Source organism: Phyllobates terribilis, unplaced genomic scaffold, assembly GCF_046119375.1.
Source record: "Phyllobates terribilis strain yellow unplaced genomic scaffold, ASM4611937v1 Scaffold_500__1_contigs__length_1315687, whole genome shotgun sequence".
Taxonomy (NCBI): Eukaryota; Metazoa; Chordata; class Amphibia; order Anura; family Dendrobatidae; genus Phyllobates; species Phyllobates terribilis.
Genome location: NW_027363260.1, coordinates 270,013 through 342,101, shown reverse-complemented (window position 1 = coordinate 342,101; position 72,089 = coordinate 270,013). Strand labels below are relative to the sequence as shown.

Below are 72,089 nucleotides of genomic sequence, written 5' to 3'. Positions count from 1 at the left end.
CCGCCCTCTGCACACTCATTGGCTGTCAGTATCTGCCCCAGCACCGCCCTCTGCACGCTCATTGGCTGTCAGTATCTGCCCCTGCACCCCCCTCTGCACACTCATTGGCTGTCAGTATCTGCCCCAGCACCGCCCTCTGCACACTCATTGGCTGTCAGTATCTGCCCCTGCACCGCCCTCTGCACGCTCATTGACTGTCAGTATGTGCTCCAGCACTGCCCTCTGCACGCTCATTGGCTGTCAGTATCTGCCCCTGCACCGCCCTCTTCACACTCATTGGCTGTCAGTATCTGCCCCAGCACCGCCCTCTGCACACTCATTGGCTGTCAGTATCTGCCCCAGCACCGACCTCTGCACACTCATTGGCTGTCAGTTTCTGCCCCAGCACTGCCCTCTGCACACTCTTTGGCTGTCAGTATCTGCCCCAGCACCGCCCTCTGCACACTCATTGGCTGTCAGTATATGTCCCAGCACCGCCCTCTGCACACTCATTGGCTGTCAGTATGTGCCCCAGCACCGCCCTCTGCACACTCATTGGCTGTCAGTATCTGCCCCAGCGCCGCCCTCTGCACACTCATTGGCTGTCAGTATCTGCCCCAGCACTGACCTCTGCACACTCATTGGCTGTCAGTATCTGCCCCAGCACTGCCCTCTGCACACTCATTGGCTGTCAGTATCTGCCCCTGCACCGCCCTCTGCACGCTCATTGACTGTCAGTATGTGCTCCAGCACTGCCCTCTGCACGCTCATTGGCTGTCAGTATCTGCCCCTGCACCGCCCTCTTCACACTCATTGGCTGTCAGTATCTGCCCCAGCACCGACCTCTGCACACTCATTGGCTGTCAGTTTCTGCCCCAGCACTGCCCTCTGCACACTCATTGGCTGTCAGTATCTGCCCCAGCACCGCCCTCTGCACACTCATTGGCTGTCAGTATATGTCCCAGCACCGCCCTCTGCACACTCATTGGCTGTCAGTATGTGCCCCAGCACCGCCCTCTGCACACTCATTGGCTGTCAGTATATGTCCCAGCACCGCCCTCTGCACACTCATTGGCTGTCAGTATCTGCCCCAGCACCACCCTCTGCACACTCATTGGCTGTCAGTATCTGCCCCAGCGCTGACCTCTGCACATTCATTGGCTGTCAGTATCTGCCCCAGTACCGACCTCTGCACACTCATTGGCTGTCAGTATCTGCCCCAGCACTGACCTCTGCACACTCATTGGCTGTCAGTATATGTCCCAGCACCGCCCTCTGCACACTCATTGGCTGTCAGTATCTGCCCCAGCACCGCCCTCTGCACACTCATTGGCTGTCAGTATCTGCCCCAGCACTGACCTCTGCACACTCATTGGCTGTCAGTATCTGTCCCAGCACCGCCCTCTGCACACTCATTGGCTGTCAGTATCTGCCCCAGCTCCGCCCTCTGCACACTCATTGGCTGTCAGTATATGTCCCAGCACCGCCCTCTGCACACTCATTGGCTGTCAGTATCTGCCCCAGCGCCGCCCTCTGCACACTCATTGGCTGTCAGTATCTGCCCCAGCACTGACCTCTGCACACTCATTGGCTGTCAGTATCTGCCCCAGCACTGCCCTCTGCACACTCATTGGCTGTCAGTATCTGTCCCAGCACCGCCCTCTGCACACTCATTGGCTGTCAGTATCTGCCCCAGCACTGACCTCTGCACACTCATTGGCTGTCAGTATCTGCCCCAGCACCGCCCTCTGCACACTCATTGGCTGTCAGTATCTGCCCCAGCACCGCCCTCTGCACACTCATTGGCTGTCAGTATCTGCCCCAGCACCGCCCTCTGCACACTCATTGGCTGTCAGTATCTGCCCCAGCTCCGCCCTCTGCACACTCATTGGCTGTCAGTATATGTCCCAGCACCGCCCTCTGCACACTCATTGGCTGTCAGTATCTGCCCCAGCACCACCCTCTGCACACTCATTGGCTGTCAGTATCTGCCCCAGCGCTGACCTCTGCACATTCATTGGCTGTCAGTATCTGCCCCAGTACCGACCTCTGCACACTCATTGGCTGTCAGTATCTGCCCCAGCACTGACCTCTGCACACTCATTGGCTGTCAGTATATGTCCCAGCACCGCCCTCTGCACACTCATTGGCTGTCAGTATCTGCCCCAGCACCGCCCTCTGCACACTCATTGGCTGTCAGTATCTGCCCCAGCACTGCCCTCTGCACACTCATTGGCTGTCAGTATCTGCCCCAGCACCGCCCTCTGCACACTCATTGGCTGTCAGTATCTGCCCCAGCACTGACCTCTGCACACTCATTGGCTGTCAGTATCTGCCCCAGCACCGCCCTCTGCACACTCATTGGCTGTCAGTATCTGCCCCAGCACTGACCTCTGTACACTCATTGGCTGTCAGTATCTGCCCCAGCACTGCCCTCTGCACACTCATTGGCTGTCAGTATCTGCCCCAGCTCCGCCCTCTGCACACTCATTGGCTGTCAGTATATGTCCCAGCACCGCCCTCTGCACACTCATTGGCTGTCAGTATCTGCCCCAGCACCACCCTCTGCACACTCATTGGCTGTCAGTATCTGCCCCAGCGCTGACCTCTGCACATTCATTGGCTGTCAGTATCTGCCCCAGTACCGACCTCTGCACACTCATTGGCTGTCAGTATCTGCCCCAGCACTGACCTCTGCACACTCATTGGCTGTCAGTATATGTCCCAGCACCGCCCTCTGCACACTCATTGGCTGTCAGTATCTGCCCCAGCACCGCCCTCTGCACACTCATTGGCTGTCAGTATCTGCCCCAGCACTGCCCTCTGCACACTCATTGGCTGTCAGTATCTGCCCCAGCACCGCCCTCTGCACACTCATTGGCTGTCAGTATCTGCCCCAGCACTGACCTCTGCACACTCATTGGCTGTCAGTATCTGCCCCAGCACCGCCCTCTGCACACTCATTGGCTGTCAGTATCTGCCCCAGCACTGACCTCTGTACACTCATTGGCTGTCAGTATCTGCCCCAGCACTGCCCTCTGCACACTCATTGGCTGTCAGTATCTGCCCCAGCACCGCCCTCTGCACACTCATTGGCTGTCAGTATATGTCCCAACACCGCCCTCTGCACACTCATTGGCTGTCAGTATCTGCCCCAGCACCGCCCTCTGCACACTCATTGGCTGTCAGTATCTGCCCCAGCACCGCCCTCTGCACACTCATTGGCTGTCAGTATCTGCCCCAGCACCGCCCTCTGCACACTCATTGGCTGTCAGTATCTGCCCCAGCACCGCCCTCTGCACACTCATTGGCTGTCAGTATCTGCCCCAGCGCTGACCTCTGCACATTCATTGGCTGTCAGTATCTGCCCCAGCACCGCCCTCTGCACACTCATTGGCTGTCAGTATATGTCCCAGCACCGCCCTCTGCACACTCATTGGCTGTCAGTATCTGTCCCAGCACTGCCCTCTGCACACTCATTGGCTGTCAGTATCTGCCCCAGCGCCGCCCTCTGCACACTCATTGGCTGTCAGTATCTGCCCCAGCACCGCCCTCTGCACACTCATTGGCTGTCAGTATCTGCCCCTGCACCGCCCTCTGCACACTCATTGGCTGTCAGTATCTGCCCCAGCACCGCCCTCTGCACACTCATTGGCTGTCAGTATCTGCCCCAGCGCCGCCCTCTGCACACTCATTGGCTGTCAGTATCTGCCCCAGCACTGACCTCTGCACACTCATTGGCTGTCAGTATCTGCCCCAGCACTGCCCTCTGCACACTCATTGGCTGTCAGTATCTGTCCCAGCACCGCCCTCTGCACACTCATTGGCTGTCAGTATCTGCCCCAGCACTGACCTCTGCACACTCATTGGCTGTCAGTATCTGCCCCAGCACTGCCCTCTGCACACTCATTGGCTGTCAGTATCTGCCCCAGCACCGCCCTCTGCACACTCATTGGCTGTCAGTATCTGCCCCAGCACCGCCCTCTGCACACTCATTGGCTGTCAGTATCTGCCCCAGCTCCGCCCTCTGCACACTCATTGGCTGTCAGTATATGTCCCAGCACCGCCCTCTGCACACTCATTGGCTGTCAGTATCTGCCCCAGCACCACTCTCTGCACACTCATTGGCTGTCAGTATCTGCCCCAGCGCTGACCTCTGCACATTCATTGGCTGTCAGTATCTGCCCCAGTACCGACCTCTGCACACTCATTGGCTGTCAGTATCTGCCCCAGCACTGACCTCTGCACACTCATTGGCTGTCAGTATATGTCCCAGCACCGCCCTCTGCACACTCATTGGCTGTCAGTATCTGCCCCAGCACCGCCCTCTGCACACTCATTGGCTGTCAGTATCTGCCCCAGCACTGCCCTCTGCACACTCATTGGCTGTCAGTATCTGTCCCAGCACCGCCCTCTGCACACTCATTGGCTGTCAGTATCTGCCCCAGCACTGACCTCTGCACACTCATTGGCTGTCAGTATCTGCCCCAGCACTGCCCTCTGCACACTCATTGGCTGTCAGTATCTGCCCCAGCACCGCCCTCTGCACACTCATTGGCTGTCAGTATCTGCCCCAGCACCGCCCTCTGCACACTCATTGGCTGTCAGTATCTGCCCCAGCTCCGCCCTCTGCACACTCATTGGCTGTCAGTATATGTCCCAGCACCGCCCTCTGCACACTCATTGGCTGTCAGTATCTGCCCCAGCACCACTCTCTGCACACTCATTGGCTGTCAGTATCTGCCCCAGCGCTGACCTCTGCACATTCATTGGCTGTCAGTATCTGCCCCAGTACCGACCTCTGCACACTCATTGGCTGTCAGTATCTGCCCCAGCACTGACCTCTGCACACTCATTGGCTGTCAGTATATGTCCCAGCACCGCCCTCTGCACACTCATTGGCTGTCAGTATCTGCCCCAGCACCGCCCTCTGCACACTCATTGGCTGTCAGTATCTGCCCCAGCACTGCCCTCTGCACACTCATTGGCTGTCAGTATCTGTCCCAGCACCGCCCTCTGCACACTCATTGGCTGTCAGTATCTGCCCCAGCTCCGCCCTCTGCACACTCATTGGCTGTCAGTATATGTCCCAGCACCGCCCTCTGCACACTCATTGGCTGTCAGTATCTGCCCCAGCACCACCCTCTGCACACTCATTGGCTGTCAGTATCTGCCCCAGTGCTGACCTCTGCACATTCATTGGCTGTCAGTATCTGCCCCTGCACCGCCCTCTTCACACTCATTGGCTGTCAGTATCTGCCCCAGCACCGACCTCTGCACACTCATTGGCTGTCAGTTTCTGCCCCAGCACTGCCCTCTGCACACTCATTGGCTGTCAGTATCTGCCCCAGCACCGCCCTCTGCACACTCATTGGCTGTCAGTATATGTCCCAGCACCGCCCTCTGCACACTCATTGGCTGTCAGTATGTGCCCCAGCACCGCCCTCTGCACACTCATTGGCTGTCAGTATATGTCCCAGCACCGCCCTCTGCACACTCATTGGCTGTCAGTATCTGCCCCAGCACCACCCTCTGCACACTCATTGGCTGTCAGTATCTGCCCCAGCGCTGACCTCTGCACATTCATTGGCTGTCAGTATCTGCCCCAGTACCGACCTCTGCACACTCATTGGCTGTCAGTATCTGCCCCAGCACTGACCTCTGCACACTCATTGGCTGTCAGTATATGTCCCAGCACCGCCCTCTGCACACTCATTGGCTGTCAGTATCTGCCCCAGCACCGCCCTCTGCACACTCATTGGCTGTCAGTATCTGCCCCAGCACTGACCTCTGCACACTCATTGGCTGTCAGTATCTGTCCCAGCACCGCCCTCTGCACACTCATTGGCTGTCAGTATCTGCCCCAGCTCCGCCCTCTGCACACTCATTGGCTGTCAGTATATGTCCCAGCACCGCCCTCTGCACACTCATTGGCTGTCAGTATCTGCCCCAGCGCCGCCCTCTGCACACTCATTGGCTGTCAGTATCTGCCCCAGCACTGACCTCTGCACACTCATTGGCTGTCAGTATCTGCCCCAGCACTGCCCTCTGCACACTCATTGGCTGTCAGTATCTGTCCCAGCACCGCCCTCTGCACACTCATTGGCTGTCAGTATCTGCCCCAGCACTGACCTCTGCACACTCATTGGCTGTCAGTATCTGCCCCAGCACCGCCCTCTGCACACTCATTGGCTGTCAGTATCTGCCCCAGCACCGCCCTCTGCACACTCATTGGCTGTCAGTATCTGCCCCAGCACCGCCCTCTGCACACTCATTGGCTGTCAGTATCTGCCCCAGCTCCGCCCTCTGCACACTCATTGGCTGTCAGTATATGTCCCAGCACCGCCCTCTGCACACTCATTGGCTGTCAGTATCTGCCCCAGCACCACCCTCTGCACACTCATTGGCTGTCAGTATCTGCCCCAGCGCTGACCTCTGCACATTCATTGGCTGTCAGTATCTGCCCCAGTACCGACCTCTGCACACTCATTGGCTGTCAGTATCTGCCCCAGCACTGACCTCTGCACACTCATTGGCTGTCAGTATATGTCCCAGCACCGCCCTCTGCACACTCATTGGCTGTCAGTATCTGCCCCAGCACCGCCCTCTGCACACTCATTGGCTGTCAGTATCTGCCCCAGCACTGCCCTCTGCACACTCATTGGCTGTCAGTATCTGCCCCAGCACCGCCCTCTGCACACTCATTGGCTGTCAGTATCTGCCCCAGCACTGACCTCTGCACACTCATTGGCTGTCAGTATCTGCCCCAGCACCGCCCTCTGCACACTCATTGGCTGTCAGTATCTGCCCCAGCACTGACCTCTGTACACTCATTGGCTGTCAGTATCTGCCCCAGCACTGCCCTCTGCACACTCATTGGCTGTCAGTATCTGCCCCAGCTCCGCCCTCTGCACACTCATTGGCTGTCAGTATATGTCCCAGCACCGCCCTCTGCACACTCATTGGCTGTCAGTATCTGCCCCAGCACCACCCTCTGCACACTCATTGGCTGTCAGTATCTGCCCCAGCGCTGACCTCTGCACATTCATTGGCTGTCAGTATCTGCCCCAGTACCGACCTCTGCACACTCATTGGCTGTCAGTATCTGCCCCAGCACTGACCTCTGCACACTCATTGGCTGTCAGTATATGTCCCAGCACCGCCCTCTGCACACTCATTGGCTGTCAGTATCTGCCCCAGCACCGCCCTCTGCACACTCATTGGCTGTCAGTATCTGCCCCAGCACTGCCCTCTGCACACTCATTGGCTGTCAGTATCTGCCCCAGCACCGCCCTCTGCACACTCATTGGCTGTCAGTATCTGCCCCAGCACTGACCTCTGCACACTCATTGGCTGTCAGTATCTGCCCCAGCACCGCCCTCTGCACACTCATTGGCTGTCAGTATCTGCCCCAGCACTGACCTCTGTACACTCATTGGCTGTCAGTATCTGCCCCAGCACTGCCCTCTGCACACTCATTGGCTGTCAGTATCTGCCCCAGCACCGCCCTCTGCACACTCATTGGCTGTCAGTATATGTCCCAACACCGCCCTCTGCACACTCATTGGCTGTCAGTATCTGCCCCAGCACCGCCCTCTGCACACTCATTGGCTGTCAGTATCTGCCCCAGCACCGCCCTCTGCACACTCATTGGCTGTCAGTATCTGCCCCAGCACCGCCCTCTGCACACTCATTGGCTGTCAGTATCTGCCCCAGCACCGCCCTCTGCACACTCATTGGCTGTCAGTATCTGCCCCAGCGCTGACCTCTGCACATTCATTGGCTGTCAGTATCTGCCCCAGCACCGCCCTCTGCACACTCATTGGCTGTCAGTATATGTCCCAGCACCGCCCTCTGCACACTCATTGGCTGTCAGTATCTGTCCCAGCACTGCCCTCTGCACACTCATTGGCTGTCAGTATCTGCCCCAGCGCCGCCCTCTGCACACTCATTGGCTGTCAGTATCTGCCCCAGCACCGCCCTCTGCACACTCATTGGCTGTCAGTATCTGCCCCTGCACCGCCCTCTGCACACTCATTGGCTGTCAGTATCTGCCCCAGCACCGCCCTCTGCACACTCATTGGCTGTCAGTATCTGCCCCAGCGCCGCCCTCTGCACACTCATTGGCTGTCAGTATCTGCCCCAGCACTGACCTCTGCACACTCATTGGCTGTCAGTATCTGCCCCAGCACTGCCCTCTGCACACTCATTGGCTGTCAGTATCTGTCCCAGCACCGCCCTCTGCACACTCATTGGCTGTCAGTATCTGCCCCAGCACTGACCTCTGCACACTCATTGGCTGTCAGTATCTGCCCCAGCACTGCCCTCTGCACACTCATTGGCTGTCAGTATCTGCCCCAGCACCGCCCTCTGCACACTCATTGGCTGTCAGTATCTGCCCCAGCACCGCCCTCTGCACACTCATTGGCTGTCAGTATCTGCCCCAGCTCCGCCCTCTGCACACTCATTGGCTGTCAGTATATGTCCCAGCACCGCCCTCTGCACACTCATTGGCTGTCAGTATCTGCCCCAGCACCACTCTCTGCACACTCATTGGCTGTCAGTATCTGCCCCAGCGCTGACCTCTGCACATTCATTGGCTGTCAGTATCTGCCCCAGTACCGACCTCTGCACACTCATTGGCTGTCAGTATCTGCCCCAGCACTGACCTCTGCACACTCATTGGCTGTCAGTATATGTCCCAGCACCGCCCTCTGCACACTCATTGGCTGTCAGTATCTGCCCCAGCACCGCCCTCTGCACACTCATTGGCTGTCAGTATCTGCCCCAGCACTGCCCTCTGCACACTCATTGGCTGTCAGTATCTGTCCCAGCACCGCCCTCTGCACACTCATTGGCTGTCAGTATCTGCCCCAGCTCCGCCCTCTGCACACTCATTGGCTGTCAGTATATGTCCCAGCACCGCCCTCTGCACACTCATTGGCTGTCAGTATCTGCCCCAGCACCACCCTCTGCACACTCATTGGCTGTCAGTATCTGCCCCAGTGCTGACCTCTGCACATTCATTGGCTGTCAGTATCTGCCCCAGCACCGCCCTCTGCACACTCATTGGCTTTCAGTATCTGCCCCAGCACTGATCTCTGCACACTTATTGGCTGTCAGTATCTGCCCCAGCACCACCCTCTGCACACTCATTGGCTGTCAGTATCTGCCCCAGCACTGACCTCTGCACACTCATTGGCTGTCAGTATCTGCCCCAGCACCGCCCTCTGCACTCATTGGCTGTCAGTATCTGTACCAGCACCGCCCTCTGCACACTCATTGGCTGTCAGTATCTGCCCCAGCACCGCCCTCTGCACACTCATTGGCTGTCAGTATCTGCCCCAGCACTGACCTCTGCACACTCATTGGCTGTCAGTATCTGCCCCAGCACTGCCCTCTGCACACTCATTGGCTGTCAGTATCTGCCCCAGCACCGCCCTCTGCACACTCATTGGCTGTCAGTATCTGCCCCAGCACCGCCCTCTGCACACTCATTGGCTGTTAGTATCTGCCCCAGCACCACCCTCTGCACACTCATTAGCTGTCAGTATCTGCCCCAGCACCGGCCTCTGCACACTCATTGGCTGTCAGTATCTGTACCAGCACCGCCCTCTGCACACTCATTGGCTGTCAGTATCTGCCCCAGCACCGCCCTCTGCACACTCATTGGCTGTCAGTATCTGCCCCAGCACCGCCCTCTGCACGCTCATTGGCTGTTAGTATCTGCCCCTGCACCCCCCTCTGCACACTCATTGGCTGTCAGTATCTGCCCCAGCACCGCCCTCTGCACACTCATTGGCTGTCAGTATCTGCCCCAGCACCGCCCTCTGCACACTCATTGGCTGTCAGTATCTGCCCCTGCACCGCCCTCTGCACGCTCATTGACTGTCAGTATGTGCTCCAGCACTGCCCTCTGCACGCTCATTGGCTGTCAGTATCTGCCCCTGCACCGCCCTCTTCACACTCATTGGCTGTCAGTATCTGCCCCAGCACCGCCCTCTGCACACTCATTGGCTGTCAGTATCTGCCCCAGCACCGACCTCTGCACACTCATTGGCTGTCAGTTTCTGCCCCAGCACTGCCCTCTGCACACTCTTTGGCTGTCAGTATCTGCCCCAGCACCGCCCTCTGCACACTCATTGGCTGTCAGTATATGTCCCAGCACCGCCCTCTGCACACTCATTGGCTGTCAGTATGTGCCCCAGCACCGCCCTCTGCACACTCATTGGCTGTCAGTATCTGCCCCAGCGCCGCCCTCTGCACACTCATTGGCTGTCAGTATCTGCCCCAGCACTGACCTCTGCACACTCATTGGCTGTCAGTATCTGCCCCAGCACTGCCCTCTGCACACTCATTGGCTGTCAGTATCTGCCCCTGCACCGCCCTCTGCATGCTCATTGACTGTCAGTATGTGCTCCAGCACTGCCCTCTGCACGCTCATTGGCTGTCAGTATCTGCCCCTGCACCGCCCTCTTCACACTCATTGGCTGTCAGTATCTGCCCCAGCACCGCCCTCTGCACACTCATTGGCTGTCAGTATCTGCCCCAGCACCGACCTCTGCACACTCATTGGCTGTCAGTTTCTGCCCCAGCACTGCCCTCTGCACACTCATTGGCTGTCAGTATCTGCCCCAGCACCGCCCTCTGCACACTCATTGGCTGTCAGTATATGTCCCAGCACCGCCCTCTGCACACTCATTGGCTGTCAGTATGTGCCCCAGCACCGCCCTCTGCACACTCATTGGCTGTCAGTATCTGCCCCAGCGCCGCCCTCTGCACACTCATTGGCTGTCAGTATCTGCCCCAGCACTGACCTCTGCACACTCATTGGCTGTCAGTATCTGCCCCAGCACTGCCCTCTGCACACTCATTGGCTGTCAGTATCTGTCCCAGCACCGCCCTCTGCACACTCATTGGCTGTCAGTATCTGCCCCAGCACTGACCTCTGCACACTCATTGGCTGTCAGTATCTGCCCCAGCACTGCCCTCTGCACACTCATTGGCTGTCAGTATCTGCCCCAGCAACGCCCTCTGCACACTCATTGGCTGTCAGTATCTGCCCCAGCACCGCCCTCTGCACACTCATTGGCTGTCAGTATCTGCCCCAGCTCCGCCCTCTGCACACTCATTGGCTGTCAGTATATGTCCCAGCACCGCCCTCTGCACACTCATTGGCTGTCAGTATCTGCCCCAGCACCACCCTCTGCACACTCATTGGCTGTCAGTATCTGCCCCAGCGCTGACCTCTGCACATTCATTGGCTGTCAGTATCTGCCCCAGTACCGACCTCTGCACACTCATTGGCTGTCAGTATCTGCCCCAGCACTGACCTCTGCACACTCATTGGCTGTCAGTATATGTCCCAGCACCGCCCTCTGCACACTCATTGGCTGTCAGTATCTGCCCCAGCACCGCCCTCTGCACACTCATTGGCTGTCAGTATCTGCCCCAGCACTGCCCTCTGCACACTCATTGGCTGTCAGTATCTGTCCCAGCACCGCCCTCTGCACACTCATTGGCTGTCAGTATCTGCCCCAGCTCCGCCCTCTGCACACTCATTGGCTGTCAGTATATGTCCCAGCACCGCCCTCTGCACACTCATTGGCTGTCAGTATCTGCCCCAGCACCACCCTCTGCACACTCGTTGGCTGTCAGTATCTGCCCCAGTGCTGACCTCTGCACATTCATTGGCTGTCAGTATCTGCCCCAGCACCGCCCTCTGCACACTCATTGGCTTTCAGTATCTGCCCCAGCACTGACCTCTGCACACTCATTGGCTGTCAGTATCTGCCCCAGCACTGATCTCTGCACACTTATTGGCTGTCAGTATCTGCCCCAGCACCACCCTCTGCACACTCATTGGCTGTCAGTATCTGCCCCAGCACTGACCTCTGCACACTCATTGGCTGTCAGTATCTGCTCCAGCACCGCCCTCTGCACTCATTGGCTGTCAGTATCTGTACCAGCACCGCCCTCTGCACACTCATTGGCTGTCAGTATCTGCCCCAGCACCGCCCTCTGCACACTCATTGGCTGTCAGTATCTGCCCCAGCACTGACCTCTGCACACTCATTGGCTGTCAGTATGTGCCCCAGCACTGCCCTCTGCACACTCATTGGCTGTCAGTATCTGCCCCAGCACCGCCCTCTGCACACTCATTGGCTGTCAGTATCTGCCCCAGCACCGCCCTCTGAACACTCATTGGCTGTTAGTATCTGCCCCAGCACCACCCTCTGCACACTCATTAGCTGTCAGTATCTGCCCCAGCACCGCCCTCTGCACACTCATTGGCTGTCAGTATCTGTACCAGCACCGCCCTCTGCACACTCATTGGCTGTCAGTATTTGCCCCAGCACCGCCCTCTGCACACTCATTGGCTGTCAGTATCTGCCCCAGCACCGCCCTCTGCACGCTCATTGGCTGTCAGTATCTGCCCCTGCACCCCCCTCTGCACACTCATTGGCTGTCAGTATCTGCCCCAGCACCGCCCTCTGCACACTCATTGGCTGTCAGTATCTGCCCCAGCACCGCCCTCTGCACACTCATTGGCTGTCAGTATCTGCCCCTGCACCGCCCTCTGCACGCTCATTGACTGTCAGTATGTGCTCCAGCACTGCCCTCTGCACGCTCATTGGCTGTCAGTATCTGCCCCTGCACCGCCCTCTTCACACTCATTGGCTGTCAGTATCTGCCCCAGCACCGCCCTCTGCACACTCATTGGCTGTCAGTATCTGCCCCAGCACCGACCTCTGCACACTCATTGGCTGTCAGTTTCTGCCCCAGCACCGCCCTCTGCACACTCATTGGCTGTCAGTATCTGCCCCAGCACCGCCCTCTGCACACTCATTGGCTGTCAGTATCTGCCCCAGCACCGCCCTCTGCACATTCATTGGCTGTCAGTATCTGTACCAGCACCGCCCTCTGCACACTCATTGGCTGTCAGTATCTGCCCCAGCACCGCCCTCTGCACACTCATTGGCTGTCAGTATCTGCCCCAGCACCGCCCTCTGCACACTCATTGGCTGTCAGTATCTGCCCCTGCATCGCCCTCTGCACACTCATTGACTGTCAGTATCTGCCCCAGCACCGCCCTCTGCACACTCATTGGCTGTCAGTATCTGCCCCAGCACCGCCCTCTGCACACTCATTGGCTGTCAGTATCTGCCCCAGCACCGCCCTCTGCACACTCATTGGCTGTCAGTATCTGCCCCAGCACCGCCCTCTGCACACTCATTGGCTGTCAGTATCTGCCCCAGCACTGACCTCTGCACACTCATTGGCTGTCAGTATCTGCCCCAGCACCGCCCTCTGCACACTCATTGGCTGTCAGTATCTGCCCCAGCACCGCCCTCTGCACACTCATTGGCTGTCAGTATCTGCCCCAGCACCGCCCTCTGCACACTCATTGGCTGTCAGTATCTGCCCCAGCACCGCCCTTTGCACACTCATTGGCTGTCAGTATCTGCCCCAGCACCGCCCTCTGCACACTCATTGGCTGTCAGTATCTGCCCCAGCACTGACCTCTGCACACTCATTGGCTGTCAGTATCTGCCCCAGCACCACCCTCTGCACACTCATTGGCTGTCAGTATCTGCCCCAGCACTGACCTCTGCACACTCATTGGCTGTCAGTATCTGCCCCAGCACCGCCCTCTGCACACTCATTGGCTGTCAGTATCTGCCCCAGCACTGACCTCTCCACAGTCATTGGCTGTCAGTATCTGCCCCAGCACTGCCCTCTGCACACTCATTGGCTGTCAGTATCTGCCCCAGCACTGCCCTCTGCACACTCATTGGCTGTCAGTATCTGCCCCAGCACCGCCCTCTGCACACTCATTGGCTGTCAGTATCTGCCCCAGCACTGACCTCTGCACACTCATTGGCTGTCAGTATCTGCCCCAGCACCGCCCTCTGCACACTCATTGGCTGTCAGTATCTGCCCCAGCACCGCCCTCTGCACACTCATTGGCTGTCAGTATCTGCCCCAGCACCGCCCTCTGCACACTCATTGGCTGTCAGTATCTGCCCCAGCACCGCCCTCTGCACACTCATTGGCTGTCAGTATCTGCCCCAGCTCCGCCCTCTGCACACTCATTGGCTGTCAGTATATGTCCCAGCACCGCCCTCTGCACACTCATTGGCTGTCAGTATCTGCCCCAGCACCGCCCTCTGCACACTCATTGGCTGTCAGTATCTGCCCCAGCGCTGACCTCTGCACATTCATTGGCTGTCAGTATCTGCCCCAGCACCGCCCTCTGCACACTCATTGGCTGTCAGTATATGTCCCAGCACCGCCCTCTGCACACTCATTGGCTGTCAGTATCTGCCCCAGCACCGCCCTCTGCACACTCTTTGGCTGTCAGTATCTGCCCCAGCACCGCCCTCTGCACACTCATTGGCTGTCAGTATCTGCCCCAGCACTGACCTCTGCACACTCATTGGCTGTCAGTATCTGCCCCAGCACTGCCCTCTGCAAATTCATTGGCTGTCAGTATCTGCCCCAGCACCGCCCTCTGCACAGTCATTGGCTGTCAGTATCTGCCCCAGCACCACCCTCTGCACACTCATTGGCTGTCAGTATCTGCCCCAGCACCGCCCTCTGCACACTCATTGGCTGTCAGTATCTGCCCCAGCACTGACCTCTGTACACTCATTGGCTGTCAGTATCTGCCCCAGCACTGCCCTCTGCACACTCATTGGCTGTCAGTATCTGCCCCAGCACCGCCCTCTGCACACTCATTGGCTGTCAGTATATGTCCCAGCACCGCCCTCTGCACACTCATTGGCTGTCAGTATCTGCCCCAGCACCGCCCTCTGCACACTCATTGGCTGTCAGTATCTGCCCCAGCACCGCCCTCTGCACACTCATTGGCTGTCAGTATCTGCCCCAGCACCGCCCTCTGCACACTCATTGGCTGTCAGTATCTGCCCCAGCACCTTCCTCTGCACACTCATTGGCTGTCAGTATCTGCCCCAGCGCTGACCTCTGCACATTCATTGGCTGTCAGTATCTGCCCCAGCACCGCCCTCTGCACACTCATTGGCTGTCAGTATATGTCCCAGCACCGCCCTCTGCACACTCATTGGCTGTCAGTATGTGCCCCAGCACCGCCCTCTGCACACTCATTGGCTGTCAGTATCTGCCCCAGCGCCGCCCTCTGCACACTCATTGGCTGTCAGTATCTGCCCCAGCACTGACCTCTGCACACTCATTGGCTGTCAGTATCTGCCCCAGCACTGCCCTCTGCACACTCATTGGCTGTCAGTATCTGTCCCAGCACCGCCCTCTGCACACTCATTGGCTGTCAGTATCTGCCCCAGCACTGACCTCTGCACACTCATTGGCTGTCAGTATCTGCCCCAGCACTGCCCTCTGCACACTCATTGGCTGTCAGTATCTGCCCCAGCACCGCCCTCTGCACACTCATTGGCTGTCAGTATCTGCCCCAGCACCGCCCTCTGCACACTCATTGGCTGTCAGTATTTGCCCCAGCTCCGCCCTCTGCACACTCATTGGCTGTCAGTATATGTCCCAGCACCGCCCTCTGCACACTCATTGGCTGTCAGTATCTGCCCCAGCACCACCCTCTGCACACTCATTGGCTGTCAGTATCTGCCCCAGCGCTGATCTCTGCACATTCATTGGCTGTCAGTATCTGCCCCAGCGCTGACCTCTGCACATTCATTGGCTGTCAGTATCTGCCCCAGTACCGACCTCTGCACACTCATTGGCTGTCAGTATCTGCCCCAGCACTGACCTCTGCACACTCATTGGCTGTCAGTATATGTCCCAGCACCACCCTCTGCACACTCATTGGCTGTCAGTATCTGCCCCAGCACCGCCCTCTGCACACTCATTGGCTGTCAGTATCTGCCCCAGCACCGCCCTCTGCACACTCATTGACTGTCAGTATCTGCCCCAGCACTGCCCTCTGCACACTCATTGGCTGTCAGTATCTGCCCCAGCACTGCCCTCTGCACACTCATTGGCTGTCAGTATCTGCCCCAGCACCGCCCTCTGCACACTCATTGGCTGTCAGTATCTGCCCCAGCACTGACCTCTGCACACTCATTGGCTGTCAGTATCTGCCCCAGCACTGCCCTCTACACACTCATTGGCTGTCAGTATCTGCCCCAGCACCGCCCTCTGCACACTCATTGGCTGTCAGTATCTGCCCCAGCACCACCCTCTGCACACTCATTGGCTGTCAGTATCTGCCCCAGCACCGCCCTCTGCACACTCATTGGCTGTCAGTATCTGCCCCAGCACTGACCTCTGCACACTCATTGGCTGTCAGTATCTGCCCCAGCACTGCCCTCTGCACACTCATTGGCTGTCAGTATCTACCCCAGCACCGCCCTCTGCACACTCATTGGCTGTCAGTATATGTCCCAGCACCGCCCTCTGCACACTCATTGGCTGTCAGTATCTGCCCCAGCACCGCCCTCTGCACACTCATTGGCTGTCAGTATCTGCCCCAGCGCTGACCTCTGCACATTCATTGGCTGTCAGTATCTGCCCCAGCACCGCCCTCTGCACACTCATTGGCTGTCAGTATATGTCCCAGCACCGCCCTCTGCACACTCATTGGCTGTCAGTATCTGCCCCAGCACCGCCCTCTGCACACTCATTGGCTGTCAGTATCTGCCCCAGCACCGCCCTCTGCACACTCATTGGCTGTCAGTATCTGCCCCAGCACTGACCTCTGCACACTCATTGGCTGTCAGTATCTGCCCCAGCACTGACCTCTGCACACTCATTGGCTGTCAGTATCTGCCCCAGCACCGCCCTCTCCACACTCATTGGCTGTCAGTATCTGCCCCAGCACCGCCCTCTGCACACTCATTGGCTGTCAGTTTCTGCCCCAGCACTGACCTCTGCACACTCATTGGCTGTCAGTATCTGCCCCAGCACTGCCCTCTGCACACTCCTTGGCTGTCAGTATCTGCCCCAGCACCGCCCTCTGCACAGTCATTGGCTGTCAGTATCTGCCCCAGCACCGCCCTCTGCACACTCATTGGCTGTCAGTATCTGCCCCAGCACTGCCCTCTGCACTCTCATTGGCTGTCAGTATCTGCCCCAGCACCGCCCTCTGCACACTCATTGGCTGTCAGTATCTGCCCCAGCACCGCCCTCTGCACACTCATTGGCTGTCAGTATCTGCCCCAGCACCGCCCTCTGCACACTCATTGGCTGTCAGTATCTGCCCCAGCACCGCCCTCTGCACACTCATTGGCTGTCAGTATCTGCCTCAGCACCGCCCTCTGCACACTCATTGGCTGTCAGTATCTGCCCCAGCACCGCCCTCTGCACACTCATTGGCTGTTAGTATCTGCCTCAGCACCGCCCTCTGCACACTCATTGGCTGTCAGTATCTGCCTCAGCACCACCCTCTGCACACTCATTGGCTGTCAGTATCTGCCCCAGCACCACCCTCTGCACACTCATTGGCTGTCAGTATCTGCCCCAGCACTGACCTCTGCACACTCATTGGCTGTCAGTATCTGTACCAGCACCGCCCTCTGCACACTCATTGGCTGTCAGTATCTGCCCCAGCACTGCCCTCTGCACACTCATTGGCTGTCAGTATCTGCCCCAGCACCGCCCTCTGCACTCTCATTGGCTGTCAGTATCTGCCCCAGCACTGCCCTCTGCACACTCATTGGCTGTTAGTATCTGCCCCAGCACCGCCCTCTGCACACTCATTGGCTGTCAGTATCTGCCCCAGCACCGCCCTCTGCACACTCATTGGCTGTCAGTATCTGCCCCAGCACCGCCCTCTGCACACTCATTGGCTGTCAGTATCTGCCCCAGCACCGCCCTCTGCACACTCATTGGCTGTCAGTATCTGCCCCAGCACCGCCCTCTGCACACTCATTGGCTGTCAGTATCTGTACCAGCACCGCCCTCTGCACACTCATTGGCTGTCAGTATCTGCCCCAGCACCGCCCTCTGCACACTCATTGGCTGTCAGTATCTGCCCCAGCACCGCCCTCTGCACTCTCATTGGCTGTCAGTATCTGCCCCAGCACTGCCCTCTGCACTCTCATTGGCTGTCAGTATCTGCCCCAGCACCGCCCTCTGCACACTCATTGGCTGTCAGTATCTGCCCCAGCACCGCCCTTTGCACACTCATTGGCTGTCAGTATCTGCCCCAGCACCGCCCTCTGCACACTCATTGGCTGTCAGTATCTGCCCCAGCACTGCCCTCTGCACAGTCATTGGCTGTCAGTATCTGCCGCAGCACCGCCCTCTGCACACTCATTGGCTGTCAGTATCTGCCCCAGCACCGCCCTCTGCACACTCATTGGCTGTCAGTATCTGCCCCAGCACTGCCCTCTGCACACTCATTGACTGTCAGTATCTGCCCCAGCACCGCCCTCTGCACACTCATTGGCTGTCAGTATCTGCCCCAGCACCGCCCTCTGCACACTCATTGGCTGTCAGTATCTGCCCCAGCACTGCCCTCTGCACACTCATTGGCTGTCAGTATCTGCCCCAGCACCGCCCTCTGCACACTCATTGGCTGTCAGTATCTGCCCCAGCACCGCCCTCTGCACACTCATTGGCTGTCAGTATCTGCCCCAGCACTGCCCTCTGCACACTCATTGACTGTCAGTATCTGCCCCAGCACCGCCCTCTGCACACTCATTGGCTGTCAGTATCTGCCCCAGCACCGCCCTCTGCACACTCATTGGCTGTCAGTATCTGCCCCAGCACTGACCTCTGCACACTCATTGGCTGTCAGTATCTGCCCCAGCACTGCCCTCTGCACACTCATTGGCTGTCAGTATCTGCCCCAGCACCGCCCTCTGCACACTCATTGGCTGTCAGTATCTGCCCCAGCACTGCCCTCTGCACACTCATTGGCTGTCAGTATCTGCCCCAGCACTGCCCTCTGCACACTCATTGGCTGTCCGTATCTGCCCCAGCACTGCCCTCTGCACACTCATTGGCTGTCAGTATCTGCCCCTGCACCGCCCTCTGCACACTCATTGGCTGTCAGTATCTGCCCCAGCACCGCCCTCTGCACACTCATTGGCTGTCAGTATCTGCCCCAGCACCGCCCTCTGCACACTCATTGGCTGTCAGTATCTGCCCCAGCACCGCCCTCTGCACACTCATTGGCTGTCAGTATCTGCCCCTGCACCGCCCTCTGCACACTCATTGGCTGTCAGTATCTGCCCCAGCACCGCCCTCTGCACACTCATTGGCTGTCAGTATTTGCCCCTGCACTGACCTCTGCACACTCATTGGCTGTCAGTATCTGCCCCAGCACCACCCTCTGCACACTCATTGGCTGTCAGTATCTGCCCCAGCACCACCCTCTGCACACTCATTGGCTGTCAGTATCTGCCCCAGCACCGCCCTCTGCACACTCATTGGCTGTCAGTATCTGCCCCAGCACCGCCCTCTGCACTCTCATTGGCTGTCAGTATCTGCCCCAGCACTGCCCTCTGCACACTCATTGGCTGTCAGTATCTGCCCCAGCACTGCCCTCTGCACACTCATTGGCTGTCAGTATCTGCCCCAGCACCGCCCTCTGCACACTCATTGGCTGTCAGTATCTGCCCCAGCACCGCCCTCTGCACACTCATTGGCTGTCAGTATCTGCCCCAGCACTGCCCTCTGCACACTCATTGGCTGTCAGTATCTGCCCCAGCACCGCCCTCTGCACACTCATTGGCTGTCAGTATCTGCCCCAGCACCGCCCTCTGCACACCCATTGGCTGTCAGTATCTGCCCCAGCACTGACCTCTGCACACTCATTGGCTGTCAGTATCTGCCCCAGCACCGCCCTCTGCACACTCATTGGCTGTCAGTATCTGCCCCAGCACTGCCCTCTGCACACTCATTGGCTGTCAGTATCTGCCCCAGCACTGCCCTCTGCACACTCATTGGCTGTCAGTATCTGCCCCAGCACTGCCCTCTGCACACTCATTGGCTGTCAGTATCTGCCCCAGCACCGCCCTCTGCACACTCATTGGCTGTCAGTATCTGCCCCAGCACCGCCCTCTGCACACTCATTGGCTGTCAGTATCTGCCCCAGCACTGCCCTCTGCACACTCATTGGCTGTCAGTATCTGCCCCTGCACCGCCCTCTGCACACTCATTGGCTGTCAGTATCTGCCCCTGCACCGCCCTCTGCACACTCATTGGCGGTCAGTATCTGCCCCAGCACCGCCCTCTGCACACTCATTGGCTGTCAGTATCTGCCCCTGCACCGCCCTCTGCACACTCATTGGCTGTCAGTATCTGCCCCTGCACCGCCCTCTGCACACTCATTGGCTGTCAGTATCTGCCCCAGCACTGCCCTCTGCACACTCATTGGCTGTCAGTATCTGCCCCAGCTCCGCCCTCTGCACACTCATTGGCTGTCAGTATATGTCCCAGCACCGCCCTCTGCACACTCATTGGCTGTCAGTATCTGCCCCAGCACCGCCCTCTGCACACTCATTGGCTGTCAGTATCTGCCCCAGCGCTGACCTCTGCACATTCATTGGCTGTCAGTATCTGCCCCAGCACCGCCCTCTGCACACTCATTGGCTGTCAGTATATGTCCCAGCACGGCCCTCTGCACACTCATTGGCTGTCAGTATCTGCCCCAGCACCGCCCTCTGCACACTCTTTGGCTGTCAGTATCTGCCCCAGCACCGCCCTCTGCACACTCATTGGCTGTCAGTATGTGCTCCAGCACCGCCCTCTGCACACTCTTTGGCTGTCAGTATCTGCCCCAGCACTGCCCTCTGCACACTCATTGGCTGTCAGTATCTGCCCCAGCACTGACCTCTGCACACTCATTGGCTGTCAGTATCTGCCCCAGCACCGCCCTCTGCACATTCATTGGCTGTCAGTATCTGCCCCAGCACCGCCCTCTGCACAGTCATTGGCTGTCAGTATCTGCCCCAGCACCACCCTCTGCACACTCATTGGCTGTCAGTATCTGCCCCAGCACCGCCCTCTGCACACTCATTGGCTGTCAGTATCTGCCCCAGCACTGACCTCTGTACACTCATTGGCTGTCAGTATCTGCCCCAGCACTGCCCTCTGCACACTCATTGGCTGTCAGTATCTGCCCCAGCACCGCCCTCTGCACACTCATTGGCTGTCAGTATATGTCCCAACACCGCCCTCTGCACACTCATTGGCTGTCAGTATCTGCCCCAGCACCGCCCTCTGCACACTCATTGGCTGTCAGTATCTGCCCCAGCACCGCCCTCTGCACACTCATTGGCTGTCAGTATCTGCCCCAGCACCGCCCTCTGCACACTCATTGGCTGTCAGTATCTGCCCCAGCACCGCCCTCTGCACACTCATTGGCTGTCAGTATCTGCCCCAGAGCTGACCTCTGCACATTCATTGGCTGTCAGTATCTGCCCCAGCACCGCCCTCTGCACACTCATTGGCTGTCAGTATATGTCCCAGCACCGCCCTCTGCACACTCATTGGCTGTCAGTATGTGCCCCAGCACTGCCCTCTGCACACTCATTGGCTGTCAGTATCTGCCCCAGCACTGCCCTCTGCACACTCATTGGCTGTCAGTATCTGCCCCAGCACTGCCCTCTGCACACTCATTGGCTGTCAGTATCTGTCCCAGCACCGCCCTCTGCACACTCATTGGCTGTCAGTATCTGCCCCAGCACTGCCCTCTGCACACTCATTGGCTGTCAGTATCTGCCCCAGCACCGCCCTCTGCACACTCATTGGCTGTCAGTATCTGCCCCAGCACCGCCCTCTGCACACTCATTGGCTGTCAGTATCTGCCCCAGCTCCGCCCTCTGCACACTCATTGGCTGTCAGTATATGTCCCAGCACCGCCCTCTGCACACTCATTGGCTGTCAGTATCTGCCCCAGCACCACCCTCTGCACACTCATTGGCTGTCAGTATCTGCCCCAGCGCTGACCTCTGCACATTCATTGGCTGTCAGTATCTGCCCCAGTACCGACCTCTGCACACTCATTGGCTGTCAGTATCTGCCCCAGCACTGACCTCTGCACACTCATTGGCTGTCAGTATATGTCCCAGCACCGCCCTCTGCACACTCATTGGCTGTCAGTATCTGCCCCAGCACCGCCCTCTGCACACTCATTGGCTGTCAGTATCTGCCCCAGCACTGCCCTCTGCACACTCATTGGCTGTCAGTATCTGCCCCAGCACCGCCCTCTGCACACTCATTGGCTGTCAGTATCTGCCCCAGCACTGACCTCTGCACACTCATTGGCTGTCAGTATCTGCCCCAGCACCGCCCTCTGCACACTCATTGGCTGTCAGTATCTGCCCCAGCACTGACCTCTGTACACTCATTGGCTGTCAGTATCTGCCCCAGCACTGCCCTCTGCACACTCATTGGCTGTCAGTATCTGCCCCAGCACCGCCCTCTGCACACTCATTGGCTGTCAGTATATGTCCCAACACCGCCCTCTGCACACTCATTGGCTGTCAGTACCTGCCCCAGCACCGCCCTCTGCACACTCATTGGCTGTCAGTATCTGCCCCAGCACCGCCCTCTGCACACTCATTGGCTGTCAGTATCTGCCCCAGCACCGCCCTCTGCACACTCATTGGCTGTCAGTATCTGCCCCAGCACCGCCCTCTGCACACTCATTGGCTGTCAGTATCTGCCCCAGCGCTGACCTCTGCACATTCATTGGCTGTCAGTATCTGCCCCAGCACCGCCCTCTGCACACTCATTGGCTGTCAGTATATGTCCCAGCACCGCCCTCTGCACACTCATTGGCTGTCAGTATGTGCCCCAGCACCGCCCTCTGCACACTCATTGGCTGTCAGTATCTGCCCCAGCGCCGCCCTCTGCACACTCATTGGCTGTCAGTATCTGCCCCAGCACTGACCTCTGCACACTCATTGGCTGTCAGTATCTGCCCCAGCACTGCCCTCTGCACACTCATTGGCTGTCAGTATCTGTCCCAGCACCGCCCTCTGCACACTCATTGGCTGTCAGTATCTGCCCCAGCACTGACCTCTGCACACTCATTGGCTGTCAGTATCTGCCCCAGCACTGCCCTCTGCACACTCATTGGCTGTCAGTATATGTCCCAGCACCGCCCTCTGCACACTCATTGGCTGTCAGTATCTGCCCCAGCACCACCCTCTGCACACTCATTGGCTGTCAGTATCTGCCCCAGTGCTGACCTCTGCACATTCATTGGCTGTCAGTATCTGCCCCAGCACCGCCCTCTGCACACTCATTGGCTTTCAGTATCTGCCCCAGCACTGACCTCTGCACACTCATTGGCTGTCAGTATCTGCCCCAGCACTGATCTCTGCACACTTATTGGCTGTCAGTATCTGCCCCAGCACCACCCTCTGCACACTCATTGGCTGTCAGTATCTGCCCCAGCACTGACCTCTGCACACTCATTGGCTGTCAGTATCTGCCCCAGCACCGCCCTCTGCACTCATTGGCTGTCAGTATCTGTACCAGCACCGCCCTCTGCACACTCATTGGCTGTCAGTATCTGCCCCAGCACCGCCCTCTGCACACTCATTGGCTGTCAGTATCTGCCCCAGCACTGACCTCTGCACACTCATTGGCTGTCAGTATGTGCCCCAGCACTGCCCTCTGCACACTCATTGGCTGTCAGTATCTGCCTCAGCACCGCCCTCTGCACACTCATTGGCTGTCAGTATCTGCCCCAGCACCGCCCTCTGCACACTCATTGGCTGTTAGTATCTGCCCCAGCACCACCCTCTGCACACTCATTAGCTGTCAGTATCTGCCCCAGCACCGCCCTCTGCACACTCATTGGCTGTCAGTATCTGCCCCAGCACTGACCTCTGCACACTCATTGGCTGTCAGTATCTGCCCCAGCACTGCCCTCTGCACACTCATTGGCTGTCAGTATCTGTCCCAGCACCGCCCTCTGCACACTCATTGGCTGTCAGTATCTGCCCCAGCACTGACCTCTGCACACTCATTGGCTGTCAGTATCTGCCCCAGCACTGCCCTCTGCACACTCATTGGCTGTCAGTATCTGCCCCAGCACCGCCCTCTGCACACTCATTGGCTGTCAGTATCTGCCCCAGCACCGCCCTCTGCACACTCATTGGCTGTCAGTATCTGCCCCAGCTCCGCCCTCTGCACACTCATTGGCTGTCAGTATCTGCCCATGCACCACCCTCTGCACACTCATTGGCTGTCAGTATCTGCCCCAGCGCTGACCTCTGCACATTCATTGGCTGTCAGTATCTGCCCCAGTACCAACCTCTGCACACTCATTGGCTGTCAGTATATGTCCCAACACCGCCCTCTGCACACTCATTGGCTGTCAGTACCTGCCCCAGCACCGCCCTCTGCACACTCATTGGCTGTCAGTATCTGCCCCAGCACCGCCCTCTGCACACTCATTGGCTGTCAGTATCTGCCCCAGCACCGCCCTCTGCACACTCATTGGCTGTCAGTATCTGCCCCAGCACCGCCCTCTGCACACTCATTGGCTGTCAGTATCTGCCCCAGCACCGCCCTCTGCACACTCATTGGCTGTCAGTATCTGCCCCAGCACCGCCCTCTGCACACTCATTGGCTGTCAGTATCTGCCCCAGCACCGCCCTCTGCACACTCATTGGCTGTCAGTATCTGCCCCAGCACTGCCCTCTGCACACTCATTGGCTGTCAGTATCTGCCCCAGCACCGCCCTCTGCACACTCATTGGCTGTCAGTATCTGCCCCAGCACCGCCCTCTGCACACTCATTGGCTGTCAGTATCTGCCCCAGCACTGACCTCTGCACACTCATTGGCTGTCAGTATCTGCCCCAGCACCGCCCTCTGCACACTCATTGGCTGTCTGTATCTGCCCCAGCACCGCCCTCTGCACACTCATTGGCTGTCAGTATCTGCCCCAGCACCGCCCTCTGCACACTCATTGGCTGTCAGTATCTGCCCCAGCACCGCCCTCTGCACACTCATTGGCTGTCAGTATCTGCCCCAGCACCGCCCTCTGCACACTCATTGGCTGTCAGTATCTGCCCCAGCACTGACCTCTGCACACTCATTGGCTGTCAGTATCTGCCCCAGCACCACCCTCTGCACACTCATTGGCTGTCAGTATCTGCCCCAGCACTGACCTCTGCACACTCATTGGCTGTCAGTATCTGCCCCAGCACCGCCCTCTGCACACTCATTGGCTGTCAGTATCTGCCCCAGCACTGACCTCTGCACAGTCATTGGCTGTCAGTATCTGCCCCAGCACTGCCCTCTGCACACTCATTGGCTGTCAGTATCTGCCCCAGCACCGCCCTCTGCACACTCATTGGCTGTCAGTATCTGCCCCAGCACTGACCTCTGCACACTCATTGGCTGTCAGTATCTGCCCCAGCACCGCCCTCTGCACACTCATTGGCTGTCAGTATCTGCCCCAGCACCGCCCTCTGCACACTCATTGGCTGTCAGTATCTGCCCCAGCACCGCCCTCTGCACACTCATTGGCTGTCAGTATCTGCCCCAGCACCGCCCTCTACACACTCATTGGCTGTCAGTATCTGCCCCAGCTCCGCCCACTGCACACTCATTGGCTGTCAGTATATGTCCCAGCACCGCCCTCTGCACACTCATTGGCTGTCAGTATCTGCCCCAGCACCGCCCTCTGCACACTCATTGGCTGTCAGTATCTGCCCCAGCGCTGACCTCTGCACATTCATTGGCTGTCAGTATCTGCCCCAGCACCGCCCTCTGCACACTCATTGGCTGTCAGTATATGTCCCAGCACCGCCCTCTGCACACTCATTGGCTGTCAGTATCTGCCCCAGCACCGCCCTCTGCACACTCTTTGGCTGTCAGTATCTGCCCCAGCACCGCCCTCTGCACACTCATTGGCTGTCAGTATCTGCCCCAGCACTGACCTCTGCACACTCATTGGCTGTCAGTATCTGCCCCAGCACTGCCCTCTGCAAATTCATTGGCTGTCAGTATCTGCCCCAGCACCGCCCTCTGCACAGTCATTGGCTGTCAGTATCTGCCCCAGCACCACCCTCTGCACACTCATTGGCTGTCAGTATCTGCCCCAGCACCACCCTCTGCACACTCATTGGCTGTCAGTATCTGCCCCAGCACTGACCTCTGTACACTCATTGGCTGTCAGTATCTGCCCCAGCACTGCCCTCTGCACACTCATTGGCTGTCAGTATCTGCCCCAGCACCGCCCTCTGCACACTCATTGGCTGTCAGTATATGTCCCAGCACCGCCCTCTGCACACTCATTGGCTGTCAGTATCTGCCCCAGCACCGCCCTCTGCACACTCATTGGCTGTCAGTATCTGCCCCAGCACCGCCCTCTGCACACTCATTGGCTGTCAGTATCTGCCCCAGCACCGCCCTCTGCACACTCATTGGCTGTCAGTATCTGCCCCAGCACCTTCCTCTGCACACTCATTGGCTGTCAGTATCTGCCCCAGCGCTGACCTCTGCACATTCATTGGCTGTCAGTATCTGCCCCAGCACCGCCCTCTGCACACTCATTGGCTGTCAGTATATGTCCCAGCACCGCCCTCTGCACACTCATTGGCTGTCAGTATGTGCCCCAGCACCGCCCTCTGCACACTCATTGGCTGTCAGTATCTGCCCCAGCACTGCCCTCTGCACACTCATTGGCTGTCAGTATCTGTCCCAGGACCGCCCTCTGCACACTCATTGGCTGTCAGTATCTGCCCCAGCACCACCCTCTGCACACTCATTGGCTGTCAGTATCTGCCCCAGCACCGCCCTCTGCACACTCATTGGCTGTCAGTATCTGCCCCAGCACTGACCTCTGCACACTCATTGGCTGTCAGTATCTGCCCCAGCACTGCCCTCTGCACACTCATTGGCTGTCAGTATCTACCCCAGCACCGCCCTCTGCACACTCATTGGCTGTCAGTATATGTCCCAGCACCGCCCTCTGCACACTCATTGGCTGTCAGTATCTGCCCCAGCACCGCCCTCTGCACACTCATTGGCTGTCAGTATCTGCCCCAGCGCTGACCTCTGCACATTCATTGGCTGTCAGTATCTGCCCCAGCACCGCCCTCTGCACACTCATTGGCTGTCAATATATGTCCCAGCACCGCCCTCTGCACACTCATTGGCTGTCAGTATCTGCCCCAGCACCGCCCTCTGCACACTCATTGGCTGTCAGTATCTGCCCCAGCACCGCCCTCTGCACACTCATTGGCTGCCAGTATCTGCCCCAGCACTGACCTCTGCACACTCATTGGCTGTCAGTATCTGCCCCAGCACCGCCCTCTGCACACTCATTGGCTGTCAGTATCTGCCCCAGCACTGACCTCTGCACACTCATTGGCTGTCAGTATCTGCCCCAGCACTGACCTCTGCACACTCATTGGCTGTCAGTTTCTGCCCCAGCACCGACCTCTGCACACTCATTGGCTGTCAGTATCTGCCCCAGCACTGCCCTCTGCACACTCCTTGGCTGTCAGTATCTGCCCCAGCACCGCCCTCTGCACAGTCATTGGCTGTCAGTATCTGCCCCAGCACCGCCCTCTGCACAGTCATTGGCTGTCAGTATCTGCCCCAGCACCGCCCTCTGCACAGTCATTGGCTGTCAGTATCTGCCCCAGCACCGCCCTCTGCACACTCATTGGCTGTCAGTATCTGCCCCAGCACTGCCCTCTGCACTCTCATTGGCTGTCAGTATCTGCCCCAGCACCGCCCTCTGCACACTCATTGGCTGTCAGTATCTGCCCCAGCACCGCCCTCTGCACACTCATTGGCTGTCAGTATCTGCCCCAGCACCGCCCTCTGCACACTCATTGGCTGTCAGTATCTGCCCCAGCACCGCCCTCTGCACACTCATTGGCTGTCAGTATCTGCCCCAGCACCGCCCTCTGCACACTCATTGGCTGTCAGTATCTGCCTCAGCACCGCCCTCTGCACACTCATTGGCTGTCAGTATCTGCCTCAGCACCGCCCTCTGCACACTCATTGTCTGTCAATATCTGGCCCCAGCACTGACCTCTGCACACTCATTGGCTGTCAGTATCTGCCCCAGCACTGACCTCTGCACACTCATTGGCTGTCAGTATCTGCCCCAGCACTGCCCTCTGCACACTCATTGGCTGTCAGTATCTGCCCCAGCACCGCCCTCTGCCCACTCATTGGCTGTCAGTATCTGCCCCAGCACCGCCCTCTGCACACTCATTGGCTGTCCGTATCTGCCCCAGCACTGCCCTCTGCACACTCATTGGCTGTCCGTATCTGCCCCAGCACTGCCCTCTGCACACTCATTGGCTGTCCGTATCTGCCCCAGCACTGCCCTCTGCACACTCATTGGCTGTCCGTATCTGCCCCAGCACTGCCCTCTGCACACTCATTGGCTGTCCGTATCTGCCCCAGCACCGCCCTCTGCACACTCTTTGGCTGTCAGTATCTGCCCCTGCACCGCCCTCTGCACACTCATTGGCTGTCAGTATCTGCCCCAGCACCGCCATCTGCACACTCATTGGCTGTCAGTATCTGCCCCAGCACCGCCCTCTGCACACTCATTGGCTGTCAGTATCTGCCCCAGCACCGCCCTCTGCACACTCATTGGCTGTCAGTATCTGCCCCTGCACCGCCCTCTGCACACTCATTGGCTGTCAGTATCTGCCCCAGCACCGCCCTCTGCACACTCATTGGCTGTCAGTATCTGCCCCAGCACCGCCCTCTGCACACTCATTGGCTGTCAGTATTTGCCCCTGCACTGACCTCTGCACACTCATTGGCTGTCAGTATCTGCCCCAGCACCACCCTCTGCACACTCATTGGCTGTCAGTATCTGCCCCAGCACCACCCTCTGCACACTCATTGGCTGTCAGTATCTGCCCCAGCTCTGACCTCTGCACACTCATTGGCTGTCAGTATCTGTACCAGCACCGCCCTCTGCACACTCATTGGCTGTCAGTATCTGCCCCAGCACCGCCCTCTGCACACTCATTGGCTGTCAGTATCTGCCCCAGCACCGCCCTCTGCACTCTCATTGGCTGTCAGTATCTGCCCCAGCACCGCCCTCTGCACACTCATTGGCTGTCAGTATCTGCCCCAGCACCGCCCTCTGCACACTCATTGGCTGTCAGTATCTGCCCCAGCACCGCCCTCTGCACACTCATTGGCTGTCAGTATCTGCCCCAGCACCGCCCTCTGCACACTCATTGGCTGTCAGTATCTGCCCCAGCACCGCCCTCTGCACACTCATTGGCTGTCAGTATCTGCCCCAGCACCGCCCTCTGCACACTCATTGGCTGTCAGTATCTGTACCAGCACCGCCCTCTGCACACTCATTGGCTGTCAGTATCTGCCCCAGCACCGCCCTCTGCACACTCATTGGCTGTCAGTATCTGCCCCAGCACCGCCCTCTGCACTCTCATTGGCTGTCAGTATCTGCCCCAGCACCGCCCTCTGCACACTCATTGGCTGTCAGTATCTGCCCCAGCACCGCCCTCTGCACACTCATTGGCTGTCAGTATCTGCCCCAGCACCGCCCTCTGCACACTCATTGGCTGTCAGTATCTGTACCAGCACCGCCCTCTGCACACTCATTGGCTGTCAGTATCTGCCCCAGCACCGCCCTCTGCACACTCATTGGCTGTCAGTATCTGCCCCAGCACCGCCCTCTGCACACTCATTGGCTGTCAGTATCTGCCCCAGCACCGCCCTCTGCACTCTCATTGGCTGTCAGTATCTGCCCCAGCACCGCCCTCTGCACTCTCATTGGCTGTCAGTATCTGCCCCAGCACCGCCCTCTGCACACTCATTGGCTGTCAGTATCTGCCCCAGCACCGCCCTCTGCACACTCATTGGCTGTCAGTATCTGCCCCAGCACCGCCCTCTGCACACTCATTGGCTGTCAGTATCTGCCCCAGCACCGCCCTCTGCACACTCATTGGCTGTCAGTATCTGCCCCAGCACCGCCCTCTGCACACTCATTGGCTGTCAGTATCTGCCCCAGCACCGCCCTCTGCACACTCATTGGCTGTCAGTATCTGCCCCAGCACCGCCCTCTGCACACTCATTGACTGTCAGTATCTGCCCCAGCACCGCCCTCTGCACACTCATTGGCTGTCAGTATCTGCCCCAGCACCGCCCTCTGCACACTCATTGGCTGTCAGTATCTGCCCCAGCACCGCCCTCTGCACACTCATTGGCTGTCAGTATCTGCCCCAGCACCGCCCTCTGCACACTCATTGGCTGTCAGTATCTGCCCCAGCACCGCCCTCTGCACACTCATTGGCTGTCAGTATCTGCCCCAGCACCGCCCTCTGCACACTCATTGACTGTCAGTATCTGCCCCAGCACCGCCCTCTGCACACTCATTGGCTGTCAGTATCTGCCCCAGCACCGCCCTCTGCACACTCATTGGCTGTCAGTATCTGCCCCAGCACTGACCTCTGCACACTCATTGGCTGTCAGTATCTGCCCCAGCACCGCCCTCTGCACACTCATTGGCTGTCAGTATCTGCCCCAGCACCGCCCTCTGCACACTCATTGGCTGTCAGTATCTGCCCCAGCACCGCCCTCTGCACACTCATTGGCTGTCCGTATCTGCCCCAGCACCGCCCTCTGCACACTCATTGGCTGTCAGTATCTGCCCCTGCACCGCCCTCTGCACACTCATTGGCTGTCAGTATCTGCCCCAGCACCGCCCTCTGCACACTCATTGGCTGTCAGTATCTGCCCCAGCACCGCCCTCTGCACACTCATTGGCTGTCAGTATCTGCCCCAGCACCGCCCTCTGCACACTCATTGGCTGTCAGTATCTGCCCCTGCACCGCCCTCTGCACACTCATTGGCTGTCAGTATCTGCCCCAGCACCGCCCTCTGCACACTCATTGGCTGTCAGTATCTGCCCCAGCACTGCCCTCTGCACACTCATTGGCTGTCAGTATTTGCCCCTGCACTGACCTCTGCACACTCATTGGCTGTCAGTATCTGCCCCAGCACCACCCTCTGCACACTCATTGGCTGTCAGTATCTGCCCCAGCACCACCCTCTGCACACTCATTGGCTGTCAGTATCTGCCCCAGCACCGCCCTCTGCACACTCATTGGCTGTCAGTATCTGCCCCAGCACCGCCCTCTGCACACTCATTGGCTGTCAGTATCTGCCCCAGCACCACCCTCTGCACACTCATTGGCTGTCAGTATCTGCCCCAGCACCACCCTCTGCACACTCATTGGCTGTCAGTATCTGCCCCAGCACCGCCCTCTGCACACTCATTGGCTGTCAGTATCTGCCCCAGCACCGCCCTCTGCACACTCATTGGCTGTCAGTATCTGCCCCAGCACCGCCCTCTGCACACTCATTGGCTGTCAGTATCTGCCCCTGCACCGCCCTCTGCACACTCATTGGCTGTCAGTATCTGCCCCAGCACCGCCCTCTGCACACTCATTGGCTGTCAGTATCTGCCCCAGCACCGCCCTCTGCACACTCATTGGCTGTCAGTATTTGCCCCTGCACTGACCTCTGCACACTCATTGGCTGTCAGTATCTGCCCCAGCACCACCCTCTGCACACTCATTGGCTGTCAGTATCTGCCCCAGCACCACCCTCTGCACACTCATTGGCTGTCAGTATCTGCCCCAGCACCGCCCTCTGCACACTCATTGGCTGTCAGTATCTGCCCCAGCACCGCCCTCTGCACACTCATTGGCTGTCAGTATCTGCCCCAGCACCGCCCTCTGCACACTCATTGGCTGTCAGTATCTGCCCCAGCACTGCCCTCTGCACACTCATTGGCTGTCAGTATCTGCCCCAGCACTGCCCTCTGCACACTCATTGGCTGTCAGTATCTGCCCCAGCACCGCCCTCTGCACACTCATTGGCTGTCAGTATCTGCCCCAGCACCGCCCTCTGCACACTCATTGGCTGTCAGTATCTGCCCCAGCACCGCCCTCTGCACACTCATTGGCTGTCAGTATCTGCCCCAGCACCGCCCTCTGCACACTCATTGGCTGTCAGTATCTGCCCCAGCACCGCCCTCTGCACACTCATTGGCTGTCAGTATCTGCCCCAGCACCGCCCTCTGCACACTCATTGGCTGTCAGTATCTGTACCAGCACCGCCCTCTGCACACTCATTGGCTGTCAGTATCTGCCCCAGCACCGCCCTCTGCACACTCATTGGCTGTCAGTATCTGCCCCAGCACTGCCCTCTGCACACTCATTGGCTGTCAGTATCTGCCCCAGCACCGCCCTCTGCACACTCATTGGCTGTCAGTATCTGCCCCAGCACCGCCCTCTGCACACTCATTGGCTGTCAGTATCTGCCCCAGCACCGCCCTCTGCACAGTCATTGGCTGTCAGTATCTGCCCCAGCACCGCCCTCTGCACACTCATTGGCTGTCAGTATCTGCCCCAGCACCGCCCTCTGCACACTCATTGGCTGTCAGTATCTGCCCCAGCACTGCCCTCTGCACACTCATTGACTGTCAGTATCTGCCCCAGCACCGCCCTCTGCACACTCATTGGCTGTCAGTCTCTGCCCCTGCACTGCCCTCTGCACACTCAGTGGCTGTCAGTATCTGCCCCAGCACCGCCCTCTGCACACTCATTGGCTGTCAGTATCTACCCCAGCACCGCCCTCTGCACACTCATTGGCTGTCAGTATCTGCCCCAGCACCGCCCTCTGCACACTCATTGGCTGTCAGTATCTGCCCCAGCACTGCCCTCTGCACACTCATTGACTGTCAGTATCTGCCCCAGCACCGCCCTCTGCACACTCATTGGCTGTCAGTATCTGCCCCAGCACCGCCCTCTGCACACTCATTGGCTGTCAGTATCTGCCCCAGCACTGACCTCTGCACACTCATTGGCTGTCAGTATCTGCCCCAGCACTGCCCTCTGCACACTCATTGGCTGTCAGTATCTGCCCCAGCACTGCCCTCTGCACACTCATTGGCTGTCAGTATCTGCCCCAGCACCGCCCTCTGCACACTCATTGGCTGTCAGTATCTGCCCCAGCACTGCCCTCTGCACACTCATTGGCTGTCAGTATCTGCCCCTGCACCGCCCTCTGCACACTCATTGGCTGTCAGTATCTGCCCCTGCACCGCCCTCTGCACACTCATTGGCTGTCAGTATCTGCCCCAGCACTGACCTCTGCACACTCATTGGCTGTCAGTATCTGCTGCCCCAGCACTGACCTCTGCACACTCATTGGCTGTCAGTATCTGCTGCCCCAGCACCGCCCTCTGCACACTCATTGGCTGTCAGTATCTGCCCCAGCACTGCCCTCTGCACACTCATTGGCTGTCAGTATCTGCCCCAGCACTGACCTCTGTCATTCATCTCAGCATTGGGAATAACAGAGCAATGTCCGGTCATCTGAGGAAAGCAGCACAATCACTGCCCTCCACATCTACAGCGGTGACAGAGCCCCACGTCTGCACATCACCCCCGACATAGGAATACTGGAGGGGAAAAGCCTATAGAGATGTGTAATGCCATAAAGCATTCTCTCTCTCTCTCATTATTCTGGCGTTTGGCAAATATTATAAATGATGGTATAATCCTAATTGACCTAAAAAGGGAAAGGTTTATTCTGATTTCATGTCAGATATTGAGAAAAACATCATATGTGTCTTTTTATATAGTGTATGGAAACTTCTGGTTTCTACTGTAGGTGATATCCAGACGTCTATTGATCCTATTCTGAACATTATTGGAGAGTTTGGTGAATGGTCAGGACTGTCCATTAATCGGGATAAGTCGGTTATTCTACCATTTGATGATATCCCTGATTCCAGCATATTAGAACATACACGAATACAAACGGCTGAGAAATTATAATACCGAGTATAAGTATAACGATAAGATCTCCGGATTACATTGTACTGATTCTATATCTTCTTCTGGAAAAGTATAAAAAGATAATCGATGCGTGGTGGAGATTACCATTATCGGCTGTAGGAAGAGGGAACTTATTAAAAATGATATTGATGCCCCAACTCTTATACATTCTGCATAATGCCCCTATTTGGATCCATAATTCCCATTTTCAGAAAATTGGCGAGGTCTAATGTTTCATTGTAATGTGTATTGGAATTCCTTAACATGTGGTATGGGTAATATAGCACACCTATATGTGTATAGGATTATAATGTTTATTACAATATTATGGTTATATAAGAGATTTCAAGAATGTGGAATGTTAATTGTAAGATATAGTAATTGCAAGTTATCAGACGGTAATGGGCAAGCTGAAAGGATATATAGGAGAGATGCATGTATGTCATCCCTATGATATGTTATTTTATTATTGTATGTGCTGGTTTCCAGTTTTGTAAAAAAAAAAAACTAATGAAAAAATCTCAATAAAAATGTATTGGATTAAAAAAAAAGATTAGAAAAAAGGCTTCTCCCCTATGTGGGTTCTCTGGTGCCTAATCAAATTGGATTTCTGGTTAAAACATTTTCCACATTTTGAACAGGAAAAAGGCTTCTCCCCTGTGTGAGTTCTCTGGTGCTTAATCAAAACGGATTTCTGGTTAAAACATTTCCCACATTCTGAACAGGAAAAAGGCTTCTCCCCTGTGTGGGTGCTCTTGTGTGTATCAAGATTCATTTTACGATTAAAACATTTCCCACATTCTGAACAGGAAAAGGGCTTCTCCCCTGTGTGGGTTCTCTGGTGGTTATCAAGATGGTCTTTCCGTTTAAAACATTTCCCACATTCTGAACATGAAAAAGGCTTCTCCCCTGTGTGGGTTTTCTGGTGATCAACAAAAACTGATTTCTGGTTAAAACATTTTCCACATTTGGAACAAAAAAATCTATTGTCCGCTGTGTGTATTTTTTGATGTTGAAGAATAGACTTTTCGAGGGTAAAACTATTTCCATATTCTGAACTTGAAAATGATTTCTTTGCTTTAGGAGCAGTTCGTTTTTTAATGCTTATTTTATTTTGATTTTCCTTAGTAGTTGGTAATGAATCAGAAGATAGGACCTGTTTCATAGGATCAGATGATTGATGTTTGCTGTGAAGGGATGATGGTATATCTGGAGTAATGGCATTCACTTCAATTGTATCCTGTGGGATCTCAAGATCATCAGATTTAAAAATCTCCTGTCCCTCTGATCTCCTGGTACAGTCATCTGCCAAGAAAAAAAACAATTATTAATTTTGAATAAAATATCCTTGAAATTTATATTTTTGAACATTTCTACTTAAAATGTCTAAACAGACACATCCCTGGGCTACATGCTAATCCAGGGAAATGAAGAGATATATGCTTAAATTTAAAAATCTATTTTATTAGACACAAATCTAAAAAATAGAGGATTAAAAATATTTTAAATATTCCTCTATTTTTTAGATTTGTGTCTAATAAAATAGATTTTTAAACTTGAGCATATATCTCTTCATTTCCCTGGATTAGCATGTAGCCAGGGATGTGTTTGTTTAGATTGATTAAGAAGTGGTATGAAATCTTTATTTATTTTTCAGTGGGATTCTTGTGTTAATTGTACTTAAAATGTCCGTAGAAATGGGAAGTTATTGACCGAATGACAGTTCACAGTCTAATAGAAAACCTGATAGGATGAACCAGTAGAGCGTGGTGTCCAACTGTTCATTCTGCCTCCAAAATATGGAATAAGAAGCCATCAAACAATGTTATGTAGGGAAAAATGATACCAATAAAAACTTCTACTCATCCCACAAAAAACAAGTCCCCACTCAGGTCCATCATCTGTCAGTGGAAAAACAGAGGTTTCCACATTATTAGTGGCTCAAAGGCTCTTGATAATCAGCATGGCTTCCATAAACCAATCCAGCAATATCTGCTTTTCCGAAGTCAGATCTCCCCCTCACATCTGAGCCTTGCAGTGCGCCCAAACCACATTTAGCATCTATGCATTTGGCATTACTATAGTGAGAAGAACCCACTTAATTTAAGGTGTTTGAGTCTCCTGGAGCACAATCTGAGCAATATGTGTTGGATAATAAAATGGCCAATCTGCAATTTTTACTCTCCAACATCCAGGACTAATTTTCGGAAAGTGCCTGTGTAGTCAAAATAGTCACTACTCCTATAGATTAATTCACTGAGAGTTGTAATTTCCAAAATGAAGTCACTTTATGGGGAATTCTACTGCCCTGGTTTTCTGACATTTTGTCATATTACGGCTTCTGCAAATGGTGTCTCCCATCTCCTCTGGGATCTGATCCTGTGAATCTGCTTCTGTCACCAGGAGCCGCCTTATTCATCCTGCAGGCAGCGCTGGTAATGGGAGTAATTAAAGTATGGGGCTCGGGGGCTCTTGGCAATCTAAACTATAGTAAGGGACAATATTTTCAGTCAGATGAGATTCAAGAAGAAATATTAGATGTTCAAAGAGAACTTTTTACAATACTGCAGAGATGAGGCGTCTTAAATTTAGATCTCGGGCATTTGGAAGAGGTAATGGAGATCTTTTTGAAAGACTATCAGGGAGTTACAGAGTCACATAAATGAGGAAAGCCGATCCCACTACAATGAAACTATCATACAGAATGAACCTGTAAAAAAAAAGAAAGAATATAAAAACATGTAACATCCCCAACAACAACGTATGTATGAGGGGAGAAATCCAACACTAAACTGGAGTGGCACTTATTTATGGTGGACCATTGGAGCTACTATGAATCCTGACCAGAAGAGTAGAGAAAGTATTATCGCCCCCATTTCAGGAGAGATTGTGCAGTAATCTGAATTCCTTAGGACTGAAAACATAATGGAAATAATGACGTGGAGTGAATCCATGAAACCAGGGCTCGAGCCAACACATCTCCTGCAGGCGGGAATAAATGTATATTACAGCCATCAGCCACGCACAGCTTAGAGATGTATCATGGCACAGGTGTAATGTTTTCTGTATAGTTTATCACAATCCTGATTGAAGTTAGTCGGTTTTAAAATAAATTGAACAGTCAGGATAAAGGGAAACTCTGTTGTTATTGTATAGAAATTCACACTTGGCCTCACTGCAAATTTAATGTCGATCATAAAAGTGAAGTTTGGCCAGAAAGACTGGACCTGGTCTTGTAGGGACCATATGGGCACATTCAGCAGCACAGAAGGGAGAGAAGGTAGATTCATCCATTAAGATATCAGGGTTCTAGGAAGCCAACAGCATCATTACCCTCCGCTTTCTCTTACAGGACCATCATAATATTTTTCTTCAAGTGATTTTCTAACTTGTCAGCACATTCTACTTAAGCTGTCATTTAGCTTTGTAGTTTACAGATCTGGGCAGGTAACGGTCAGCATCATCTAATCCCAGGGGGCAGGTGGATCCTCCAGGTTGTAAATTCTATAGAAAAGGGCTTTCATAATTTCCCAAAGTAATCTGAACATTTTCAGACGGAGGAGAATGTTGTGGTCTAGAGGCAAAATGGTGCTCACAAAATTGTGATACAGCCGGTCTAATGTTTCATTGTAATGTGTATTGGAATTCCTTAACATGTGGTATGGGTAATATAGCACACCTATATGTGTATAGGATTATAATGTTTATTACAATATTATGGTTATATAAGAGATTTCAAGAATGTGGAATGTTAATTGTAAGATATAGTAATTGCAAGTTATCAGACGGTAATGGGCAAGCTGAAAGGATATATAGGAGAGATGCATGTATGTCATCCCTATGATATGTTATTTTATTATTGTATGTGCTGGTTTCCAGTTTTGTAAAAAAAAAAAAACTAATGAAAAAATCTCAATAAAAATGTATTGGATTAAAAAAAAAGATTAGAAAAAAGGCTTCTCCCCTATGTGGGTTCTCTGGTGCCTAATCAAATTGGATTTCTGGTTAAAACATTTTCCACATTTTGAACAGGAAAAAGGCTTCTCCCCTGTGTGAGTTCTCTGGTGCTTAATCAAAACGGATTTCTGGTTAAAACATTTCCCACATTCTGAACAGGAAAAAGGCTTCTCCCCTGTGTGGGTGCTCTTGTGTGTATCAAGATTCATTTTACGATTAAAACATTTCCCACATTCTGAACAGGAAAAGGGCTTCTCCCCTGTGTGGGTTCTCTGGTGGTTATCAAGATGGTCTTTCCGTTTAAAACATTTCCCACATTCTGAACATGAAAAAGGCTTCTCCCCTGTGTGGGTTTTCTGGTGATCAACAAAAACTGATTTCTGGTTAAAACATTTTCCACATTTGGAACAAAAAAATCTATTGTCCGCTGTGTGTATTTTTTGATGTTGAAGAATAGACTTTTCGAGGGTAAAACTATTTCCATATTCTGAACTTGAAAATGATTTCTTTGCTTTAGGAGCAGTTCGTTTTTTAATGCTTATTTTATTTTGATTTTCCTTAGTAGTTGGTAATGAATCAGAAGATAGGACCTGTTTCATAGGATCAGATGATTGATGTTTGCTGTGAAGGGATGATGGTATATCTGGAGTAATGGCATTCACTTCAATTGTATCCTGTGGGATCTCAAGATCATCAGATTTAAAAATCTCCTGTCCCTCCGATCTCCTGGTACAGTCATCTGCCAAGAAAAAAAACAATTATTAATTTTGAATAAAATATCCTTGAAATTTATATTTTTGAACATTTCTACTTAAAATGTCTAAACAGACACATCCCTGGGCTACATGCTAATCCAGGGAAATGAAGAGATATATGCTTAAATTTAAAAATCTATTTTATTAGACACAAATCTAAAAAATAGAGGATTAAAAATATTTTAAATATTCCTCTATTTTTTAGATTTGTGTCTAATAAAATAGATTTTTAAACTTGAGCATATATCTCTTCATTTCCCTGGATTAGCATGTAGCCAGGGATGTGTTTGTTTAGATTGATTAAGAAGTGGTATGAAATCTTTATTTATTTTTCAGTGGGATTCTTGTGTTAATTGTACTTAAAATGTCCGTAGAAATGGGAAGTTATTGACCGAATGACAGTTCACAGTCTAATAGAAAACCTGATAGGATGAACCAGTAGAGCGTGGTGTCCAACTGTTCATTCTGCCTCCAAAATATGGAATAAGAAGCCATCAAACAATGTTATGTAGGGAAAAATGATACCAATAAAAACTTCTACTCATCCCACAAAAAACAAGTCCCCACTCAGGTCCATCATCTGTCAGTGGAAAAACAGAGGTTTCCACATTATTAGTGGCTCAAAGGCTCTTGATAATCAGCATGGCTTCCATAAACCAATCCAGCAATATCTGCTTTTCCGAAGTCAGATCTCCCCCTCACATCTGAGCCTTGCAGTGCGCCCAAACCACATTTAGCATCTATGCATTTGGCATTACTATAGTGAGAAGAACCCACTTAATTTAAGGTGTTTGAGTCTCCTGGAGCACAATCTGAGCAATATGTGTTGGATAATAAAATGGCCAATCTGCAATTTTTACTCTCCAACATCCAGGACTAATTTTCGGAAAGTGCCTGTGTAGTCAAAATAGTCACTACTCCTATAGATTAATTCACTGAGAGTTGTAATTTCCAAAATGAAGTCACTTTATGGGGAATTCTACTGCCCTGGTTTTCTGACATTTTGTCATATTACGGCTTCTGCAAATGGTGTCTCCCATCTCCTCTGGGATCTGATCCTGTGAATCTGCTTCTGTCACCAGGAGCCGCCTTATTCATCCTGCAGGCAGCGCTGGTAATGGGAGTAATTAAAGTATGGGGCTCGGGGGCTCTTGGCAATCTAAACTATAGTAAGGGACAATATTTTCAGTCAGATGAGATTCAAGAAGAAATATTAGATGTTCAAAGAGAACTTTTTACAATACTGCAGAGATGAGGTGTCTTAAATTTAGATCTCGGGCATTTGGAAGAGGTAATGGAGATCTTTTTGAAAGACTACCAGGGAGTTACAGAGTCACATAAATGAGGAAAGCCGATCCCACTACAATGAAACTATCATACAGAATGAACCTGTAAAAAAAAAGAAAGAATATAAAAACATGTAACATCCCCAACAACAACGTATGTATGAAGGGAGAAATCCAACACTAAACTGGAGTGGCACTTATTTATGGTGGACCATTGGAGCTACTATGAATCCTGACCAGAAGAGTAGAGAAAGTATTATCGCCCCCATTTCAGGAGAGATTGTGCAGTAATCTGAATTCCTTAGGACTGAAAACATAATGGAAATAATGACGTGGAGTGAATCCATGAAACCAGGGCTCGAGCCAACACATCTCCTGCAGGCGGGAATAAATGTATATTACAGCCATCAGCCACGCACAGCTTAGAGATATATCATGGCACAGGTGTAATGTTTTCTGTATAGTTTATCACAATCCTGATTGAAGTTAGTCGGTTTTAAAATAAATTGAACAGTCAGGATAAAGGGAAACTCTGTTGTTATTGTACAGAAATTCACACTTGGCCTCACTGCAAATTTAATGTCGATCATAAAAGTGAAGTTTGGCCAGAAAGACTGGACCTGGTCTTGTAGGGACCATATGGGCACATTCAGCAGCACAGAAGGGAGAGAAGGTAGATTCATCCATTAAGATATCAGGGTTCTAGGAAGCCAACAGCATCATTACCCTCCGCTTTCTCTTACAGGACCATCATAATATTTTTCTTCAAGTGATTTTCTAACTTGTCAGCACATTCTACTTAAGCTGTCATTTAGCTTTGTAGTTTACAGATCTGGGCAGGTAACGGTCAGCGTCTCCTAATCCCAGGGGGTAGGTGGATCCTCCAGGTTGTAAATTCTATAGAAAAGGGCTTTCATAATTTCCCAAAGTAATCTGAACATTTTCAGACGGAGGAGAATGTTGTGGTCTAGAGGCAAAATGGTGCTCACAAAATTGTGATACAGCCGGACTACACCACTGATAAAGCAGCCACAGCCGGTGACTGAGAAGAATCTGTGACTTCTGTGCATTTAGTGGTTACTACTCACCTGGGTAGTCATATGTAGGAATCTCCTCTTTACACCGCTCATCACCCCTCACATATGTCTCTGTAATATTACTATGGGTCAGATCTTCACCCTGAAACAAATATTGTAAAAGTCAAAGACAGATGGAGAAGTCACATCTATGATCAGCTCTAATCCTGCCATCTCCACCGTTCTCATTACACAAGTATAAAACATATAATACTGGTGGATAAAACAAGACTGAGCACAAGACCTTCACAGCCGTCTACACATCATAGGGGAGATCTCATGACACCTTCTCTTCATCTACCTGATGATCCTGAGGAACATTGGGATCTTCTTGTTTACAGTCCTGTGGAAGAAGAGGACGGAGACATCTCTCTGGTGTTGTCTTCTTACTGGATAGATCTGGAGGAAACACATACAGGGTCTGAATTCATTCTTTACATATAGACAATTATAGGCCATGTGTATTTAGTCCTGTCTATTACCTGGTGATGTGAGGGGCTGGGGAACCTCCATCATGAAGTCCCTGTACAGATCTTTGTGTCCTTCTAAATACTCCCACTCCTCCATGGAAAAATAGACGGCGACATCCTGACACCTTATAGGAACCTGACATATACAATGATACCATCATCCCCTCGATCCCTTCATAGCGTTACTGTATAATATCCCAGCATTCCCAGCAGTGTCACCTGTTCAGTCAGCAGCTCAATCATCTTGTAGGCGAGTTCTAGGATCTTCTGGTCATTGATGTCCTCATGTATCAGGGGGTGAGGTGGAGGCCCCGTGATTAATCTCTGGTTATGGAGAGACACATTAATAAATCTCACTACAGACATTTCCAGAGTCCTCACCTCTCCAGTTCTGTCCATCTGTTATTCCCATAGATAAGAATGATGTAATGTGACGTCATCAGAATCTCTCACCTCTCCAGTAAGTCGGAAGAGGATCTCTAGGGTGAGGTGTAATATCCTCTCCGCCATCTTGTCTCTATCCATATCCATCTTTGATGAGTAAATCAGGAAAATGTTCATATATAGAAGATCTTCACTGAGAGGATCCGATATTGTAGAGACCTGAATGAGAAGAAGATAAGTTGATGGAACATCATAAAAATCCTGTGTAATAATACATCTATTGGAGATAATGAGAGGAAACATATAAGGAGATTTATTATTTCACATCATTTAGTTTTTTACTTTACATCTAGTAATAAAACCTTTATATTTTAGGCCACAGACAACAAGCAGTTTCTTCCTCGGAGTCGGCAGCTGAAGGCTAAGTGCCCACGTTGCGGAACTGAAGCATATGTTTTACGCTTCTCCCTGGCGGGAAAATCGCATGCGGATTTTACATGCGGTTTTCCCGCCAGGTAGAAGCGTTTGTGAGGCGTCTTTGCAGTGTCTTTGCATGCATTTCCGCATGCGGGTTATCAAGCACTTCTCCAAGTGATTTAAGCATCACTTGGAAAAGTGCTTGACAACTTGTTCACACTATATAAATCCATGCAACCGGCATGGATTTATATAGTGTGACCAAGTAATAGTTAAAAAAAAAAGAATCAGAATGGTAAAAAATAAAAAAAAATAAAGTTTATACTCACTTTCCGATGCATTCTCTGCCCCGTCCGGAGTCTTGAGCGGCTCATGCTGTTGTGTGCAGGACCTGCGGTGACGTCATTGAGTCATGTGATGGGTCACATGACTCAATGACGTGGCAGGTCCTTCACACAACAGCGCGACGGCGGGAAAACATCAGAAGATAAGTATAAACTTTATTTTTTCTTTTTTTTACAGGTTCTTTGGTACCCAGGTCTGGATGAGAGTCTCCTCTCATCCAGACTTGGGTACCATCCGCACATTGATTCCGCTGCGCTTCCGCAAAATTAACGAACATGCTGCGGATTTTTGACCGCAGCATATACGCTGCGGAAAAATCCGCAGCATGGGCATTGACATTGCGGAATGCCATTGGGGACCATGGGGTGCGGATATACATGCGTTTTACAAGCGGTTACGCTGCGGAAATTCCGCAGCATATACGCCTGTAATACGCAACGTGGGCACGCAGCCGAATACGTTTCTCATAGACTCATCTTCCATAAAGCTAATTCTCGTCGCATTTTCTGACACTGGAATGGAGAATAACCTCGGCATTCAATGGTTCAATTTTTTTAATGCAGTCCAAAAACAAAAGTTAGCGTTTAGGTCGATCTGACCTTCATCAGTAACTGTTGGAAATAGCACAAAGAACAAAACAATAAATAGAAGAATAATAATAAATAATAAAATTAAAAAAGCATATACAAATGGATCATTGCGCAATAACATGATAATATCTCTTGTTTAACCTGAACAATAAACATGCTGTCAAACAGTGCATAATATTTCATCAAACCCCATTAATACGGATACAACATCATAGTATAGAGCAAGTATATATAAAAATTGAAGCGAGCTGACACCTACTAGACTGCTGGATGGTATTCAAAGGTAGGAATTCAAAAGTGTGGAGATATGGTGACACTGGATGCTTGGGTCTGCAGAAAAGAGCAGAGAGTGGCAGACTCAGAGTTATCAGCTGAGAGGGACTGTGGAGGCAGAGATAGACAGAATAGAGCTGGATGTAGCATACCTGTGACCCCTAGTTCCTGGTTATAAGGTGGTACTGCACGTAGTGGCTTAGAGGAACGCGGTGTCCACCGCTAGTTCCTGGTACTGTGCGCGTTTTCAGGGGTAGGATGGTTTCTAAAGGTGGGGGGCGGGAATAGTGAGGGCGGCTGACCAATCGCGGCCAATCCCGCAGTGCTGTGTAGTGTGAACTCCGGAAGTGCACATGTGACGTCACCGGAAGTGACACGCTGCTCCCAGGAAGCTGTGCGTTCCACAGGCCGGTGTAAATGCGTTCCAGTGAGCTGGAAGTTTGAGTGCCAGGGAGAGAGAACGTGCGTTACACCAATATAGAGCCCCCAATGGGCATGAGCCAGACAATATATGAGTAGGATATGGAGATCAAAACATGTATATTATTGACCTATTCAAATTGAAGACCACATTTAAAAACGTAAAATACATTTCAACATGGGGTCACATAAGATCCCTGGGTGACAAGTTTCTCTATACCAATTGTTCATTGAGAACCAAACTCCAAACATAAAAAAACCTTATATAAAAAGCCAGTAGGTCACAGTCCCTATTAAGGTCTTTCGGCTCTAAGGACTGTAATTCATGAATCCAGAAGGCTTCTCTACGTTTGAGAAGGCTCACTTGGTCGCCCCCTCCGACGTGGTGTCAAAACTTGTTCCAATACCTGGTATTTGAATTGAGAAATACTATGTCCTGCCGTGATAAAGTGTTGGGGAATGGGTAACATTAGGTTTTTGCACAGAATTGTGGACTTGTGCTTTGAATCCATTTTGGGATTCTGGAAGAACCGTCGTTTAGGACATTGGTGCGCTGTGCCCAAATCGGCACATACCAGAGAGTCTCTAATATTGGTTGCTCTCTTAAAACACGGTAGGAAGGGGGTTGTTGGAACGCAGGGATCGTGGGATAGCTGGTTTGTAAGATGTTCCAGTGTTTCCTAATGGTTTTATGTAAGATGTAGGCGAAGGGGTGGAACGTGTGAACGAAGGGGATTCTGTCCTTAGTGTTTGGACGATCAGTTCTGGAATTCGACGCCTGGGGATGCAAGAAGCTAGGTGGATAGCCTCGTTCAATGAATTTGGTCATCATTTCTTGTAACCTCTGATTGCGGATAGTGTCACTGGACACTATCTGTTTGACCCTCTGAAATTGTGATGTAAGTATAGATTTCTTCAACGACCTTGGATGATTGTTAGAAAAGTGTAATAGGCCATTGCGATCGGTGGGCTTGGAATAGAGGTCAGTTGTTAGGTGGCCCTGTGTATCCTTGATCCTTGGAAACTAACACTGCTTGAATCATATGTCATGGTGAAGCTCAAATCTGGCTATGCGGAGTTAAGTGTGGAGAAAAACCTCTAAGGATTCTAAGGGACCCTCTCATATGCAAAAGATGTCATCTATGAAACGTTCCCAGAGAATGGAATGTTCTTGAAAAAGTGGATTAGAGTAGACCACCTGATTCTCGAAAGATGACATGAAGCAATTTGCATATGGGGGGGCCACATTGGTACCCATCACGGTGCTTTTCACCGAAAAGCCTTAATAGGGACTATGACCTACTGCCCTTTCTATAAGGTTTTTTTATATTTGGAGTTTGGTTCTCATTGGACAATTGGTATAAAGTGTAACGGGTCTGGGAGGCGGAACCTCTGAGCTACTATACAAGGGGGCGGTCCTTGTAAGGAAGCGGGTGGCGACCAGGGAAGACGGGCAGGCAGTCACAGCAGGTGACCGGGACAGTCTCTGAGTGAACGGGCTGGAGGTCACGGCAAGTGACCGGGGCAGTCTCTGGATGAACGGGCAGGAGGTCACGGCAAGTGACCGGGGCAGTCTCTGGGTGAACGGGCTGGAGGTCACGGCAAGTGACCGGGGCAGTCTCTGGGTGAACGGGCTGGAGGTCACGGCAAGTGACCGGGGCAGTCTCTGGGTGAACGGGCTGGAGGTCACGGCAAGTGACCGGGGCAGTCTCTGGGTGAACGGGCAGGAGGTCACGGCAAGTGACCGGGGCAGTCTCTGGGTAAAGGGTAGATACGACCTGTGATGGCAGAGCTTCCAGGTAGGCTAGCAGGCAGATGGTTGATGTATGCTCCCAGGTGAGCAAGCGAGAGTCTCTGGAATGGCAGGTGGTCACAGCACGTGACGGCGGAGCCTCCAGGTAGGCTAGCAGGCAGGTAACAGGTGTGCGCTCCCAGGTGAGCGGGCAGGAGTCTCTGGAATGGCAGGTGGTCACAGCACATGACGGCGGAGCCTCCAGGTAGGCTAGCAGGCAGGTAACAGGTGTGCGCTCCCAGGTGAGCGGGCAAGCTGGTCCATAGACAGACTGACTGGAGTTGTAGGGCAGACCGTCGGACCTCAGGCTAGCAGGCAGGAATAAGACAGCAAGCTGGCAGGAATCTGGCAGGTATCTGGCAGGTAACTGGCAACGGGACCTGAGGGCTGAAGCAGAGCAGTGAACAGTGCTACAACATTGCTCGGGCACCTCCATTTTGGAGGAGGTGCCTTTTATATGGGAGGTCCTCCGGCAATTGGCCGGGGACTCCTTAGGACGGCGCGCGCGGTCCCTTTAAGAGAGGGGAAGCGCGCGCGCGCCCTAAGCAGACTGCCGGGGAAGGAGCGCGCGCCGGAAGCAGCGGGGAGAGCAGCGCTGGAGGACGCCGCGCCAGGAGCGGGGAGGTGAGAGGGGCGGCGTCTCTGCCTAGAACCGGGCAGAGACGCCGATGCTACAGTACCCCCCCCCTTTAGGCCCCCTCTTTTTTTGGCCAGAAAGAAATTTCTCAAGGAGAAGCGGGGCGTTGATGTTCTCCCTGGGTTCCCAAGTTCTCTCCTCAGGACCAAACCCCCTCCAATCTACCAGAAAAAAGGTTTTTCCTCTTACCCTCTTGGAGGCCAGAATACTCTCTACCTCAAAGATGTCATCAGCGGAAACCGGAGCAGGAGGGGCACCTGGATTTTTGGAAAAAAAGTTAAAGACAACGGGTTTGAGGAGAGATACGTGGAAGGAGTTGGGGATCCGTAGGGTGGCCGGGAGTTTTAATTTGTAGGCCACAGGGTTAATTTGCCTGAGGACTTCGAAGGGGCCGATGAATCGAGGACCCAACTTGTAGGAGGGTACTTTGAGCCGCACATGTTTGGATGAGAGCCAAACCTTGTCTCCCGGACGGAATTGGGGCGGATCCAGACGTCTCTTATCAGCATATCTCTTCATCCGCTCAGAGGAGAGAAGAAGAGCGGACCTGGTGCTCTCCCAAATAGTAGAAAATTCGCTGACAAGAGACTCCGCAGCAGGGTTGTCCACAGAAACGGAGACAGGAAGTGGAATCCGGGGATGTTGGCCACCGACTATAAAGAACGGGGATTTGGAAGAGGACTCGCTCTCATGGTTGTTATAAGAGAACTCGGCCCATGGTAGGAGATCCACCCAGTCCGAGTGGTGAGCATCAACGAAGTGCCGGAGGTAGTTGGACAAGATCTGATTGATCCGCTCCACTTGACCATTGGACTGAGGGTGGTAAGCGGAGGAGAAATCCAGGGTAATGTCCAGCAGCTTACATGTGGCTCTCCAGCAGCGAGAGGTGAACTGAACCCCACGATCCGACACGATGTGGAGGGGCAGACCATGGAGACGGAAGATGTGGCGGATAAAGTCCTTAGCCAGCTCGGGTGCAGACGGAAGACCAGGCAGGGGAATGAAGTGGGCCATCTTAGAAAAACGGTCCGCGACAACCCAAATGACAGTACAACCGGCAGAAACTGGAAGGTCGGTGATAAAGTCCATAGCGATGTGTTGCCAAGGAGCAGCAGGTACGGGAAGGGGCAGGAGATGGCCGGCAGGTAGATGTCGGGGAACTTTGTTACGGGCACAGGATGAACAGGCCGCGACGAAGTCTACCACGTCCTTACGCAGGGTAGGCCACCAGTAATGCCGGGTAATAAGTTGGAAGGTCTTCTTCTGGCCAGCATGGCCAGCTAGTTTAGAAGAATGTCCCCAGCGAAGAACCCTCTCCCGATCTGGCACAGCTACGAACGTCTTACCGGGTGGAAGACGAGTCAGATCCAAGGGGGCCACATTCATCACCTTGGAGGAGTCGATGATGTGCGTAGGTTCCTCCTCTTGATCGGAGGACAGGAAGGACCGGGACAATGCATCAGCTTTGACGTTCTTGTCCGCCGGACGGAAATGAAGAATGAAGTCGAAGCGGGCAAAAAACAACGACCACAGGATTGAGTCTCTGGGCATTTTGGAGATATGCCAGGTTTTTGTGATCCGTGTAGATAATTACAGGGTAGAGAGCCCCTTCAAGCAGATAGCGCCACTCTCCCAGTGCCAATTTGATGGCTAGCAATTCCCGGTCTCCAATGGAATAGTTGCGCTCTGACGAGGAGAAGATTTTGGAGAAGAAGCCGCATGTTACCATTCTCCCGGTAGAAGACTTCTGGGTGAGCACCGCTCCGGCTCCGGAGGAGGAGGCATCAACCTCCAGGTAGAATTGTTTATTACAGTCCGGACGGTGCAAGACGGGAGCAGAAGCGAAGGCTTTCTTTAGGGAAAGGAAGGCCTCCTCGGCTTCAGGCGACCATGTCCTGGGGTTAGCCCCCTTACGGGTAAGTGCAGATATGGGAGCGGTCCGAGACGAGAAGTGTGGGATGAAAAGACGATAATAATTTGCGAAGCCCAGGAATCGCTGTATCACCTTCAAACCTTCAGGACGAGGCCATTTTAGAACGGAAGAGAGCTTCTCGGGATCCATTTGCAGACCTGTTTGGGAGATGACATAGTCCAAGAACGGAAGGGAGGTCTGATCGAAGAGGCACTTCTCGTATTTGGCGTAAAGGTGGTTCTGCCGGAGCCTAAGCAGGACCTGACGAACATCCCTCCGGTGTGTGGGGAGATCCGGAGAGAAGACCAAGATATCGTCCAGGTATACCACTACGCAGGAGTACAGGAGGTCACGGAAGATGTCGTTGACTAGTTCCTGAAAGACCGCGGGAGCATTACAGAGACCGAAGGGCATCACAAGGTACTCGTAGTGACCGTCCCGGGTATTGAATGCCGTCTTCCACTCGTCTCCTTGACGGATACGGACCAGATTATACGCTCCTCGTAGATCCAGCTTGGAGAAGATCCTGGCGCCCTTGAGACGGTCAAACAATTCGGAGATGAGTGGCAGGGGATATTTGTTTTTTACCGTGATGAGATTGAGTCCTCTGTAGTCAATACAGGGACGTAGCGAGCCGTCTTTCTTTTTGACAAAGAAGAATCCAGCTCCAGCCGGGGAAGTAGATTTTCGGATAAATCCCCTGGCCAGATTCTCCTCAATGTACTCAGACATGGCTCGGGTCTCGGCTGCAGACAACGGGTAGATACGCCCACGGGGAGGAGTGGTGCCAGGTACCAGGTCGATCGGGCAATCGTATGGCCTATGGGGTGGCAATGTCTCAGCTTCCTTCTTACCGAAGACGTCCGCATAGGGCCAGTAGGGAGCCGGGAGACCAGGTAAGTTAGCTGGAGTAGGCTGAGGGCGAAGTGGACGGACCGGGACCAGGCAGGTCCTATGGCAGTCGGGCCCCCATCGGAGTACTTCACCGGACCGCCAGTTCAATACGGGTTCATGTGTCTGGAGCCAAGGTAGACCTAGCAACAGGGAGTGAGAAAGTCCGGACAGCACATGGAATGAGATCTCCTCAGAGTGCAGCATTCCCACCTGCAGGGTTATGGGTTCGGTGACGAGCAGGATGGTCTCCGAGAGAAGTCTTCCATCCACGGAGGCGACTGACAATGGTTCAGCCAGGGACTTGGTGGGAATATGGTATCTCTCTACCAGAGACTGGGAGATGAGGTTTCCAGCAGCTCCAGAATCCAGATGGGCGAGTTCAAAGAGACGGTTTTCTCCCCAAGCAATAGAGACCGGTAAGGTCAGAGGCGGAGAGGGCTTACTTTTGTCTAGGACGACCTCTCCGAGTGGTCCTAGACACTGGCGTTTCCCGGTTTTTCCGGGCAGGAACGGATGAAGTGCTTCTTACTGCCACAATAGAAACAGCTTCCCTCGGCTCGGCGAGATTCTTGGCGAGAACCGACCATCTTGGTCTGGTCGACCTGCATAGGCTCAGGAGAGACGGAGGGAGTGACGGGTTTCTGAAAAGTAGGAGCTAGACGTGGAAACCTCCTCTCACGGGTGACCTCTTTGGCACGCTCCTGGAACCGCAGATCAATCCGGGTGGCAAGAGTTATAAGGTCATCGAGAGTGGTAGGAATGTCCCGACCGGCAAGTTCATCTTTAATACGGCCGGACAGACCCTCCCAGAAGACGGAAACCAGAGCGTCATTATCCCAGGCCAGCTCCGAGGCAAGGGTACGGAACCGTATGGCATACTGGCCCACGGTGAGACTTCCCTGACGAAGGCGTAGCAGAGACGATGCGGATGAGGTCTTCCGTCCGGGTTCGTCGAAGACTTTCCGGAAAGCCGTGAGAAAGGCAGGCAAGTCGGACACCAGGGGGTCTCCTCTCTCCCATAGAGGATTTAGCCAGGCCAGGGCCTCTCCGGTGAGATGGGACATGATGAAGGCAATTTTGGCCCGGTCGGAGTTAAACTGGTGAGACAGGAGTTCAAAGTGCAGGGTGCACTGATTTATGAAGCCCCGAGCCTGGGCGGAGTCGCCTCCGAAACAAGGAGGTGCAGAAAGCCGGGGTCCGGGGTAGGATACCACGTTATTAGTGGGCAGTGGAGCTGCCGGACTGCGAGTCATGGCACTGGCGGAGGTTGCAGGCAGAGCAGTCAGAGTGTCCAGGCGAGAATTGACATTCCGCAGGTGACCCAGGATGGACTCCTGTTGGGACCTCTGATGGGACAGTTCATGACACAGGTCCGAGAGCGAGGGAGCTTGGGTGCCACCGGGTTCCATGGCCCGAGCAAACTGTAACGGGTCTGGGAGGCGGAACCTCTGAGCTACTATACAAGGGGGCGGTCCTTGTAAGGAAGCGGGTGGCGACCAGGGAAGACAGGCAGGCAGTCACAGCAGGTGACCGGGACAGTCTCTGAGTGAACGGGCTGGAGGTCACGGCAAGTGACCGGGGCAGTCTCTGGATGAACGGGCAGGAGGTCACGGCAAGTGACCGGGGCAGTCTCTGGGTGAACGGGCTGGAGGTCACGGCAAGTGACCGGGGCAGTCTCTGGGTGAACGGGCTGGAGGTCACGGCAAGTGACCGGGGCAGTCTCTGGGTAAAGGGTAGGTACGACCTGTGATGGCAGAGCCTCCAGGTAGGCTAGCAGGCAGATGGTTGATGTATGCTCCCAGGTGAGCAAGCGAGAGTCTCTGGAATGGCAGGTGGTCACAGCACGTGACGGCGGAGCCTCCAGGTAGGCTAGCAGGCAGGTAACAGGTGTGCGCTCCCAGGTGAGTGGGCAAGCTGGTCCATAGACAGACTGACTGGAGTTGTAGGGCAGACCGTCGGACCTCAGGCTAGCAGGCAGGAATAAGACAGCAAGCTGGCAGGAATCTGGCAGGTAACTGGCAACGGGACCTGAGGGCTGAAGCAGAGCAGTGAACAGTGCTACAATATTGCTCGGGCACCTCCATTTTGGAGGAGGTGCCTTTTATATGGGAGGTCCTCCGGCAATTGGCCGGGGACTCCTTAGGACGGCGCGCGCGGTCCCTTTAAGAGAGGGGAAGCGCGCGCGCGCCCTAAGAACACTGCCGGGGAAGGAGTGCACGCCGGAAGCAGCGGGGAGAGCAGCGCTGGAGGACGCCGCACCAGGAGCGGGGAGGTGAGAGGGGCGGCGTCTCTGCCTAGAACGGGGCAGAGACGCCGATGCTACATAAAGAAACTTGTCACCCAGGGATCTTATGTGACACTATGTTGAAATGTATTTTATGCTTGGAAATGTGGTCTTCAATTTGAATAGGTCAATAATATACATGTTTTGATCTCCATATCCTACTCATATATTGTCTCCTTTATTGAAGATTATTCCTCTCTGGCACATTCTTGTCCCCTCTCCTGGATCCTTCACCACTCCATCAAAGGCTCTGGCTCATGCCCATGGGGTCTTATGCTCTATACTGGTGGAACGCACGTTCTCTCTCCCTCAAACTTCCGGCTCACTGAAACGCATTTACACTGGCCTGTTGAACGCACAGCTTCCTGGGAGCAGCGAGTCACTTCCGGTGACGTCACACGTGCACTTCCGGAGTTCACACTACACAGCCCTGTGGGATTGGCGGCGATTGGTCAGCCGCCCTCACTATTCCCGCCCCCCGCCTTTAGATACCATCCTGCCCCTAACAACGCACACAGCACCACCAGGAACTAGCGGTGGACACCGCATTCCTCTAAGCCACTACGTGCAGCACCGCTTTACAGTGGGCATGGAAAGTATTCAGACCCCTTTAAATTTTTCACTCTTTGTTTCATTGCAGCCATTTGGTAAATTCTAAAAAGTTCATTTTTTTCTCATTAATGTACACTTTGCACCCCTTCTTGACTGAAAAAAACAAATGTAGATTTTTTTTTAAATTTATTAACAAAGAAAAACTGAAATATCACATGGTCATAAGTATTCAGACCCTTTGCACAGACAATCATATTTAAGTCACATGCTGTCCATTTCCTTGTGATCCTCCTTGAGATGGTTCTACTCCTTCATTGGAGTCCAACTGTGTTTAATTGAACTGATAGGACTTGATTTGGAAAGGCACACACCTGTCTATATAAGACCTCACAGATCACAGTGCATGTCAGACCAAATGAGAATCATGAGCTCAAAGGAACTGTCCAAGGAGCTCAGAGACAGAATTGTGGCAAGGCACAGATCCGGCCAAGGTTACAAAAGAATTTCTGCATTACTCAAGGTTTACAGTGGCCTCCATAATCATTAAATGGAAGAAGTTTGGGACCATCAGAAGTCTTCCTAGACCTGGCCGTTCAGCCAAACTGAGCAATCGCTGGAGAAGAGCCTTGGTGAGAGAGGTAAAGAATAACCCCAAAATCACTGTGGCTGAGCTCCAGAGATGCAGTAGGGAGATGGGAGAAATTTCCACAAAGTCAACTATCACTGCAGCTCTCCACCAGTCGGGCCTTTATGGCAGAGTGGCCCAACGGAAGCCTCTCCTCAGTGCAAGACATATGAAAGCCCACATTGAGTTTGCTCTAAAACACATGAAATTCTCCCAGACTATGAGAAATAAGATACTCTGGTCTGATGAGATGAAGATAGAACTTTCTGGTGATAATTCTAAGCGGTATGTGTGGAGAAAACTAGGCACTGCTTATCACCTGCCCAATACAATCCCAACAGTGAAACATGGTGGTGGCAGCATCATGCTATGGGGGTGTTTATCAGCTGCAGGGACAGGACGACTGGTTGCAATTGAAAGAAACATGAATGCGGCCAAGTACAGAGATATCCTGGATGAAAACCTCTTCCAGAGTGCTCTGCACCTCAGACTTGGCCGAAGGTTCACCTTCCAACAAGACAATGACCCTAAGCACACAGCTAAAATAACAAAGGAGTGGCTTCAGAACAACTCTATGACCATTCTTGACTGGCCCAGCCAGAGCCCTGACCTAAACCCAATTGAGCATCTCTGGAGAGACCTGAAAATGGCTGTCCACCCATGTTCACCATCCAACCTGACGGAACTGGAGAGGATCTGCAAGGAAGAATTGCAGAGGATCCCCAAATCCAGGTGTCAAAAACTTGTTGCATCAATCCCAAGAAGACTCATGGCTGTACTAGCTCAAAAGGGTGCTTCTACTCAATACTGAGCAAAGGGTCTGAATACTTATGACCATGTGATATTTCAGTTTTTCTTTAATAAATTTGCAAAGCGTTCTACATTTCTGTTTTTTTTCAGTCAAGATGGGGTGCAGAGTGTACTTTAATGAGAAAAAAAAAATTAACTTTTTAGAATTTATTAAATGGTTGCAATGAAACAAAGGGTGAGAAAAATTTAAAGGGGTCTGAATACTTTCCGTACTCACTGTATATAGAATGGAGTCTGTCTACAATAATGTACTGCGCTTGCGCTACTTCTCATGAGCTAGAGGTCCGATAATGTCCATCCCCTAGTGTGCATGTCCGGAAGTGACGCGCTTTACACTGAAAAGCCAGATAAACTGATTCCCACCGTGCCAGTAGTACCCGGGACTGCGTATGCCCGTAGTTGTGTTACACGCCGGAGCACATCTAGGATCATTCTGAGACTGCAAATGTCCATAAGTATGAGTTGCACGCTGAAGCACATAATGAATTTGGATTGCATTCCAATATAGAAAAGTCCTGTCTCTGAGATTAGCTTCATGGGAGATTATACACAAGTATTGCACATCCTCCCATCATGCAATAGTCATGTAGATCTACTTTGTCACTACAAAAAATATGGGATGATGGCCCACAGTATATTCCTAAATGGTCAAATTTGACCCCTATTGCATAATTAGAGATAAACAAGGATCACCACACTTGTTAGTTACTACACTGCATGCAGAATTATTAGGCAAGTTGTATTTTCGAGGATTATTTTTATTATTGATCAACAACTATGTTCTCAATCAACCCAAAAGACTTATAAATATCCAAGCTTAATATTTTTGGAAGTTGGAGTGGGTTTTTTTTAGATTTGGCTATCTTAGGAGGATATTTGTTTGTGCAGTTAACTATTACTGTGCAGAATTATTAGGCAACTTCATAAAAACCAAATATAATCCCATCTCACTTGTTTATTTTCACCAGGGAAACCAATATCAGTGCACAAAATTTAGAAATAAACATTTCTGACATGCAAAAACAAAACCCCCAAAAATTAGTGATCAATATAGCCACCTTTCTTTATGATGACACTCAACAGCCTTCCATCCATAGATTCTGTCAGTTGCTTGATCTGTTTTCAATCAACATTGCGTGCAGCAGCCACCACAGCCTCCCAGACACTGTTCCGAGAGGTGTACTGTTTTCCCTCCCTGTAGATCTCACATTTTATGATGGACCACAGGTTCTCTATGGGGTTCAGATCAGGTGAACAAGGGGGCCATGTCATTATTTTTTCTTCTTTTAGACCTTTACTGGCCAGCCACGCTGTGGAGTAGTTGGATGCATGTGATGGAGCATTGTCCTGCATGAAAATCATGTTTTTCTTGAACGATACCGACTTCTTCCTGTACCACTGCTTGAAGAAGTTGTCTTCCAGAAACTGGCAGTAGGTCTGGGAGTTGAGCTTCACTCCATCCTCAACCTGAAAAGGTCCCACAAGTTCATCTTTGATGATACCAGCCCATACCATTACCCCACCTACACCTTGCTGGGGTCTGAGTCGGAGTGGAGCTCTCTGCCCTTTACTGGTCCAGCCTCTGGCCCATCCATTTGGCCCATCAAGAGTCACTCTCATTTCATCAGTTCATAAAACCTTTGAAAAATCAGTCTTAAGTTATTTCTTGGCCCATTCTTGACGTTTTATCTTATGTTTCTTGTTCAAAGGTGGTCGTTTTTCAGCCTTCCTTACCTTGGCCATGTCCCTTAGTATCGAATACCTTGAGCTTTTCGATACTCCAGTAACGTTGCAGCTCTGAAATATGGCAAAACTGGTGGCGAATGGCATCTTGGCAGCTTCACGCTTGATTTTCCTCAATTCATGGGCAGTTATTTTGCGCCTTTCTTGGCCAACACGCTTCTTGGGACCCTGTTGGCTATTTGCCATGAAACGCTTGATTGTTCGTTGATCACGCTTCAAAAGTTTGGAAATTTCAAGACTGCTGCATCCCTCTGCAAGACATCTCACAATTTTGGACTTTTCAGAGCCTGTCAAATCTCTCTTCTGACCCATTTTGCCAAAAGAAAGGAAGTTGCCTAATAATTAAGCACACCTTATATAGGGTGTTGATGTCATTAGTCAACACCCCTCCTCATTACAGAGATGCACATCACCAGATTTACTTAATTGGTAGTTGTCTCTCAAGCCTATGCAGCTTGGAGTAGGACAACATGTATAAAAAGTATCATGTGATCAAAATACTCATTTGCCTAATAATTCTGCACACAGTGTAAATAGTATATATGTGATATAACTGATAAGAAATAATTCTGATATAGAAGCTCAGATCTCTTCATGAAGTAAAACAATATGTGAACCCTATTTACAGGGAACAATGAATGAACAATGAGAGTAGCAATGAATAGAGTATAAAATCCAAAAATGTAACCCAAAATGGGGTTGTATTCACACAAAACAGGCATAGGAAATTTGCTCATTCAGTCCCTTAGGGTCTAGTGAATCCAATCTGGAAATCCACTCACTTTCCTTTTTGAGGATACATCTATTGTGATCACCTCCTCTCACATTGGGTTTAACCACCTCAATAATACAAAAGGAGATGTCTCCGGCTTCACCTCGATGTACACTGTTCATGTGCCTCGCTAATGGGGTGTCCCGACCATGGCATATATCGCCCAGATGCTACCCCACCTTACTCCTAGATTCCCTCTTGACCTTGCCTACATAATCTAGGGGCAGGTGCATGTGGCCATATATACAAGTCCCGAGGTTTTACAGTTGGAATAATCCCTCTGAACAATGGTTTTACCAGTGGAGGAACAAGATTTATATGTCTCATCCAATTACAGAAAAAACATTCTCCACATCTGAAGAAACCAAAGATTCTTCTATCTAGCCATGTCCCCTTGGTTTTTTATACACTGTGCACTAAATGGTCCCTAATTGACTGACCAATTCTGAAAGTTATTGTGGGAGTAGATCCCACAGCACCCTCAGGTCCGGGTCGGCCACAAGTACATCCTAGTGTTTTCTGAGGATATTAAAGATACGGTTACTCAGTTCCTATTACCAGTGTTATCCCATCTTTTTCTTGGTCTCTTGGTTAGGTATGGAGGAATGTTTGTCTCTCCTGTTTTTCTGTAAACGATCGTGCGGAATCCAAAATGTACTGTGGGTACCTTTTTCCATGAATCTGGTGTTCATGTCTATTGTCTGTATATTAAAATCTGTGACATTAGAACAGTTCCTTCTCAACTGTAAAAATTGGCCATTGGGTATTGCCTTTTTCAGTGGGATGGGGTGGTGGCTATCCCATTTCAATAGTTTATTAGTGTTAGTAGGTTTATGGTAGTTAAGTGTCCCTAGGGTCCCATCCCGTTATTTCTAGATTAGTACATCCAAGAAAGGCAACTGGTAATAATTAAACTCAGATGTAAATCTAAGGCCATCGCTATTGATATTGAGTTCCCTGACAAATTTAAAAAAAATTGTTCACTCGTCCCCGACCAGATGATAAAAATGTGGTCAATATATCTATACTGTACCCAAATATATGGATGCCACCACTTATGATCATCCCTGAATATTGTGGTTTCCTCCCACCAGCCCAGGAAGAGGTTATCATACGAGGGGACACAGGGGCTCCACATCGCACTACCCCTGAGCTGGTGGAAGTATTTCCTGTCAAAAAGAAAGAAGTTATGAGTAAGGCTATGTGCCCACGATGCAGAAATGAAGCAGAAAATTTCTGCAGCATTTCTGCATCTCCCTGGCAGAAAAAACGCATGCAGATTGTGCATGCGTTTTTCCTGCAGAATACATGCGGATTCACATGCGTTAACGCATGTGTTTCCGCATGCGGACTGACAAGCACTTTCCAGGCGATAGCATCACTGGGAAAGTGCTTGACAACTAGGTCACACTATATAGATCCATGCAAAAGGCATGGATTTATACAGTGTGACTGTAAAAATAAAACAAATAAAGCTATACTCACCCCCGATGCCCCGGCGTGTGCTGTCGCGCTCGTCCTGGCTTCTTCCAGGTTGCCGGCACATCGCGAGACAGCCTGCGGTCACATGACCGTGACGTCATCTCAGGTCCTGGAAGGAGAAGCGCTGCCGGCAAGCAGAGAGAAGCCGCCGGACACGTGAATATAAACTTTATTTTTTATTTTATTCTTTTTTTACAGGTACAATGGTACCCAGGTCTGGATGAGAGTCTTCTCTCCTCCAGACCTGGGTACCATCCGCACATAGAGACGCATAGAATTCGCTTGTAGAAATGTACAGACACGGATTCTATGCGTCTCAACGCAAGTCAATGGCGGCGCTTCCGCAAAATTAATGAACATGCTGCGGATTTATTTGCGCTGCAGAAACGCTGCGGAAAAATCAGCAGCATGTGCATTGACATTGTGGAATGCCACTGGGGACTATGGGGTGCGGATTACCATGCTTTTTTGATGCGTTTCCGCTGCGGAAATTCCGCAGCATAAACGCATGAAAAACGCATCGTGTGCACGCAGCCTAAGAGTGAATTTTAGAAGATCCTCCATGAAGACATTAGGTCTGCTACACTCTATTGATCTTGATTTCAAGAAACGTCTTACTCCTCTGATACCATCCTCATGCGGTATATTACTGTACAAAGCCTCAATATCTAGTAAGGCCTGCTCCCCTACATGTATGTATACATGCTCGAGGGTATACATGGAGGGGAGCAGGCAGAGGGAAAACCATTTTCCAGAGGAATCATTCCAAGTGCAGGACCTCAGGCGGTACTGAGGGAACATTACACTGTGTGGGGGCATCATGCATAAAGCATAAGGGACATAATGGGGGCATTACACTGTGTGTGTGGGGGCATCATACATACTGCAAGGGGTATAATAGGGGCATTACACTGTGTGGGGGCATCATACATACTGCAAGGGGTATAATAGGGGCATTACACTGTGTGGGGGCATCATGCATAAAGCATAAGGGACATAATGGGGGCATTACACTGTGTGTGTGGGGGCATCATGCATACTGCATAAGGGACATAATGGGGGCATTACACTGTGTGGGGGCATCATACATACTGCATAAGGGGTATAATAGGGGCATTACACTGTGTTTGGGCATCATACATCCTGCATAAGGGGCATAATAGGGGCATTACACTGTGTGGGGGGCATCATACATCCTGCATAAGGGGCATAATGGGGGCATTAAACTGTGTGGGGCATCATACATCCTGCATAAGGGGCATAATGGGGGCATTACACTGTGTGGGGGCATCACACATCCTGCATAAGGGGCATTACACTGTGGGGGCATCATGCATACTGCATAAGGGACATAATGGAGGCATTACACTGTGTGGGGGCATCATACATACTGCATAAGGGACATAATGGGGGCATTACACTGTGTGGGGGCATCATACATCCTGCATAAGGGGCATAATGGGGGCATTACACTGTGTGGGGGCATCATACATACTGCATAAGGGACATAATGGGGGAATTACACTGTGTGGGGGCATCATACATCCTGCATAAGGGGCATTACACTGTGTGGGGCATCATACATCCTGCATAAGGGGCATTACACTGTGGGGGCATCATACATCCTGTATAAGTGGCATAATGGGGGCATTACACTGTATGGGGGCATCATACATCCTGTATAAGGGGCATAATGGGGGCATTACACTGTGTGGGGGCATCATACATCCTGTATAAGGGGCATAATGGGGGCATTACACTGTGTGGGGGCATCATACATACTGTATAAGGGGCATAATGCGGGCATTACACTGTGGGGGGGGCATCATACATCCTGCATAAGGGGCATAATGGGGGCATTACACTGTGGGGGGCATCATACATCCTGTATAAGGGGCATAATGGGGGCATTACACTGTGTGGGGGCATCATACATCCTGTATAAGGGGCATCATGCATACTGCATAAGGGACATAATGGGGGCATTACACTGTGTGGGGGCATCATACATACTGCATAAGGGGTATAATAGGGGCATTACACTGTGGGCATCATACATCCTGCATAAGGGGCATAATAGGGGCATTACACTGTGTGGGGGGCATCATACATCCTGCATAAGGGGCATAATGGGGGCATTAAACTGTGTGGGGCATCATACATCCTGCATAAGGGGCATAATGGGGGCATTACACTGTGTGGGGGCATCACACATCCTGCATAAGGGGCATTACACTGTGGGGGCATCATGCATACTGCATAAGGGACATAATGGGGGCATTACACTGTGTGGGGGCATCATACATACTGCATAAGGGACATAATGGGGGCATTACACTGTGTGGGGGCATCATACATCCTGCATAAGGGGCATAATGGGGGCATTACACTGTGTGGGGGCATCATACATACTGCATAAGGGACATAATGGGGGCATTACACTGTGTGGGGGCATCATACATCCTGCATAAGGGGCATTACACTGTGTGGGGCATCATACATCCTGCATAAGGGGCATTACACTGTGGGGGCATCATACATCCTGTATAAGGGGCATAATGGGGGCATTACACTGTGTGGGGGCATCATACATCCTGTATAAGGGACATAATGGGGGCATTACACTGTGTGGGGGCATCATACATCCTGTATAAGGGGCATAATGGGGGCATTACACTGTGTGGGGGCATCATACATACTGTATAAGGGGCATAATGCGGGCATTACACTGTGGGGGGGGCATCATACATCCTGCATAAGGGGCATAATGGGGGCATTACACTGTGGGGGGCATCATACATCCTGTATAAGGGGCATAATGGGGGCATTACACTGTGTGGGGGCATCATACATCCTGTATAAGGGGCATAATGGGGGCATCATACATACTGTATAAGGGTCATAATGGGAGCATTACACTGTGGGGGGCATCATACATCACGCATAAGGGGCATAATGGGGGCATTACACTGTGTGGGGGGATCATACATACTGCATAAGGGGCATAATGGGGGCATTACACTGTGTGGGGGGATCATACATACTGCATAAGGGGCATAATGGGGGCATTACACTGTGGGGCCAGTAAAGGGGTCCTGTACTATGAGAACAATACGTTTCCTCCCTTCCTGTCTCCATAGTTGGGTCGTATGTATCTATTACAGGAAACAGAACAAAAACCTTATGATTCTTATAAAGGGGCAACACAAGACCCCAAAAGAGTCTCGGTGCTGAAGGGGTTAATGCCCCCTGCGCCCAGTAATGGGGCCTCCACATACCTCCACCTGCAGAGCCGCCACCACATATATGGCTGCTCTGTGCGCACAGGAGCTGTGATGAGGTCACAGGAGGGGAGGAGTCAGGGGTCACATGATCAGGGGCCTCAGTGGATGCAGGACTCTGCTGTGCTGGTTGTCATGGTGCTGGATGAGCTGAAGTTTATGTGTGGGGTCAGGAGGGGTTTACAGTGTGGATGTAGCAGAGCCGTGTGTGTACGAGGTGTACGGAGCAGAGCCGTGTGTGTACGAGGTGTACGGAGCGGAGCCGTGTGTGTACGAGGCGTACGGAGCAGAGCCGTGTATGTACGAGGTGTACGGAGCAGAGCCGCGTGTGTACGAGGTGTACGGAGCAGAGCCGCGTGTGTACGAGGTGTACGGAGCGGAGCCGTGTGTGTACGAGGCGTACGGAGCGGAGCCGCGTGTGTACGAGGTGTACGGAGCAGAGCCGCGTGTGTACGAGGTGTACGGAGCAGAGCCGTGTGTGTACGAGGTGTACGGAGCAGAGCCGTGTATGTACGAGGTGTACGGAGCAGAGCCGAGCGTGTACGAGGTTTACGGAGCAGAGCCGTGTGTGTACGAGGCGTACGGAGCAGAGCCGTGTATGTACGAGGTGTACGGAGCAGAGCCGCGCGTGTACGAGGTGTACGGAGCGGAGCCGCGCGTGTACGAGGTGTACGGAGCGGAGCCGCGCGTGTACGAGGTGTACGGAGCGGAGTCACGTGTGTACGAGGTGTACGGAGCGGAGCCGCGCGTGTACGAGGTGTACGGAGCGGAGCCGCGCGTGTACGAGGTGTACGGAGCGGAGCCGCGCGTGCACGAGGCCTACGGAGCGGAGCCGCGCGTGCACGAGGTGTACGGAGCGGAGCCGAGCATGCACGAGGCGTACGGAGCGGAGCCGCGCGTGCACGAGGCGTACGGAGCGGAGCCGCGTGTGTACGAGGCGTACGGAGCGGAGCCGCGCGTGTACGAGGCGTACGGAGCGGAGCCGCGTGTGTACGAAATGTATGGATCGGAGCCGCGTGTACGATGTGTACGGAGCAGAGCCGCGCGTGTACGGAGCAGAACCGTGTGTACGAGGTGTAGGGATTGGAGTCGTGTGTACGAGGTGTACGGAGCGGAGCCGCGCGTGTACTAGGTGTACGGAGCGGAGCCGCGCATGCACGAGGTGTACGGAGCGGAGCCGCGCGTGCACGAGGTGTACGGAGCGGAGCCGCGCGTGCACGAAGTGTACGGAGCGGAGCCGCGCGTGCACGAGGTGTACGGAGCGGAGCCGTGTGTGTACGAGGTGTACGGAGCGGAGCCGTGTGTGTACGAGGTGTACGGAGCGGAGCCGCGCGTGTACGAGGTGTACGGAGCGGAGCCGCGCGTGTACGAGGTGTACAGAGTGGAGCCGTGTTTGAACGAGGTGTACGTAGAGGAGCCGTGTGTGTACGAGGTGTACGGAGCGGAGCCGTGTGTGTACGAAGTGTACGGAGCGGAGCCGTGTGTGTACGAGGTGTACGGAGCGGAGCCGCATGTGTACGAGGCGTACGGAGCGGAGCCGCGTGTGTACGAGGCGTACGGAGCGGAGCCGCTTGTGTACGAGGCGTACGGAGCGGAGCCGCGTGTGTACGAGGCGTACGGAGCGGAGCCGCGCGTGCACGAGGTGTACGGAGCGGAGCCGTGTGTGTACGAGGTGTACGGAGCGGAGCCGCGTGTGTACGAGGTGTACGGAGCGGAGCCGCGCGTGTACGAGGTGTACAGAGTGGAGCCGTGTTTGAACGAGGTGTACGGAGCGGAGCCGTGTGTGTACGAGGTGTACGGAGCGGAGCCGTGTGTGTACGAAGTGTACGGAGTGGATCCGTGTGTGTACGAGGTGTACGGAGCGGAGCCGCGCGTGCACGAGGTGTACGGAGCGGAGCCGTGTGTGTACGAGGTGTACGGAGCGGAGCCGCATGTGTACGAGGTGTACGGAGCGGAGCCGCGCGTGTACGAGGTGTACAGAGTGGAGCCGTGTTTGAACGAGGTGTACGGAGCGGAGCCATGTGTGTACGAAGTGTACGGAGCGGAGCCGTGTGTGTACGAGGTGTACGGAGCAGAGCCGCGCGTGTACGAGGTGTACGGAGCGGAGCCGTGTGTGTACGAGGCGTACGGAGCAGAGCCGCATGTGTACGAGGCGTACGGAGCAGAGCCGCGTGTGTAGGAGGTGTACGGAGTGAAGCCGTGTGTGTACGAGGCGTACGGAGCGGAGCCGTGTGTGTGTACGAGTTGTACGGAGCAGAGCCGCGCGTGTACGAGGTGTACGGAGCGGAGCCGCGCGTGTACGAGGTGTACGGAGCGGAGCCGCGCGTGTACGAGGTGTACGGAGCGGAGCCGCGCGTGTACGAGGTGTACGGAGCGGAGTCGCGTGTGTACGAGGTGTACGGAGCGGAGCCGCGCGTGTACGAGGTGTACGGAGCGGAGCCGCGCGTGTACGAGGTGTACGGAGCGGAGCCGTGTGTGTGTACGAGGTGTACGGAGCGGAGCCGCGCGTGCACGAGGCGTACGGAGCGGAGCCGTGTGTGTACGAGGTGTACGGAGCGGAGCCGCGTGTGTACGAGGTGTACGGAGCGGAGCCGCGCGTGTACGAGGTGTACAGAGTTGAGCCGTGTTTGAACGAGGTGTACGGAGCGGAGCCGTGTGTGTACGAGGTGTACGGAGCGGAGCCGTGTGTGTACGAAGTGTACGGAGCGGAGCCGTGTGTGTACGAGGTGTACGGAGCGGAGCCGTGTTTGAACGAGGTGTACGGAGCGGAGCCGTGTGTGTACGAGGTGTACGGAGCGGAGCCGTGTGTGTACGAGGTGTACGGAGCGGAGCCGCGTGTGTAGGAGGCGTACGGAGCGGAGCCGCGTGTGTAGGAGGCGTACGGAGCGGAGCCGCGTGTGTAGGAGGCGTACGGAGCGGAGCCGCGCGTGTACGAGGCGTACGGAGCGGAGCCGCGCGTGTACGAGGTGTACGGAGCGGAGCCGCGCGTGTACGAGGCGTACGGAGCGGAGCCGCGCGTGTACGAGGCGTACGGAGCGGAGCCGCGCGTGTACGAGGCGTACGGAGCGGAGCCGCGCGTGCACGAAGTGTACGGAGCGGAGCCGCGCGTGCACGAGGTGTACGGAGCGGAGCCGTGTGTGTACGAGGTGTACGGAGCGGAGCCGTGTGTGTACGAGGTGTACGGAGCGGAGCCGCGCGTGTACGAGGTGTACAGAGTGGAGCCGTGTTTGAACGAGGTGTACGTAGAGGAGCCGTGTGTGTACGAGGTGTACGGAGCGGAGCCGTGTGTGTACGAAGTGTACGGAGCGGAGCCGTGTGTGTACGAGGTGTACGGAGCGGAGCCGCATGTGTACGAGGCGCACGGAGCGGAGCCGCGTGTGTACCAGGCGTACGGAGCGGAGCCGCTTGTGTACGAGGCGTACGGAGCGGAGCCGCGTGTGTACGAGGCGTACGGAGCGGAGCCGCGCGTGTACGAGGTGTACGGAGCGGAGCCGTGTGTGTACGAGGTGTACGGAGCGGAGCCGCGTGTGTACGAGGTGTACGGAGCGGAGCCGCGCGTGTACGAGGTGTACAGAGTGGAGCCGTGTTTGAACGAGGTGTACGGAGCGGAGCCGTGTGTGTACGAGGTGTACGGAGCGGAGCCGTGTGTGTACGAAGTGTACGGAGCGGATCCGTGTGTGTATGAGGTGTACGGAGCGGAGCCGCGCGTGCACGAGGTGTACGGAGCGGAGCCGCGTGTGTACGAGGTGTACGGAGCGGAGCCGCGTGTGTACGAGGTGTACGGAGCGGAGCCGCGCGTGTACGAGGTGTACAGAGTGGAGCCGTGTTTGAACGAGGTGTACGGAGCGGAGCCGTGTGTGTACGAGGTGTACGGAGCGGAGCCGTATGTGTACGAAGTGTACGGAGCGGAGCCGTGTGTGTACGAGGTGTACAGAGTGGAGCCGTGTTTGAACGAGGTGTACGGAGCGGAGCCGTGTGTGTACGAGGTGTACGGAGCGGAGCCGTGTGTGTACGAAGTGTACGGAGCGGAGCCGTGTGTGTACGAGGTGTACGGAGCGGAGCCGCGTGTGTAGGAGGCGTACGGAGCGGAGCCGCGCGTGTACGAGGCGTACGGAGTGGAGCCGCGTGTGTACGAGGCGTACGGAGCGGAGCCGCGCGTGTACGAGGCGTACGGAGCGGAGCCGCGCGTGTACGAGGCGTACGGAGCGGAGCCGCGCGTGTACGAGGCGTACGGAGCGGAGCCGCGCGTGTACGAGGCGTACGGAGCGGAGCCCTGTGTGTACGAGGCGTACGGAGCGGAGCCGCGTGTGTACGAGGCGTGCGGAGCCGCGTGTGTACGAGGCGTACGGAGCGGAGCCGCGTGTGTACGAGGCGTACGGAGCGGAGCCGCGTGTGTACGAGGTGTACGGAGCTGAGCCGCGTGTGTACGAAATGTATGGATCGGAGCCGCGTGTACGGAGCAGAGCTGCGCGTGTACGGAGCAGAACCGTGTGTACGAGGTGTAGGGATTGGAGTCGTGTGTACGAGGTGTACGGAGCGGAGCCGTGCGTGTACTAGGTGTACGGAGCGGAGCCGCGCGTGCACGAGGTGTACGGAGCGGAGCCGCGCGTGCACGAGGTGTACGGAGCGGAGCCGCGCGTGCACGAGGTGTACGGAGCGGAGCCGTGTGTGTACGAGGTGTACGGAGCGGAGCCGTGTGTGTACGAGGTGTACGGAGCGGAGCCGCGCGTGTACGAGGTGTACGGAGTGGAGCCGTGTTTGAACGAGGTGTACGCAGAGGAGCCGTGTGTGTACGAGGTGTACGGAGCGGAGCCGTGTGTGTAGTAAGTGTACGGAGCGGAGCCGTGTGTGTACGAGGTGTACTGAGCAGAGCCGCGTGTGTGCGAAATGTATGGATCGGAGCCGCGTGTAATGACGATCCTGCTCGTAAGAGCTTACAATCTATAAGTATTTTATGTATCTTGGTTCATGAGTACATTTCCTATATGATGAGTGTTTTCTGTACGGAACCACTTACCACTTCCATGGTGGTTTGAAGTACCCAAGTGGTAGATTCATAGACTAATGGTTATACAGTACAGACCAAAAGTTTGGACACACCTTCTCATTTAAAGATTTTTCTGTATTTTCACGACTATGAAAATTGTACATTCACACTGAAGACATCAAAACTATTAATTAACACATGTGGAATTATATACTTAACAAAAAAGTGTGAAACAACTGAAAATATGTCTTATATTCTAGGTTCTTCAAAGTAGCCACCTTTTGCTTGATGACTGCTTTGCACACTCTTGGCATTCTCTGGATGAGCTTCAAGAGGTAGTCACCGGAAATGGTTTTCACTTCACAGGTGTGCCCTGTCAGGTTTAATAAGTGGGATTTCTTGCTTTATAAATGGGGTTGGATACACAGCTGATAGTCCTACTGAATAGACTGTTAGAATTTGTATTATGGAAAGAAAAACGCAGCTAAGTAAAGAAAAACGAGTGGCCATCATTACTTTAAGAAATGAAGGTCAGTTGGTCCGAAAGATTGGGCAAACTTTGAAAGTGTCCCCAAGTGCAGTTGCAAAAACCATCAAGCGCTACAAAGAAACTGGCTCACATGAGGACCGCCCCAGGAAAGGAAGACCAAGAGTCACCTCTGCTTCTGAGGATAAGTTTATCCGAGTCACCAGCCTCAGAAATCGCAGGTTAACAGCAGCTCAGATTAGAAACCAGGTCAATGCCACACAGAGTTCTAGCAGCAGACACATCTCTTCAGCAACTGTTAAGAGGAGACTTTGTGCAGCAGGCCTTCATGGTAAAATAGCTGCTAGGAAACCACTGTTAAGGACAGGCAACAAGCAGAAGAGACTTGTTGGGCTAAAGAACAAAAGGAATGGACATTAGACCAGTGGAAATCTGTGCTTTGGTCTGATGAGTCCAAATTTGAGATCTTTGGTTCCAACCACCGTGTCTTTGTGCGACGCAGAAAAGGTGAACTAATGGACTCAACATGCCTGGTTCCCACCGTGAAGCATGGAGGAGGAAGTGTGATGGTGTGTGGGTTCTTTGCTGGTGACACTGTTGGGGATTTATTCAAAATTGAAGGCATACTGAACCAGCATGGCTACCACAGCATCTTGCAGCGGTATGCTATTCCATCCGGTTTGCGTTTAGTTGGACCATCATTTATTTTTCAACAGGACAATGACCCCAAACACACCTCCATTCTGTGTAAGGGCTATTTGACCAAGAGGGAGAGTGATGGGGTGCTACGCCAGATGACTTGACATCCACAGTCACCAGACCTGAACCCAATCGAGATGGTTTGGGGTGAGCTGGACCGCAGAGTGAAGGCAAAAGGGCCAACAAGTGCTAAGCATCTCTGGGAACTCCTTCAAGATTGTTGGAAGACTATTTCCGGTGACTACCTCTTGAAGCTCATCAAGAGATTGCCAAGAGTGTGCCAAACAGTCATCAAAGCAAAAGGTGGCTACTTTGAAGAACCTAGAATATAAGACATATTTTCAGTTGTTTCACACTTTTTTGTTAAGTATATAATTCCACATGTGTTAATTCATAGTTTTGATGCCTTCAGTGTGAATGTACAATTTTCATAGTCATGAAAATACAGAAAAATCTTTAAATGAGAAGGTGTGTCCAAACTTTTGGTCTGTACTGTACATATATTGTTTTCGGGGTGCTATAAACTATTGACACAACTTCTCTCTATTAATTGGATTCTCCAATGCACCAACAGGATTTCACAACTCTCTGAATGATATTTCTCTGATTACATTGGGAGATTTCTTGTGATTTTCCTTGATGATATAGAATTTTCTCAGCTGATTTGGATTCTCACCAGGAACATGTCCGTGTTGTATGATAAGGATTGAGGGAGAATTCTTTCTTTCTTTGCTAAAATTGAGAAATGTTTTTTTCTGCTCAGGAAGTTTCATTCCTGGGGATCATTTTATCGGCTGATGGGTTTACGATGGATCCTGGGAAGGTGAAAGCCATAATAGATTGGGTCTGACCTAGTGACCTGAAAATGTTGCCACATTTTGTAGGATTCGCCAACTATTATAGGGAATTTATTAGGGTTTTTTCTCAGATTGCTGAACCTCTTATTGTCATCACACATAAGGGGGCGGATCTCAAGGTTTGGCCACTGGATGCTATTAGGGCTTGTGAAAAATTGGAAGAGTGTTTTATGTCTGCTCCTGTTCTACATAATGCATCTAGTAGTATGTAAAATAGAAGGCAGGTCAGTGATCGATCAGTGATCTGCCATAAGAGCATACAGATTAATATGATTAATATGTAAGCAGAGCACCAGATAGAGTGCCCTCCACAGGCCGCCCTGGAGCACGAGCATATCATTATCTCCAAACTAAAAGTAAAGATAACACAAGAACCACAGGACGGATTTCATCAACCAAGGTATCATGTTAATCAGTGTAATGTCGCCCATCAGACAGTGTATGTAGTTTAATTAGCACAATCCTGCTGACATGTGCTTTAAAGTACCTTATTACAATATAGGGGATTTACGAGAAGCCGGCAATAATAGTGAGAATTGTATGTATGATTCTCCTGGAATATGGTGGTGTTACGTAGATAGAGATTATGAATAGTGATGGGCGATTCCGAACAGTAATGTTTGGGGTCCGTACCGAACAACTACTGTTCGGGCACGGACCCTGAACACGGACTTTCTCGGGAAGTCCGTGTTACTGTTCGAGTCCAGGTTCGGGTGTTTCACGGGCTGTCATCTGCGTGACAGCGCAGGAAACTCAGGCTCTGATTGGCGGTAACATAGTTACCATGGTCAGAGCGCTGTGGGATCATGCTGATCAGCATGATCCCACAGTTGTGACAGTGACCTGCGGTAAAAAGCTTACTGCAGGTCATAGGTGACGGCTGATGGAACTACTATCCCCATCAGCCGGCGCCTGCTGTCATAGAAAATAGGGAGCACAGGCGCCGCTGGATTGATGCAGCAGTCTCTTGTCAGCGGCGCCTGTGCTGAAAGTAAAAAAAACAAATGTCGAAATGAACAAAAAAATATTCAAATAAAAAAAACAGATTATACTCACCTACACCTTGTCCCCGATGCCTTCGTCCCCTACAAAAAATAAAAACACGCCATATACTCACCTTACACCTAATCCCTGAAGCCATTGTCTCCTGAAATAAAGATAAAATAATAAACGACCATAATCTTCACTGTCCACCGTAGTCCATATTGTGAGTGTCCCACATCGATCTCATGAATATAACGGCCACATCAGAAAATGTGACGTCTCTATTCTGCAGCCGCGATACACTGACAGGAGCGTGACCTCACTTACGGCACTACTGCTGCGTGGGAATATTTTGACAGTCTGTGTCAGGCGCAGCACTTCCTGTGGTGCTGAAGCAGCCTGTGACATGTGCAGTACGATTTGAGAGTCTTACTTCAACAATCATGGCGCAGGATGCACACAGGTGCTTAGAGCGCCTGCCCGGCCAGGACTCCCCGCTGACTCTGACATGCGTGGTAGCATTTGATAGATGCCGAGTTTTGGCGCTGGATTATATGATCCAATGGGGTGAGTCATGTTATCTTAGATTATTGAAAGCTACGCATCTGGTACTTGATTGCAATTAAATGTAATATATGTTTTGTGTAAATCTGCAATCCGTGTATCACTAGCACTTTATTTATAAATATACAATGAGGTTTGCACATGTCTTTTGTACTAGGCATTTTGGTTCTGTAAAGCACTTATGCACTTTATTTATGTCATTGATTATCTGACGGATATTTATATGATGTAACTTCACTTATTCACTGCTTGAGAAAGGCTCAAATCAGAGCCAAAACATCGCCACTAGCCCTTATGGGCCATGAAACCACATTATGTTTTCTACAAGGAATGCTGTCCTTTATTTTTGGAGTAGATACATGGATAGATAGATATACAGATAATAGATAGATAGATAGATACATAGACTGATAGATAGATAAATAGATACATGGATAGATAGATATACAGATAATAGATAGATAGATAGATAGATAGATAGATAGATAGATAATAGATACATAGTCTGATAGATAAATAATAGATAAATGATAGATAGATAGATAGATAGATAGATAGATAGATAGATAGATAGATAATAGATATATGGATAGCTGTCTGAAAGCAGGAAAAGCGAGAATCTGTCCTGTTCGCTGACGGCTCCTTGTTATACGGATGAGATGGAGTCACTGTGTCTCCTGGGCATCGTGTTCTGTACCTGCACTTCTGATTAGCTACAACACCTAGTCTCTGATAACAATGCCTCAAATAAGAACCTGAAAAGTCCTCTGTATCTGTGTGAATAGAGTCCTCTGTATCTGTGTGAATAAAGTCCTCTGTGTCTGTGTGAATAAAGTCCTCTGTGTCTGTGTGAATACAGTCCTCTGTATCTGTGTGAATACAGTCCTCTGTATCTGTGTGAATAAAGTCCTCTGTGTCTGTGTGAATAAAGTCCTATGTATCTGTGTGAATAAAGTCCTCTGTATCTGTGTGAATAAAGTCCTCTGTGTCTGTGTGAATAAAGTCCTCTGTGTCTGTGTGAATAAAGTCCTCTGTGTCTGTGTGAATAAAGTCCTCTGTGTCTGTGTGAATAAAGTCCTCTGTGTCTGTGTGAATAAAGTCCTCTGTATCTGTGTGAATACAGTCCTCTGTATCTGTGTGAATACAGTCCTCTGTGTCTGTGTGAATAAAGTCCTCTGTGTCTGTGTGAATAAAGTCCTCTGTATCTGTGTGAATAAAGTCCTCTGTATCTGTGTGAATAAAGTCCTCTGTATCTGTGTGAATAAAGTCCACTGTATCTGTGTGAATAAAGTCCTATGTGTCTGTGTGAATAAAGTCCTCTGTATCTGTGTGAATAAAGTCCACTGTATCTGTGTGAATAAAGTCCTATGTGTCTGTGTGAATAAAGTCCTCTGTATCTGTGTGAATAAAGTCTTCTGTGTCTGTGTGAATAAAGTCCTCTGTGTCTGTGTGAATAAAGTCCTATGTATCTGTGTGAATAAAGTCCTCTGTGTCTGTGTGAATAAAGTCCTCTGTGTCTGTGTGAATAAAGTCCTATGTATCTGTGTGAATAAAGTCTACTGTATCTGTGTGAATAAAGTCCTATGTGTCTGTGTGAATAAAGTCCTCTGTGTCTGTGTGAATAAAGTCCTCTGTGTCTGTGTGAATAAAGTCCTCTGTATCTGTGTGAATAAAGTCCTCTGTGTCTGTGTGAATAAAGTCCTATGTATCTGTGTGAATAAAGTTCCCTGTGTCTGTGTGAATAAAGTCCTCTGTATCTGTGTGAATAAAGTCCTCTGTGTCTGTGTGAATAAAGTCCTCTGTGTCTGTGTGAATAAAGTCCTATGTATCTGTGTGAATAAAGTCTACTGTATGTGTGTGAATAAAGTCCTCTGTGTCTGTGTGAATAAAGTCCTCTGTGTCTGTGTGAATAAAGTCCTATGTATCTGTGTGAATAAAGTCTACTGTATGTGTGTGAATAAAGTCCTCTGTGTCTGTGTGAATAAAGTCCTATGTATCTGTGTGAATAAAGTCCTATGTATCTGTGTGAATAAAGTCTACTGTATCTGTGTGAATAAAGTCCTATGTGTCTGTGTGAATAAAGTCCTCTGTGTGAATAAAGTCCTCTGTGTCTGTGTGAATAAAGTCCTCTGTGTCTGTGTGAATAAAGTCCTCTGTATCTGTGCGAATAAAGTCCTCTGTGTCTGTGTGAATAAAGTCCTCTGTATCTGTGTGAATAAAGTCCTATGTATCTGTGTGAATAAAGTCTACTGTATCTGTGTGAATAAAGTCCTATGTGTCTGTGTGAATAAAGTCCTATGTATCTGTGTGAATAAAGTCTACTGTATGTGTGTGAATAAAGTCCTCTGTGTCTGTGCGAATAAAGTCCTCTGTGTCTGTGCAGATAAAGTCCTCTGTGTCTGTGTGAATAAAGTCCTCTGTATCTGTGTGAATAAAGCCCTCTGTATCTGTGTGAATAAAGTCCTCTGTATCTGTGTGAATAAAGTCCTATGTATCTGTGTGAATAAAGTCTACTGTATCTGTGTGAATAAAGTCCTATGTGTCTGTATGAATAAAGTCCTCTGTGTCTGTGTGAATAAAGTCTACTGTATCTGTGAATAAAGTCCTATGTGTCTGTGTGAATAAAGTCCTCTGTATCTGTGTGAATTAAGCCCTCTGTATCTGTGTGAATAAAGTCCTCTGTGTCTGTGTGAATAAAGTCCTATGTATCTGTGTGAATAAAGTCTACTGTATCTGTGTGAATAAAGTCCTATGTGTTTGTGTGAATAAAGTCCTCTGTGTCTGTGTGAATAAAGTCTACTGTATCTGTGAATAAAGTCCTATGTGTCTGTGTGAATAAAGTCCTCTGTGTCTGTGTGAATAAAGTCCTATGTATCTGTGTGAATAAAGTCTACTGTATCTGTGTGAATAAAGTCCTCTGTGTCTGTGTGAATAAAGTCCTCTGTGTCTGTGTGAATAAAGTCCTCTGTATCTGTGTGAATAAAGTCCTCTGTAT

At 52.2% G+C, this 72,089-nt stretch overlaps 1 protein-coding gene across 1 annotated transcript; it reads right to left on the bottom strand.

The window, feature by feature from the left end:
• Positions 1–37,376: 37,376 nt before the first annotated feature.
• Positions 37,377–60,574, bottom strand: LOC141230955 (uncharacterized). The gene is made up of 7 exons (XM_073667657.1): positions 60,514–60,574; positions 41,757–41,906; positions 41,523–41,627; positions 41,316–41,439; positions 41,135–41,232; positions 40,846–40,936; positions 37,377–38,455 (listed from the first exon to the last, which is right to left on the bottom strand). The coding sequence occupies exons 2-7, from the start codon at positions 41,862–41,864 to the stop codon at positions 37,704–37,706; spliced, it is 1,278 nt and encodes a 425-aa protein (XP_073523758.1). The 5' UTR covers positions 41,865–41,906; positions 60,514–60,574; the 3' UTR covers positions 37,377–37,703.
• Positions 60,575–72,089: the final 11,515 nt, after the last annotated feature.

Bases quoted from the DNA above. Each gene is read 5' to 3' on its own strand.
- LOC141230955 (XM_073667657.1), bottom strand. From the start codon at position 41,864: ATGAACATTTTCCTGATTTACTCATCAAAGATGGATATGGATAGAGAC. The intron at 41,628-41,756 runs GTGAGAGATTCT...CTCCATAACCAG, and splicing joins TCTTCCGACTTACTGGAGAG to AGATTAATCACGGGGCCTCC. The intron at 41,440-41,522 runs GTGACACTGCTG...TGTATATGTCAG, and splicing joins TTGAGCTGCTGACTGAACAG to GTTCCTATAAGGTGTCAGGA.